Source organism: Sus scrofa, chromosome X (genome assembly GCF_000003025.6).
Source record: "Sus scrofa isolate TJ Tabasco breed Duroc chromosome X, Sscrofa11.1, whole genome shotgun sequence".
NCBI classification, from domain to species: Eukaryota; Metazoa; Chordata; class Mammalia; order Artiodactyla; family Suidae; genus Sus; species Sus scrofa.
The window spans coordinates 86782799-86854887 of NC_010461.5; the positions used below are offsets into that span (position 1 = coordinate 86782799).

The 72089-nt window shown below is 37.4% G+C and overlaps 1 protein-coding gene across 34 annotated transcripts; it reads left to right on the forward strand.

Annotated features, from left to right (window-relative positions):
- Positions 2519 to 31833, forward strand: MUM1L1 (MUM1 like 1). Of its 34 annotated transcripts, none has more exons than XM_021079717.1 (7): positions 2561 to 2718; positions 5563 to 8467; positions 9769 to 9874; positions 10663 to 10761; positions 12167 to 12344; positions 24305 to 24436; positions 27809 to 31833. In XM_021079717.1, exon 7 carries the CDS (start codon positions 28036 to 28038, stop codon positions 30112 to 30114), a length of 2079 nt encoding a protein of 692 aa, XP_020935376.1. In that variant the 5' UTR covers positions 2561 to 2718; positions 5563 to 8467; positions 9769 to 9874; positions 10663 to 10761; positions 12167 to 12344; positions 24305 to 24436; positions 27809 to 28035; the 3' UTR covers positions 30115 to 31833. The 34 variants fall into 34 exon arrangements, 32 of the variants coding, with proteins under 32 accessions (XP_020935385.1, XP_020935376.1, XP_020935373.1 ...); XM_021079714.1 differs by lacking the exon at positions 10663 to 10761 and having other exon boundaries at positions 5563 to 6670; positions 8404 to 8467; positions 9246 to 9874; XM_021079716.1 differs by lacking the exon at positions 10663 to 10761 and having other exon boundaries at positions 5563 to 6670; positions 8404 to 8467; positions 9698 to 9874.

Genomic DNA, 72089 nt, shown 5'->3' on the forward strand with positions numbered 1-72089 from the left:
GTCTTCCTGGCTCATTTCACTCAGTATGAGATTCTCTAGCTCCATCCATGTTGCTGCAAATGGCATTATGTCATTCTTTTTTATGGCTGAGTAGTATTCCATTGTGTATATATATCACATCTTCCGAATCCAATCATCTGTTGATGGACATTTGGGTTGTTTCCATGTCCTGGCTATTGTGAATAGTGCTGCAATGAACATGCGGGTGCATGTGTCTCTTTTAAGTAGAGTTTTGTCTGGATATATGCCCAAGAGTGGGATTGTGGGGTCATATGGAAGTTCTTTGTATAGATTTTTTTATAATCCAAATGTAATAACTGTAGGCCCACATACTTTGTAGCACTGTAAAAACTTGACTTACTACATTTCAATTTCTCATTATTATCTTACATATTTAATGGGAGTATGGTAGCTTCTCTGAGCTGTGAAATCAGTTTATAGACGAGCTAGGAAGTTCAGATTAGTCTTTTTATGAGATTATATACCAAACCATGCAAAACAAAAGAGAAGTAAATGGGAGGACTATGTGGGCTGTGAGTTCTATAGAGCAAATTCTCCAGGTATTTTTTATTATCACTACTATAAAATAATTTGTTGATACTGTCCATAGTTCTATATTTTATAAAGTATATAAAAATACAATAATACTATAATACTAATAATTTGTAATGAATATTTATAAATAAAGCTTTTTAAATAAATCAAAATGAAAAAAAAGAATTTTAATCATATACTTCATATACCCCACTGGATAGTTCTGTATGTGCTCTGGATTAGGCATAGCTTTCTGTGGGGATCATTTCTCTATGACCAATTTAGACATGCAACTCTGCTACTGAAAGCCCTAGCTATTCTCTGTTAATTTCTATGATATTCATATTTAAGGAATAATACCAAACATTTCCCAAACTATTAGGTTCAGTTTACAGTCCAGCAGTGTATGGACCTTCAAGTTGCTCCTCGTCCTCAACAACACCCAGGATATTTGTATTTTATCTTTTGGTATTTCTTCTTTCTATATTCCACTGGTTTCTTTTGAAAGTATTTTAAATACCAAAGAAAATTAAAATACTATCAACAAGAGAACAACCCTCAAACTAGAAACTTTTCCTTCTATCAGTTTCTCAAGGTCTTACAGTTGAAAGAAGCTTATCCATTCTCTGTTCTCGATGTTGTTACATTTCAATGAACAATGTTTCTTAGTATTATGTCCTTGATAATAATCAGCAGAACTGATTCCACAATTTTGCAGAAATTCTCACAAACAGAAAGCTGTTTTTATAGAGTTGCAGTACTGAGAAGCCTTGGTTTTTGAACTTATATCAGAGCCCTTGAGAGAATGTGCTATTAGAAATTATTAGACAAAAGACCAAACACATAGACTTTAATCTAGGGGACGTCAAAATGGTTTGTATGCTAAAAGAGCCTCAGGAAGAGGTGGCCACATTCACCTCCCACTAGTGTTAGAGCTAAACAACATTTTCTTGCTTGATCAGTCATGTATTTCTATACATTTTTGTGGTATTACACATTTTTAGGTTACTCGGTAGGTACATAAAAATTTACAATTGTCATATCTTGGAAATAATGAACAAACTGCAATAAGAAATGGAATAGCTGATGAAAATAGAACGTCAGCTTAAGTAAGAAAGGAAAATGAATTGCAGGATATTGCTCATTACAAGAATAAACCGAAAGACAGGGAAATCCAGATTTAAGCAAACAATCCCTCTGCCCAGAGGCCTGTCTAGTCTTAGAATAAGCAGAGAGTGCCTACAAGTTGCATTATTTGAACTTTCTTAGCAGGGAAGGAAATATCAGAAGTAGGAAAGCACTTTGTGAACTGTCTGCTAGTGTCCATTGCCTGATTCTCTACTGTGTCGTTAATTTCTCTCTTACTGAAATATAGGAGCCAGTTTAGGAATATTTTTGTTTATTCAATCATATGCATTGAAAAGCATTTCTAAGGTTGTGGTTAATTCTCCACTTTGGCTTGAGATTTTACTATCAGTCAGATTTGTTTGATTTGTTTCAGGACTTTTCTTTAGAAATTACCCAAGAAAGGCGGTATTAGGAGACCTGAATGAAAAAAAAAAAAAAAAAAAAGAGAGAGAGACATATTGTGTTCCAGGTTCAGATTCCAAATTGTAAAGAATTAATTCCACTTAAAATAAAGTTAGTACTTCACCGTGATCCCAGTCAAGACACTTAGCATTTTTTTCTGGTGAAGCTTGACTAACAGGTTTTAAATTTCCCAGAGATACAGTACGAGAGAAGGCCTGAAAAATATGTAAGGAATATTTTAACTGCATTTTCATTATAGGAAAAAGAGATTTGCTACCTCTTTCCCTTGCCTCTGGAAATCAGAGACCCCAGGGGTTTGAAACAAAATTGAACAGACATATGTTTCCATTACACGTTCAACTCCTTTAAAATGATTTTTTTTTTCCTTGAACGGCATTTTGGTTTAACTTGTAGATTCTCCTCCCTCCAAGGGAGGGAAGGACCTCCTGCTTTCCCCATCCCAGGGAGGGGGCGGAGCATCGTCTAGAAGCTTGGAAGGGAGCCGGCCCTGGCCAGTCTTGGGGGCGGAGCCGCATTACAGACAGACTTGGGAGGCCTCCGCCGCCGAAGAGAGAAGAAGAGAAGAAGCTTGGAGGTAATGGCTGTCGTAAAAGCTAGTTATTTTCCGAGATTTCTGGAGACTGGGCAGTAAAGGTGAGAAAAGAAGGGACTGGTGTTTTGGAGGAGTGGGAAAGGAGTGTCGTCTTGTGAGCGTCGTTGTTTCCGTGAGGGAATTAACATCTGGATTTTGTATTCCTTCCAGATATTTTAAAAGTCCACATTTGCAAAGTGGGGGAGGTGATCGGATTACACCTGCGGAAAAAATACTTCGTGAGGTTGCAAAAGCTAACTGTGGAACAGGGCATTTTATGTTTCAGTCAAAAAAGCAGTGGTAGCAGGGATAAATGATGAAACAAAACTTGGAAACCGAATCTTCCTTATTTTGAAAAAAAGAGAGAGAGAATTGTGATAATCCCAGATGAAAAGTGAAGTGAATAGTTGGGAGGGTTGCTTTTTATGTTTACTTTGGTTGTTAATTGTGTTTCTAACCAATCTTACTGTCTTGGTGACGTTTGTACAGTAATTGCTAATAATGTGAAGTAATGTATAACTGCAAATTTAAGTACTCCTGACAATAAGAAGTTTGATTATTTGTCAGGGAATATGTAGTGTCTTAAAAGAATCGCCTTTTATGGATGTGCAAAGGAAGATCATTGTCTATATCTTTACCTAGCCATCAAAAGAATGCTATATTCCTATTCATATTGTAATGTCAAAAATATCTGAAAGATCGTAAACTGAAAAATAGTTGATATGCACTGATATAGTAAAACACAATATATCTAGTAATAAATGATGTCTAAGGAAAAAAGAGGAAATTTTCCACTTCTTTTCTCACATTTCACGTAGCATGTAGTACCTATGTTAGCATAAAAATTACTGAGATGAGAATTTTAAAACGTGGGGGAAAAAAACTACCTGACCCCAAAATGTTTAAACATATAGAAACATCACTTATGATGGAGCATGATAATGTGAGAAAAAAGTATGTATACATGTATGTGTAACTGGGTCACCATGCTGTACAGTAGAAAAAAAATAAAAGTTGCAAGTCTTAAAAAAATAATAAAAAAATAAAAAATAAAGATGTTCAGATATGTTGATGAATAAATGTAATTTCAGATAGCGTATTCTAACATAAACATATTAGCATGAAGGATGGACTAATATATATTCATATATATTAATACACTTTGAAATTAGGTATATATGATGAAATTACATATATATGCATATATATGTGATGAAACTACATATATATGCATATGTATGTATGTATATATATAATGAGGGAAAAATCAAGGGGATTAGACTCAAATGTAAGCAGTGAACAACTCAGGGGTTGGAGTACAAATGGTATGTATTTTCTTCTCTAGATTTTAAGTACCTTTAAATTTTGTTTTGGAAACACATAATGGAGCTGAAAGAGAAAAATCCATTTTGTTATAGACATTTAAATAGATACCCACACACACTCCCTTGTCTTTAGCTGAAGGTAGATTTTTCTGTAGATCTGAAAAGGCTGGTTATCTAGTTGCTTGTCCTTTTCTTGCAGTTCAGATATTTAGACTATTGTCCAGACTTTGGTTCAAGCAGAGGTATTTATTTGTATTTTTATGTACTCTTGAGAAAGAATTCAAAAATGTTTGACATACTATGGAATAGTCATGTAGTATAATACATCCATAATTTTGAATACTATGCAGCTGTAAAAATAATAAGCTAATACAGTGAGCTAAATGCAAAAATAAGAAAGGATATAGAAGGTATACTCTAAAAGAAAGCAAATTGCAGAATGGTCTGTAATATTTCAACAGAGACAAGAAAATTTTAGAAATGTACATGCTACTTTATTAATTGGGGGTATAAGTGTAGTTGGAAACAGAACATTTCAACCTTTTAAATGTTACATTTCTCCATTTTTTAAATCTTATTGTGAAAATTTTAATCTTGAATAATTTTTATTATGAGAGATAAAATTTTAGAAATATGGAATAATCTTGTAATTCACAAAAAGATGATGTAGAAAATATTTACTGATGTGGAAAGGTGTTAAAATACATTCTTGGGAGATATAAAGGTCTGTTTTCAAAAGACGTGCACATTTATAAATATGTATAAGAAAACCCTGTAAATAATATAGAGCAAACCGTTATATTTTGACCATTATTGTAGGGATTTGCTTTCTTTCCTGAAAAATCAAAAGAGGAAGAAAGATATACAGTATGCATCGAAAGATATTATAATAACGAACATTAAAATGAGGAAATATGATCCCATTTTTCTATGACATGCACGCAACTCTTGAGAATGAAATAGTCTCGAAGCCTGAGAAAACTTCTGTGTGATGGCTTGTAGTTCCTACCCTTTCTTACCAAGGACCTAAGTGATTGCAGTTCTAGTTCTAGTCACAAGATGGCATTTGCCAGGTGTCCTAAGTTTTCTTCCAGGCAACCATTTTTATGAAGTGGACAAAACAATGAAATGTATTTTCTATTAACAGATTATGAGACAGCATGTAGAATGTGATTATAGTTCCATTGAAAAAATTGTAGTTCCATTGAAAAAGCCCTACATGAGGACTGATGTGGGACCTCAAACAGAGAGCATTTAAAAAAAAAAAAAAAAAAAGAGGAGCTAACACAGATGTGGGCCAAAGAGAAACACACGGCAATTGTTATTTCCCTTCTTTCCTGTCCCCTGAGCATACTTTTTCATGAGAGAGACGATTTTCATGTGAGCCTAGTAACAGAACTGTATCACAGACGACATTTCAAATAAGAACAAGGAGGAAAATAAACAAGGCGTCTACATCACAGATGCAATTTCATCTCATCCCTGTGTGTCAGAACGACATGCCTGCTAAAGTTCTGGCAGGGAAGCTCCTTTATGCCTTTTCCATGTATTTGGTTTGATTCCCTGTCTCCTTTTGGACAGCTTAGGTTAACATCAGAGATGCGCTTGAGCTGGGGAGTCTGCATGTGATGCCAGTTGAGGCCCAGAAAGGCAGCGCGACCACCAAAGTGCCGAGCAGGGGGAGGGCTCTGCTGGACAAGCAGTCGGAGTGAGACTATAAACAACCGGATCATAACCTCCACAATCCACGAGACATTGGGTAAGTGAAATCTTACATATTTCACATGAAATCTTCCCATTTCTTGCAGTATTTCACATTAAAAACATGGTGAGCATTTGGGGGTATAATTTATTTTGCTTCCTGCTCTGCAGCCAGAGCATTTTAAATTAAAAGTCACATTTCATATTAAAATCACATTAGGTTGAGACTCTGAAATACAATTCATTTTGCTCCCGTTCTGCAACCATAATATTTTGTAATTAAAAGAGCTTCCAATCTGGGGGAAAAATGTCTCATTTGGTAAAATACCATGAAGAAACAGTGCAAGAGACTATTCTGGTATCTGCCAGAGGTTCCAGCCATGCCTGACTCTCCAATCCTTGACAGCTGTGCTAGGTTGTCATCACCACATACTAGATAGCATAGTTACAAGTATTTCTTCAGACCTGTTTAAGGTTTCACAACCTTCCTTAAATAGAGTTCTGTATACTCTCTGGAAAAAGGTTGTTGGTGCATGAGATCGCTGGTTGCTTTGAACAGACAGGGCAGCACTCGTAGCTTTGGAAACATTAAACCCCAGGATTCCTTCATGATAACCTAGTGGGTTTAAAAGGCCCAAATTATCCTGGAACACAGATAACGTCCATGGCACTTTCAAAGCCCCATCCACATGCCTTCGCTTCTCATGGTACAACAGAAATAATAAAGATGTGATATTGGGTTTGTGTTCTCATAATTCTTCTCTGTTTTTGTTCCCCTTCCCCCAAAGATGTCCGTGTCTCTGACCTCTGTCTGCTCTGCACTCTTTGTTCTGATTTGTGTCTTATCTTCAACCTCATTGTCCATGTTCTTTCTGCTTAGCCGAGTAAACTGAGCCGATTCCTTTTCTTTTTTGCCATATTTTCATCTAATTCAGTTGTTGCCCATCGAAAACACTTTACGCAGAACGATAAGAAGAGGCCACAGCAGGTGAGAGCCCTTTACTAGCCCTAACACAATAGAGCTAAGGACTCTTCAAAAACACCGCTTTTCTAGAAAACCAGGCAGCTAGAACCAGACCAGTGTCCTGAGGAATTTGCCAGCACACTGTGTATCTATTGATCGATGTCTGTATCCAGATGCACTGACTGACCATGTGCAAATTCGCTTTCTCTCTGGTTAAATTAGGACTTTTTTGCCCCTTTTTCCCATCCTTCCTGCCTCATCTATCTCTCACTACACACCAGGGTACTAAACTCTATTTTTTATTATTATAGCATTAAATGTGCTTTAATATTTAGACAACCGAGGTTAATGTCAGAGAGGCATGTGAGTCATGCATGTATCTTCACTATGCTGTCTAGTATGGGGACATAACAGGTTAGCACAGTTGTCAAGGATTTGAACTTTTTCTCTCCCCTGAGGTAATAAAGCTTTCATACCCACAACTGTCTGCCTGCCTGCCTGCCTGTTCGAATGCTTTGGAGACATACCTCTGTGACAAACTCTTAAAGGCTAGACATTGGGTTCTGCCAACAGAAATCCATATCTCCTCCCCAAAGAACCTTTGATGTCCTTTACTCAGATTGGTTACAGGAGTAATTCTGATCCAGCCCGACCCTTCTGTTATGTGTCTCTGGAAGAATGATGGCTTCTTTCTTTAGAGCCTCTGATGCAGACAGTTTTCTTTCTCTTTGTTAATCACAGGAAGAGCTGTGTCATACTGCAGCACCATTTCTCTAACCTGAATTAGTCAGAGGAGGCAGGAGACAGGAGTCGTGTTTACTCATTTCCCATGTTGGGGTTGTGAGAACCTCACCGACTTGACCTACACTTTATAATTTTTTGTTTTTAAATTAGCCTAACATTATCTTAAGAGAACTCTCAGAATGATCCATTGGCAGTATGCAGGTTTTGTCACTTCCTGGGAAACAACACCCCTAGGTTAAAGGCAATAAAGATCTAAATTTAACTCTTCATCTCTTGCTATTTTGTGAACACAAAAAGCCCAATAAAAGAGGATATTGAATTAGAAATTGCACACCACAAAAGCCCAAGAACAAGGAGTTGCCAGTTGTAAGTGGGGGTGGGTTGAAATGGGCGTTTCTCTGCAGAACAAATGGTTTTCAGGGCCTGTCCAGGAAGAGCCATATCTGTCTGAAAGGGAAGGTACTGCCAGACCCCTGCAACCGAAAAGAGATATGTCATAACTACTCCATGGCCAACCGAAACTATAATGCAGACATGGCCAGTGCAAAAGCATAGTGCAGAAACATTTTTTTTTTTAATTTGTGTAAGAATGTTGGAGTTCTGGTCGTGGCTCAGTGGTTAACGAATCCGACTAGGAACCATGAGGTTGCGGGTTCAATCCCTGGCCTTGCTCAGTGGGTTGGGGATCTGGCATTGCCGTGAGCTGTGGTGTAGGTTGCAGACACGGCTCGGATCCTGCGTTGCTGCGGCTCTGGCATAGGCCAGTGGCTGCAGCTCTGATTCGACCCCTAGCCTGGGAACCTCCATATGCCACGGGAGTGGCCTAAGAAATGGCAAAAAAAAAAAAAAAAAAAGACAGAAAAAAAAGAATGTAGATATATATGAAAAGATGGAGAGTTCATAGATAAATAGGTAATTATTGAAGATTGTTGTAGTTCGCCAGTGTGTTCACCAGCAGGGACATAGAATAAGCAACACACACTGGGGGGTTACGTTCACTAATTCCCCCGCAGACTAAAGGTACATGACATCATCCTTGGTTGGACTCAAGAGACAGAGTTCCAGGCCCACGGGACGGTGAGTACTAGTGGAGAGAAAACATATCTTTCTGTTTGGGACTCAGATAAGACTTTTGCTTGGATTTTGATTTGCCCTCTTCCCAGCTTTATGACCTTGCCCAGGAGCAGGAGTGCCCATTTCCTAAGTCTCTTGCCAACTGTCCCCTGTATCATTTTTTTGGCTTCATTATAAGTCACATTAGGTAGAAAAAGGAAACCTCATTGCTGTTTGTTTGCATCTCTTTATTAGAAAAGGTGAGTGTCTTTTTCTGGATTGTTTAGTTTTAAATTTTATTTTGAATGTTTGAAGGAATAGCACCTCCCTTTCTCCCCTAAACAAATTGAACCAATTGATTAAAAAAAAAAAAAAAATGAAGCTGCAGATGGAAGCCTAAGTGTTGGCTTTCGTATAAGGTGAAGGTAGGTGGCAGGGCACTGATATTGTGAGAGTCAGGCAGGCCTTAAAACACCAAATTTAAACAATTTTACCAAACAGCTTGGAGGTTTGCAACAGTTCAAGGACAGCGATACCTGTGGGTGCACTGCATGTGCTTGCTCACAGGGAAGTAAATATTGGGAGTGGGTAAGGATTTTTCCCTCAGAATATCGTAAATTGTCTATGTCCCTTGCTCATGTATTGTACTTCCCTGTTCTTTTCTTATTAATCTGTAAAAAGCTACTTTAGAGTAGAGCTATTTTTTGAAACAAAACCAGTTTGTCGAGTTTCTTCTTCTGTTGTCCACTTGGCTTTCTAGTGTTTTTACCAGAAATTTTTTTTTCCATTTTACTATATTCAGATACATATCGCTCAATGAAGATTTTGCTTGATGTCTTCTGTTTAAAAAATGACTTCACTTGAAAAAAAATGGAAACTTTCTGAAGGATGAGTGAGACACACTGAGTAAAAGAGACATGTCATGCCCCAGGGTCAGGAGAATGCAAATTGTAAAGATTTAATTCTCCATAAAATAATGTATGAATTCACTGCCGTCACAAACAAGGACTTAGCGGGTCTTTTTAGTGGACCTTGACCAGCTGGGTCTTAAAATCTTTTGTAGAAATTTTACCAGAAAAGGCAAGAAAAATACGGTAAGAGATATTTTGAACTGGGTCTTTATTATATGATAAGGGTATTTGCCATTTATTTTCAAGAATCACCTCCCCCTGTGGTGTGAATGGAAATTAAAGAGCCGCATGTTGCCATTTCTCTTTTTAAGTCTTTTAAAAATGAACGTTTTTCCCCTTTAAGTGAATTTCAGTTAACTTGGCGATTCTCCTCCCTCTAATTGAGGGAAAGGCCCCCTGCTTTCCCCATCACAGGGAGGGGGCGGAGCATCCTCTGAGAAGCTTGGAACTGAGCTCTGCTTGGCCACTCTCGGGGGAGGGGCTGCATTTCACGAGGCTGCAGCTGACAAGAAGCTTCAAGGTAATGGCTGTCTTAAAGCTAGTTTTTTTTTTTTTTTGGTTTTTTTTTTTTTTTTTTTTTTTGGTTTTTTTTTCCCTGGGAATTTCTTCGGGCTTTGGTGTTACGGAGAAAAAAAAAAAAAAAAGATTTCTGCCTGGGAGAGGTGGGAATAGGATATAGTTGGGGAAAATTCCTGTTCCTGTGACAGAATCCATCCCCTGAAAATTCAGTTTCTCCCGATATTTTTTGAAGTCCACAGTGTGGGAATGGGTGATCAGATTACAGCATCTAAATTAAGACTCAGTGAGGCATGCTGTTCATGTTAATTTTTTACATGGCATTCCACGTTTCTATCCTCATTACAGATTGTATTATATTTAAACATTTATGATTCTATACACAATATAACTGATTGAAAAATGTCACCGTAAAAAGTGCTCGACACATTCAAACACAAATATAAATGTACAGCGAAGATGGAAGGGATTCAATCTGCTACTGAGTGATAACATTTAAATATATATATGTGTGTGTGTGTTTGTGTGTGCGCATTTTCCTTCCAGAGGGAACTAGACTCCCATGTTAAAAGTCAACATCACTGGTGTATTCAGAACACTGGGTATTTCAAAATATACTTTTAACCAATTTCAGCAGTTTTGGAACTGCTTTATTCCATGATCATTTTTATAATTAGCAGAGCAAAATGAAGCTGAAATAAATGTGTACCCATTTGGTTTTAGACACATAAGCATCCAGAGACACACACAGACATGCAGACATACCCACCTCTCCCCATCTTTTGCGGATAGTGGAAATTTTCCTGGACCTGATCAAGCGCATAGCCTGGTTGCTGTGTTGGCTGCAGCCTTGCATGTGTCCTCCTTGCAACTCACTCTTTCAGACCACAGGTATGGCCATGGTCAGCAATAACCATTTTTCTCTATCTGTTAAGTTTAAGAGTGAGACAGAGAGAGGATTTGGTTTATCACTATCAATAGTTTTAAAAATATTATGTGAGGTAGTACATCCATACCATACAATTGAATGTTATATAGCTGTCATACGGAAGTATATGAATGTGTAGTGATTTGAAAGGATGTCTGAGAAGTAGTATCAGGCCAAAAATGCAAATTACAGAATGGCAAGCACCATATTATGTATTTCAAGGTAGAAGACTGTTAATACAATATGTGTAACAACTTTAGAAAAAATAGAAGGCTACTTACTAATGGATTACTTGTGTAGTTTGAGAGACAGGACTGCCTTTAATATCTCTATTTAAAAGTAATTCTTAATACATATGTAGCCATTTTTTAACAATATCAGAAAAAAGTTTGAGGTAGAATGTTATAAATTAGCAGGAAAATTACATTTGAAGTGATTCAGACAAAACCACATTACTTACTGATATAAAAAACTTTCAAACTGTGCACTTGAGCATGGTAAAAAGCTAGTTTTAAATTATATGTATTTGTGTATATAGTAAAGAAAAAATATTGAAATATATTCACAAATATCAGTAATATTGATTTTTTTCCAGAATTACACTTTTTTAAAAAAATCCTTCTTTTCAGTTTTTAGTAAACGTGATTTTTTTATCAGACTGTTGGAGGGCATTAGCATTCCGTTTTTTGTGTTATGCATAACAAAACTCTAAATTTGAGTATGGTATATTCTAGAAGCCTGAGAAAACTGCTGGCTTGCCAGGTTGTTAAGTTCCCACCCTTTTCCCCTAAGAAGGGTCTAGTAGTAACACGATGCAGCTCTGGCCCTGGTCACAAGATGGCGCCTGTAGGATTTTTCCAAATTTTCTCCTGGCAACTATTTTTATGAAGTGAGCAAACAATGCCATGAAACGTATTTTATATTAGCAGACCCCAAGACAGCATGTAGAGTGTGATTGTAGTTCCACTGAAAAAATTGTACCTATCTAGAAGAAAAAGCCCTACATGAGGACTGATGTGGGACCTCAAACAGAGAGCATTTAAAAAAAAAAAAAAAAAAAAAGAGGAGCTAACACAGATGTGGGCCAAAGAGAAACACACGGCAATTGTTATTTCCCTTCTTTCCTGTCCCCTGAGCATACTTTTTCATGAGAGGGACGATTTTCATGTGAGCCTAATAACAGAACTGTATCACAGACGACATTTCAAATAAGAACAAGGAGGAAAATAAACAAGGCGTCTACATCACAGATGCAATTTCATCTCATCCCTGTGTGTCAGAACGACATGCCTGCTAAAGTTCTGGCAGGGAAGCTCCTTTATGCCTTTTCCATGTATTTGGTTTGATTCCCTGTCTCCTTTTGGACAGCTTAGGTTAACATCAGAGATGCGCTTGAGCTGGGGAGTCTGCATGTGATGCCAGTTGAGGCCCAGAAAGGCAGCGCGACCACCAAAGTGCCGAGCAGGGGGAGGGCTCTGCTGGACAAGCAGTCGGAGTGAGACTATAAACAACCGGATCATAACCTCCACAATCCACGAGACATTGGGTAAGGCTCTTCCCATTTCATGTTAAAACATAGTTAAATTAAGACTGCGGAGTGCAATTTATTTTCATTCTGGTTCAGGGACCATATCTTTTTAAATGAAGAACCACCGATTCTATTCAGGAAATAAATAAATGTGTAAAACTCCTATGAAGAAATAATGCAAATGACACAGCCCCAGTTCAGATCACACCACCCTCTGGTGCCTCAAGGCCCTTACTGGTAATGGGCCTTGTGTGCTCCTTTTGCCCCTGGGGGCCGGGCACCCGGGCCCCACACTGCTGGCCACCTGAGGAGAGCCACTGGCCATGATCACCACCAGGCAGGATATTTCTGTGTCTTGAAGATAAAGCAGAAATCGTCTTTTCAACATAAAAAAGAAATTATACAAATGAGTATGATGCTGTCTACCTAAGGAAGACTTGCAGGTCCCAGCCAACTGCCTGACTCAATAAATCCTTGAAAACTACCTTATCCAATAAGTAGCCATGACAGCCATTCCAAATATCTGACTCCTAAGCTTATCCTCTTAATGAGGTCATTGTATTGTTGCCTGAATCCAGGAGACACAAAACCTAGTATCTGTGTCTGGCTGCCTTGGGAAGATAGGGCAGCAGCGGCAGCTTTAAAAAATTAAAAGGCGATTACCCTAGAATAAACCTCAAAAGGACCCAAAATACTAAAATACCCAGTAACAGGAATTCCCATTGTAGCTTAGTGGTAACAAACCCAACTAGTATCCATGAGGATGTGGGTTCGATCCCTGGCCTCGCTCAGTGGGTTAAGGATCCAGCGTTGCCATGAGTTGCAGTGTAGGTCACAGAAGGCTCGGATCTGGCATTGCTGTGGCTGTGGTGTAGGCTGGCAGCTGCAGCTCCAATTCTACCCTAGCCTAGGAATTTCCATATGCTATACCTTCGGCCCTAAAGTAAATAAAATAAAATAAAATAAAATAATAAAATACCCAATAACAGAAAAGGTGTCCCTGATGTGTTCCTCAACACACCCCTTACCCAAGCTCCCACCATATACACACTCATTCATTCCTTATATTTAATAGGCCTACATACTGGGGCATTAAAGAACTATTTGTCTTTTCTTGGATTTTCAAATAAATTTTCCCCAACCACAGTATGTTTCTTTGGTGCCAGTATTTATTCATCTTTTTGTGTCTCTTCACCATTGTTATATTCCACCTTCCTTCCCCTTTGATAGAAGAAATCCCTTTGCTTATTGTCTTTTCTCTTTGCCTTTTCTTTAAACCACTATCGCCCATTCAGAATTATTTATTCCAGCTTCTTTGCAATTTTTCAGGAGGACATATATAAGCACAAAAGGAGGAAGCTACTTAGTAGCCCTAAGGCAATAGATGCCTCTAAAATCACAGTTTTTGTGGTCAACCAGGCAGTCATACACAGACCAACAACCTGAGGATTTTTCTAGACGATTCAGAGTTTACTGATTGATTTCCAGTCTGTATCCAGATGAACCAATCAATTACCTACACATTCAGATCTTCAGTAGATTATTTTCAACATCTTTTCTTCTTTTCCCCTTCCTTATGTTCACATCTACTCCTACTCCTAAGTTGCTACATACTTAGATTGTTATTGGACTTGGAGAATTGTTTAAACTTGTAATATATTTTGATATCTGGTGGTACCAGTGGTCCCTTTAGTGAGCTATTCAAGTTAGCACTCAGTCCCAAACCCATGTCTAGATATCTATCTGAGAAGTTCTAACACATAACAACCTTGCCATAATGCTTGTCTGAGAACCTCTGAAGTGTAGACAGTGTATCTTTAATCGTCTCCTGTATCTCCTCACCAAAGAACTGGTAAGTACCTTTATTCAGAGTGCTCACAGGAATCATTTTGGTCCAGCCTGAATACTTCCTTTCCTGCGAGTGTCTCAGTGGATGGCAGGGATGGAGGGTGCGGTGGGACAAAGGTTCCCTTTATCTTGAAATCCTCCAAGACAGATCCAGTGAACGTCTTTCTCTTTGCTTGTTAATCTTGTGAAGAACACTACAGCCTAGTCTGTCTCCTTCAATCCTCAGAGCGCAATAAAGCTTTATTTGCTATGCGCTGTGATGATGATGTGGGATCCTCATCAATCTTTCTTTCATTTTATGTCTTCTGATGCCTCCCATTCCATCATCCTGACTCTTGAACTCCTGTCAGCTTCATCCTGTGTAGGTTTTAGCATTACCTAGAAAATACAAAATCTCCAAACCTAGCAGGTTCTTGTGTCCTCCAGGCCACTGGTTGGGATTTTTTCCTCTTTTCTGTATCATGTTCACATACATTTGACCAGAAATTATCATGTCCCTTTGGCCCTGGCAGGGAATTACTACCTGGCTTCCCTTTTTCTTACCTGGAATTCTCATTCATTTGTAAAATTTTTTAAATTAAAGTATAGTTGGTTTACAGTGCCTCAATTTCTACTGTACAGCAAAGTGACCCAGTCATACATACACATTCTTTTTCTCATGTTATCCTCCATCATGTTCTATCACAAGAGATTGGAGAGAGTTCCCATTGTGGCTCAGCAGGTTAAGAACCCAACATAGTGTCCGTGAGGATGTGGGTTTGATCCCTGGCCTTGTTCAATAGGTTAAGGATCCAGTGTTGCTGCAAGCTGCAGCATAGGTCAGAGATGCAGCTGAGATCCAGTGTCTCTGTGGCTGTGGTGTAGTCCGGCAGCTGTAGTTCCAATTCGACCCCTAGCCTGGGACCTTCCCTGTGCCACAGGTGCGGCCTTAAAAAGCAAAAACAAACAGATTGGCAATAGTTCCCTGTGCTATACAGTAGGAGGAATTCTCATTCTTAATAAGTTTTCTTCTGAAGTTCTCCCCCTTCAAGTGGGCTTACATTTGGCCTGTGAACATTAATAGGATTTTAACTTTGTTTAAAAACAGTTTTAGTTGTTTGTGCCTATACCTTAGAGGTCCTTGACTATTTTGAATATTCGTGAAGGAGCTAAGATTTCTTGCTTTACCTATGCTCATGGCCCCCTGGTGGTCTTTGGGAGTATTCTAAATGGACCATTTTCTACTCTTTTATATGAACCTCATACACTAAAAATATTGGCATTTATTTATTCTGGAACCACTTTGTCTCTCTTATGTTATTTGGCTTCTGCTTTCTCACTCAGGACATACTCTTAACCAGATCTCTGTCGCTAGATCATAGCACTTTGGCTTCTGTCCTTCCTTTCCTTCTACTCATGTGGTTAAATGGCATGTGAGAACCTCAGTGGCGTTAAATACTCTGCCAATAAGAATAAATTACACATGCTGTAAGGTGCTGATGTCCTCTGGATTCTTGATACTTGTCTTCTGTTGCCTGACTTTCAATGAAAGAGATATTTAGTGGAGATACGAATTTATGCACAGAGTTACATAACTGCATCAAAAGTCATATGTCTCAAACACCTGTCTCACACATTTCTAAAGCAAATTCAAAAATAGGAGTTAATAAAAATTAGTTAAGCAGGTTTCAACAAGTTGAATATCTAAAATGTTCTTTGTACGTTACAGAAGATATTTTTACACATACCTTGTGGTCCTCATAACCTCCTTTGACAATCATTGACCAAAAGTACAAATAAAATTCCTGTGTGTATCCCCATTACTCTCACTGTAAAATACCAGCTTTCCATACAGGTCATATTCTGATTGGACACCTTTTTAAGACTCATTTATTAAGGTAGTTTACATAGGGTTAAATTCACTCTTATAGGTGTATAGTCTGATGAATCTTGACAAACATATACAGTCATGTAATAACCGGTAGAGCCAGGCTACAGAATATTTCCTTTCTTCCTCACTGTAGTCATTACTCCCTCTATCCCAGCAACCATTGGTCTGATTTCTGCCCCTATAGTTTTTCATTTTCCAAAATATCATATAAATGGAATCATACAATATCTAGCCGTGTGCATCTGGCTTCTTTCACTTAGCATAACATTTCCGATATTTACCCATGTACTTGCGCATATCATTGGTTTATTCCTTATTGTAGCCTATAGGCATTCTTTTATCTTACATTTTGTGAATCAGCTTACCCGTAGATTTATAGTTTTTGCTGATTATGATTAAAATTGTTACAAGCATTCCAGAACAGATCTTTTTACCTAAATTTCACTTCTCTTGGGTAAGTATGCAAGGAGTGGGATTTCTTGCTTTTTGGTAAGTGTACGTCTAACTGTATTAGAAACTGCGAAACTGCTTTTTGAAGTAGCTGTGATATTTTGTATTTCCACCAGCAGTGTGTAAGCTCTACACCATTGCCAGGATTTGATACTGTTAGAATTTTTCTCTTTTTAATTTTAGCCATTTTTATAAAGTTGTTAGCGGTGTCTCATTGTAGTTTTACGCATGTATCTTTAATCACTAATCACATTGAGAATCTTTTAATGTGTTCATATGACATTCGTATCTTCTTTGATAAGCATATGTTTAAATTGGTTGTCCATTTTTAAAATTGAATTGTTAATCTTATTTTTGAATTGTAAGAGTTCTTTATATATATTCTAGATACAAGTGTTTTAGGTTTTTTTTATCAGATATTTGTTTTGCAAATATATTCTCCCACTCTGGATTTTTGTCTTATTTTTGAAGAGCAGAGGTTTGGGGAGTAGTTACATGCTAAAAATAGTTCATCTTTCAGTCAATGAACCTGATACATTTCTCCATTATTCGGGTCTTCTTTAAGTTCTCTCATCAGTATTTTGAAATCTTCAGCATACAAATTATGCACATATTTGTTACATTAATTTTAACTTAGTATTTTCTGGGTTTTGATGACATTATAAATGGTACTTTGTTGACCTACAACTTCCAAAATTTTTTTTATGGCCACACTCGCAGCATTCAATTCCTGAGTCAGGAATTGAATCCAAGCCACATTTGTAACCTACTCTGCAGCTGTGGCAACACCAGATCCTTCAACCCACTTCAGTGTGTCAAGGATCAAACTCGCACCTCCGCAGTGACCTGAGCTGCTGCAGTCAAATTTTTGGTCCACTGGAATGCCCCAAATTTTATTGTATAGAAATAAATTATGTTGCCCTTATATGGTGATATTGATAAACTTACATATTATATCTGGTAGCTTTTTTTTTTTCTTCTGGTAAATTCATTGGGATTTTCTGCATAGATCATTATGTTGTCTGCAATTAAAACAGTTTTATTTCTACCTTTCCAATCTGCATGCCTTTAATTTATTTTTCAGGTGTTATTTACTGGCTAGCATCTCCAATATAATGATGACTAGAAGTGGTGAAAGCAGACATCCTCTGTCCCTGATTTTAGGGGAAAATCATTCTGTGTTTCACCATTAAGTATGATTTAACTTTAGGGTTTTTGTAGATGCCTTTAATCAGCTTGAGTGAGATCCCTTTAATCCCAAGTTTGCTAAACGTTTTTATCATGCATGTCTATGGAATTATGTCCAATGTTTTTTCTGCATCAACTGAGGTGATCTCATTTTTCTTCTTTATTTAGTCTATTGATATGGTGAATTACAGTGATTGATTGGCAAATGTATAACCATCCTTTCACTTCCAGAATAAACACCATTTAGTCGCAATGTTTCATCCTTTTTCTAAACCATTGGGGTTTTTCTGTATCATTTTCTATATAATACTATATCATTTCTGTATCTATATCATTGGATTTGTCTCTGTTTATGAGACACATTGACCTATAATTTTCTTTTTATTTTTTTTCTAGTATGAGGTTAATGCTGGTATCATAAAATGCATGGAAGACTGTCTCCTCCTTTTCTCACTTCATTATCATCTGGCTTGGATAACATTGTTTTGCTTGGAGTGCAGCTTGAGTGCCAGAGGACTTTGCTCAATGATCTTTCTTCCTCCTAAATTTTCAGCAGCTCCTTTACACCTGTGCCACTGGTTGGGGAGAACGATGTCTCTCTTTATGCTCTTGCCTATTTTGCAGCAGTGGGCTCCTGTTATTATTGGGTGCTAGGCTCATGGTGAGGCAGGGAGTTGTTCTGTCCAGCCTTAGCCTTATACAGGCCCCATGTATCTAGACTGATGGTTGCATGTTTTCAGCATTCTTTCCTCTCCAAATGACAGCTAACCTCTAATTTGTATCTGGGGCTGATCTTCAGCGGGAGATACATTCTTGCCGCTTCCTCAGCAGCAGCTCACCACTGCTTTTTATTCATATAGGATCCTGGACTCCAGGGTTTCCTGCTCTTCCTCAAGGGCAGAGGGTTTTTTGCTTCTACTGCTCCCCAGAAGCAATGAATCCTGCCTTTTTCTTGGGAATGGGAGGGTTTCCTATCTCCCCCTCCCCAGAAAAATGGCATTAGCTTCCCCCCTAGTGACTTAAGGCTTTTGCTTCCTATGACAGAAGGCTTTGGATAAGTGTGTGGGGCTACATGAATGTCTGCCAGCAACAGCTGGTTGCCTCCTGCACACCTGAACCACTGACATGAGCTCTTTTTGCTCTTGAGTTGTCCCCAGTCATGTTTGTGTGCTTCTGGTTAAGGACTGTGAAAAATAACTAGGTAGGGAGTGCATAGGTGTCTTGGGTGCCACATATTCCAAACTACTGACGCACTGGCCCATTAAGAGTTTGAGAATTTAATAATTCATTAAAAGTTCAACTGATTTATCTTTACCTGCTTTCATGACAGCTTCTTCAGTCTCCATGCTTTGCCAAAGGGTTAAGGGGTTACCCCTTGGAATCTATTTTTTTTTAATATTGACATGTTACATTTATTTATGTTTTTATCAAATTTTATTGTAGTGTAGTCGACTTACGGTGTTGTATTAGTTTCAGGTATACAGCAAAGTGAATCAGTGATACATATAAATATATGCATTTTTCCCATATAGGTTATTGAAAACTATTGAGTAGATTTTCCTGTGCTATTTTACCTCAGTTCTGTGATGAGCTCAAGGGATGTTATGGTTTTGTAGATTATTTAGATTTTTATCATTGTTAAGTTACGGGTGACATGTGCTCGTAGCTTTTTGTATGCTAAGTCAAAATGGAACTAATGCTTTATATTAATATGTGTATGGGTGTTGTTTTTGTTTCTTTGTTATTAACCATGCTTTAGGAAGAAGCAGACGGTTCCTATAGCATACCTATGAAGAGTTGATTTTTTATATAATAGTTAATAATTTTTTCTATTTAAATTTTTATTTTGAAATTATTACACATTAAAAGCATATTTTAAAGTGTCATACATAATACATGCCTTTTTTGTATACACTTCTTTGGGTTTTACACATGTATAGATTCATACAGTCACACAGTCAGGATACAGAAGATTCCATCACCCCCACAACTCCCTTTGCTCTCCTCGTATAGTCACACCTTCTCCCTACCTGTAACCCCTGGCAGCCACTGATCCTGTCACTATACTTTTACCTTTTTGAAAATGTCACATAAATGGAGTCATATGGTATTGTGGTAGACATACCCTAGGTGACACACCCCCTTGTGTAATTCCCTCCCCTTAAGTGAGGGCGGAACCTGTGACTTGCTTCCAACCAACAGAATTTGGCAGAAGTGACGAGATGTCACTCCCTCCCATAATTACATTATAAAAGACTAATTTATGTTAAATTAGATACAGGATTCTCATTTAAGTTCCAGTAACTCCTGGTGCATAACTATTTCGGATTCATTAATTCACCCATTCATCCAGCCCACACTTTGAGAGCATTTTTCATTTGCGACGAGGTAGGTTCAGTGATTAATAACATGGACTCTGGAGTCAGAGTACCTGGATTCAAATCCCCTATGCCCGGGTACTCTCTAGATACCCTTGTAAAAGTTAATTAATCTCTCTAACGCCTCATCTACAATTTGGGAATACTAAGAATTATCCACCTGACATGATTTTGTGAGAAGCAAGGGAGATGGTGTATATAAAGCACTTGGCAGAGTGCCTGGCACATGGCAAGAAAACAGTTTTGGTTTCTATCATCTTTGTCATTATTATTAATAGTGTTACTCCTGTTATGCAGAATGAGTTGGTTATGGGACTCTCCTACATGAAATAACCACCTGATTATTAAATGAGATAATATGTCAAGTGCTGGGAGCAGTACCTGGCATGCGAAAAGCTTTACAAGTATTAGGTATTATTATATTTATAATTATTGTATAGCTTCATTATGATAGTAGTAGTAGCATTAGCATTAATTATTATTGGTTCTCATTCTTCTCCCCCTCTTCCTACAAAATAATGAAAGATAAAATGTTGTCCAAGGAATTAATTTTTTCCTTTGCATTTCGTTTGCAAAATGGTGAGGTGGTGTAGCATTTCCTGATTTATGTGCATGCAATATAGAAAATAGACAAAATAAACACAGGAAAGTATAGTTTTAATGTAATGACCACATTTTATGTGCATTTGGTGTTTCCCAAACATGTGGAATAAGACAGAATGAGACATACTACATTATAAAATATATAATTGAATATATCTCTTCATTTAAATAAATCCATATTTATGTTGGCCTGATTAATCCTCTTTTAATTATATAATACGATTTTGAAAGCTTTGTAAAGATGAATTCTATAATAAGAATATTATTTTTGTTTGTGATCAACTTTTTTTCTGCTACAAGGAAGAGACTGGAAAATACAGTGACTTAGGTAAGCTAGAAGTTTATTGCTTCACTAAGTTAAAGTGACTGGAACGAGGTGGTCCCATTATTCAGGGGTTCAGGATCTTTCATCCCTAGTGAGTTGCATCCTTTTACTAAGTAACATCTTGGTTCAGAATAGTTGTCTGAGTTCTACCATGGTCAAATTCTAGAGAAGAAGTAAGAAAAAAGAGGGAAAGAGAAAGAAAAAAAAGCCCAACAGGACTGTTTACCCTCTTTGGAGGTACTTTCTTTAAGAGTCTTCGCAACTATTTCTGCTTATATTCTTTGGCAAGAAATTCTATCACATGGCCATGACTTATAGTGAGGGAGTCTGGAAAAAGAAAAATTTTAGAGTTTACACTGCCACCCTGAATGCAACTGGGGTTCTGTTAATGAGGAGGAATGCAAAGAGTGAATTTAGGGTGCGCAAATAGAAGTTTCTGTCCCAATCATTATAAATATGATACATGATTGTTTTTTAAAAAAATTTTTAGCACTTAACAGAAGTCTGTAAAAGATCTAAAGGGTTAACTTCCTGTGGCAGAGGGAATGCTATGTGTTCACTAGATTTTGTGTCAATTTCCTCCTGGGTCATGAAGAAACTACCTTCCCCTTCCTCTAACATTTTAGCTCATTGACTGTGACCAGCAGTGATGTTTGCCAGACATAGCCCCTAAAACCTTCCACAGGATTCTCCAGTGACCCTCTTCATAAGATTGCTACCCCAGTGCAAAAACTGTGGAGGGCTTCAAGGCCAAAGAAGATGGTAGGATGGAGGAAGTTTGAGTCTCTTAATGGCTCCTTAGAACAGAAAATCTTCCTTTCCAGCCACTTGATGACCTCCACTGAACTTGGACATCAGCATTATAAACTCTTTGGGGCTGAGTCTCTGAGGTTTAGGGGTTGTTTATAGCACAAAACATTACTGTATTATAGCCCTAAATAACATATTAGCCTAGAGATTACATTCAGTAATTTATTATTATGTCTCAAATATTAATGCTTACATAAATGAAGATTTTAAAATTATATATTTATTTTATATATAAATACATATAAAATAAAATATATGAAAATATGATTTATACATATTTATATATTGATATGCATTACATATTATATAATACAGAGGCCAAATAAAACCCTTCATTCCCAAATATCTTCATTCCCAAAATTATCACAATGAGTTACCACCTCACAGAGGTCAGAATGGTTGTCATCAAAAAGACGACAAGTAACAAATATTGGTGAAGATATAGAGAAAAAGGAAACCCCCCCCATGCTGTTGGTAGGAGTGTAGATTGGTGCAGCTATTGTGGAGAACAGTATGGAGGTTTCTCAAAAAACTAAAAATAGAACTACCATATAACCCAGCAATTCCACTCTTGGGTATATAGCCAAAGAAAACAAAAACACTAATTTGAAAAAATACATACACCCCAGTGTCCACAGCAGCATTATTTACAATAGCCAAGACATGGGAGCAACCTAAATGTCCATCAATAGGTGAATGGAAAGAGAAGATGTGATCTATATGTGCAATGAAATACTACTCAGCCATAAAAAGGAATGAAATTGTGCCATTTGCAGCAACATGGATGAACTTAGAGGGTATTATGCTAAGTGAAGTAAGAGAAAGACAAACACTATATGATAGCATCTAAGAAATACCACAAGCTAGTGAATATAACCAAAAAATCAGATCACAGACATAGAAAAACTAGGGGGAGAGAGAAGGGTGAGGGGCCAAATACGGGTAGGGGATTATGAAGTATCAACTAATATGTATAAAATAAGCTACAAGGATATATTGTACAACACAGGGAATATGCCAGTGTTTTATAATAACTATAAATGGAGTATAACCTTTAAAAATTGTGAATCACTGTATTGTACACCGGTAACAAAAAGGAATGGCTATTATTTTGAGGGCTAATATGGAGTTGTTTCCAGAGATACCTAATCAAAACTGATAAAGGTGTTTTCTAAGCCCCCCCAAAAAGAATAAAGTAGAGATTACTAGAGATACTTAGCAGCCACTGAAAACTAAAGCTTTTACTGCTTTGCCAGAGGAATGCCCAACATCATCCTCAGTTTGGGAGGACCCTAGAACTGAGATCTTCACAAACCACAATGTCTTATGTCTCTTTATAGCTCACATTCTGGGTTTCAAACCGGATTATACTCTGAACACCTTCAATTCAACAAACATTTATGTTAATTATGTATATTTCCAGATGTTGAATCAGGTTCTGAGTTAATCAGGAGCAGATAGTCATTCTCTTTGGCCAATGTATTAATTTCCTTTTTCTGCTATAATAAAAAAGTTTATTTATATATAATAAATGTATATATAAAATATAAAGATGAATGTGCATATAAATATTTACATACAGATATATTTTATATAGTACATATTATAAAATACAGAGGCCAATGAAAACACTTCATTCCCAAATATCTTAATTCCCCAAATTATCACTAATTATATTTAAAATTAGCTTTCTAAGTTAAATCAGAAATCTAAATTTTAACAGAATTTTAATGAACAAAATCTGCAAAATATATTTCAGACATACAAATAAATATGTGTATTTTTAAAAATTAATTCCCTCCACTTTGAATTGTGTGAATGAAAAATACCAAAAATACCAATAAGATATAAGAAGGAATTTCCAGTTATTGATGAGAGTATACGAAATAGGTACTTCCCCACCAAACTGATGATTTTCAGCCTCTGGCCAGAAATATCCATGTTCAAGAAGACGTCTCCGGGAGTTTTGTGGTGCAGCAGGTTAAGGATCCGGCATTTTCACTGCAGTGGGTTGGATCACTGCTGTGGCAGGGGTTTGATTCCTGGCTCAGGAAATGACGTGACAGAAAAAAGAAAAACACAAGAAGACGTCTCTGTAACTTTCTGAAGCATTAAAAAAAAAAAAAAAAACTGAATAAAGGAGAGACATACCAGAGACATACCATGTCCTGAAAACAACAAAAAAATATTGTAAAGCCATTCTCCCTAAAATAATGTACAGTTTTAGTGCAATCCCAATCAAGACCCTTACTGAACTGCTTTAATGAAGCAAGACCAGCTGGGTTTTAAATTTACCTGCGGTGGTAAGGTACCGAGAAGACAAGGGAAAAAAATCTGATTAAGTAGTTTAAAGTGGATTTTTTAAATTAAAAAAAAAAATTGCTGTCCTAAGGGAAATTAAACAGACACTTGTTGCCAATTCACTTTCAAGTTCTTTTAAAAGGGATATTTCTACCCTTTAACACTTGTGCAGTTTAACTTGGCAATTCTCCCTCCCCTAATTCAGGGGAGGGCGGTCTGTCTTCATCACAGGGAGGGGGCGGAGCATCCTCTGAGAAGCTTGGGAGTGAGCTGTGCCAGACCAGTCTTGGGGGAGGAGCTGCATTTCACCAGGCTGCAGCTGACAGGAAGCTTCAAGGTAATGGCTGTCTTAAATCTAGTTATTTTATAGGGATTTCTCAGAACCCCAGAGTAAAGATGAGAAAAACAGGGACAGTGGTCTTAGAGTGGTGGGAAGGGTGTGTGTTTTGAGAGAACTGCTGGCATTTTGGAAGAATTAATCCTTTGGAATTTTTGTATCTCCCAATGCTTTAAAAGTCCACAGTGGGAGAAGGGGTGATCAAATTACAGCCTCTATATTAAGACTTTAGTGCAGCATGGCTGTTCATGCTAATTTATTGACTTGGCATTCCATGTTTATATTACTAGATATTCTGTTACTGTTTGCATTTTTAAGTATTTATTAATTTACACAGAAAATGATAGATAAAAATGTATGACAGCATAGGGAGAAATACTTCTGTAATTTGATAGACACATAGACTATGTATGTGTCACTTGTAATGAGCATGGAAAGGGGAACAAATATGTATTTGAATGAAGACACTTGGACATACAAATGCATGTATATATATGTGATTCAGAAAATACCTGGGAAGGGGGAATAAGCTCCCATATTAGTCAGCATTTCTGGATGGTCAAGTTACTATTTTAATGTTATTTCTTAGCCTATATCAGCATCCTTAGAGTAGATTTCCACATGATTAACTTTATAATCATGAAAGGAAAATGAAGCTGAAACAACGTACCCAATTTGCTTCAAACACATAAGCATTCATAGACACACACAGATGTGCAGACAAAGCCCCCCTTCTCCCCATCTTTTGCCGATAGTGGAAATTTTCCCAGACCTGATCAAGCACGTAGCCTGGTTGCTGTGTTGGCTACAGCCCTGCATGTGTCCTCCTTGCAATTCATTATTTTCAGGCCACAGGTATGGCTATGGTCAGCAATAACCATTTTTCTTTATCCTTTAAGTTTTAGTGCGAGACAGAGGGGGAATTTGGTTTATTTCTATTAGCGATTTTTTAAATATTATGTGAGGTGGTGCATCCATACAGTGGAATACTATGTATCTGGAAAATAGAAGCATGAACCTCTATATGTAGTGATTTGAAATGGCCAAGAAATAAAGTGAAAAAATCAAATTGTAGGATGGCATTTGCCATATAAACTCACTTAAAAATAAATATGTGTGTTAGTAAAACATATATATGATATAATTCATGCAACCAAATCTGGGAAAACATATCGGCCACATTTTTAACAAGATTATTTGTGTAGTTGGAGAGATAGGACTAGCTTTACTGCTCTGTCTTTTTAAAATATTGATATATACTTACTCATTTACTTGTTTTACATCATCAAGGAAAATACTGAGATAAAATGGTGCAAATGTGGGGAAAACCTCATTTCATGTAATTCAAAAATCATGTGGAAAACACTTATATAGGATGATGTTCAAACTATGCTCTTAATTGATACCTGTTGTTTTGAAATGACATGCATTTATCTATACATGTAAAAACTTCTGGAAAGATAGAAAATATTCAGAGTGATTATTTGTACATAGAATTTTCCTTAGCTTTGTACATACCTTTCTGCATTTTCTCAATTTTTAATAATCTTCTGGATGTTTTACAGCTAGAAACAGTGAGTTCAATACATTATGATCCTCTTATCATTCTACGCAACCAAACCCTGCTAGAAAGTTCTAGCAGCCTGGGAAGGCTCCTGAGTGGCTAAATGTGCTTCCTATCTTTCTCTCATAAGAAAAATCTGATAGTGATTGAGAGGCTCTGCGTAAAGCTTTGCGGAGGCTGCATTTCCGATTCTGGTCACAAGATGGCGTGTGCCAGGTTTCCTAAATTTTATCCAGGCAACCATTTTTATGAAGTAGGTTAATAAAGCAATGAAAGGTATTTTGTATTAGTGGACTGTGAGACACGATGTAAAGTGTAATTAAATTCTGTTTAAAAATATGTATGTAAAGGAGGAAAAATTACATGATGATTGATTCGAGGATTCAAACAAAATCTATAATCTGGCTTATTGTAGACACAAGGCAGTTGTTACTTCCCTTTTCACTTGACCTTACCTCACACATTTCCTGAAAAAGATGATTTAAGTGTGAAGCAAATTTCATAACTATCACACAGAGAGAATTTAAAATAATAGGAACAAGGACGACAATAAATATCTACATCACAGATGAGATTTCATTTCATTCCTGTGTTTCAGAATGACATGCCTGCTCAGGTTTTGGTAGAGAAATTTCTTTATGCCTTATCCATTTAATTTGTTTGATTCCCTGTCTCCTTTTGGAATGAGAATCAAGACAACCGGATCACAGGGCCAGACCCCTCCTGATCCATGTGACATGGGTAGGGCTCTTTTCATTTCACAAAATATTTCACATTGAAAACATGTTGGCAACGTGGGGTGTAATTTATTTTGCTTCTTTCTCCATAGCCTTGGCATTTTTAATTAAAAACTACATTTCATATTACAATCATATTAGGTTGAAAATTTGAGGTATAATTCATTTTGCTCCCTGTTCCATAGCCGTGACACTTTGTAATTAAAAGCAGTAGCTTCTACTTTGGGGAAAGAATCTTATGTGTTAAACCACCATGAAGAATTCATACAAGAGACTATTCAGCTGTCTACCTAAGGCCCTAGCCAGCCACCTAACTCTCAAGAAATCCTTGATAATTATCCTACCCAATATGTGAACCTAGCAGCCATTCTGAATCTCTACCTTCTAAGTGTATGCTATTAATAAGGTCATTGTGTTGTGGTCTGGGTTCAGGACATACAGCCCCTGTTATCCTTCTCTGCCTTCTTTGGGTGGACAGGGAAGCATTTAGAGCTTAAAAATTATAAAGCTGTGTGTTCAGCTAGAACAGTGCTTTCAGAGAGTTCTTGGACAAGTAGCCTCAACATCAGTTGATAATGTATTAGAAGTATAAAACATTGGATGCTGTCTAGGCCTTCTGAAAAAAATTCTCAAGATAGGGTCTAGAAATCTAGTTTTAACAATTTCTCCAGATGTTTCTGAGACGTGCTGAGTTTAGAGTCCCACTGCCATAGGTATAACATTAGAGGCACAAAATACCTACTTTTGTAGAGATACAAAAGTATCTAATAACATAGAGTTCCCGACCCACCACCACAACTTCTCCTATCTTTGCCATCATGCACACATACTGTCACTCATTAATAATCATGTGCAATAATGAGGGAAAGTCTTCAATTTGACGTATTATGAAAAAACATTTTTCCAGTTCTTATCCTCCACTTTACATTATGCTGCATTTTTCTCCTCCATCTGATGCCCCACTGGATATTGTCCTTTTTTCTATCTCTTCTCTATTTGCAATTGCCCACCTTCTTTGGCAAAATAATTTTATTTCGCTGACACTTCTTCTTTTCCTTTTCACTATTTCAGTATCTTTCACAGTGTCCCATTCAAACAACGTGTTCTGGCACCCTTGGGAAATTCAGCTGAAGGAGAACAGGCCACACGGGTCGTGAAGCCTCTGTAGTTCTTTGTAGTTCTACAAGAGACATTGGTAAAAAGTATTGTCTGGGGTAGGAACTGCCTCAGTAGTGACAGGAATAGCTGGACACCTCAATCTCTGATAATATCCTCTTGGCACACAAATCTAAAGCGCAATGGAAGCCGAGTACGTCCTATGCAACTGGCAAGATCAGTTGTGGCCAGCAAAAGTTTTGTCCAGATCTGAGGCCTCATCAAACAGTAAGAGAAAAAAGACATTTTCCCTCGAAGTTCAAATACTCTTACTAGATGAAAAAATTAAAGTGGAAAGCACAGAAACAAAGATCCTAAATAAATCTCAAGTTGAAGCTATTGTCTCCTCACTAGCAGCAGAGTCAGAGGCCAGTGACCCACCTAGAGAGGAAACAGCCTATGGAAGGGCACTAAAAGCAGCACTGGATATTCTGAATGAGAGAACAAATCTGATTCAAGCTAGCAGTTCAGATGAAGAAGAGAACCCTACACTGTCTCAAAATGCACTACAAAAGCTTTCAGATTCGCCCCCTCATAAAAAGTATCGGAAGCACGAAGGAGACTTACCAAAGTGTCTTGAAGAAAATGAAAATCCACCATCCCTGTTAGTATCGTCAGAGAGTGATGATTCCCTGAGTGATGATAAATCACAGGTGCGTGCAATCATTGATGCTATTCCAAGTGAAATGGAAACCAAGTCATCACAAGACTTCAGCTGGTGCCAGACTTTCCCATCACTTTCAGAAGATGAAGAGGAAAAGGAAAGCAAGAAAAAGATTGACATCTCTGCAGTCATGCCATTGCATTCTACCATCAAAGAGGAGGATGTATGTGTTAAAGAAGAAAAGTTCAGTCCACCTTTGCCATTGGATTACTTCACTGTGCCCAAAGCTTTGAAAGAAGAGGCAGAGGACATCTGCCCAGAAGCCCCGGCTATTTCCTCTGAATGCTCTACCTTCACAGAGAATATTGAAGATCCTGGAGAGGGTCCCTCGAATCCATGCTCAGGTACCAGCCAGAATCAACCTACCGTGGAATCAGAGACGGGTGCTTGCGCTCGACCTTCTTCATGGGAATGTCAGGTTTCACTGAGTGCCTCCAGCCGTGCCATGGATTATTCACTCCTTCTTGGGAATAATGAAAGAAATCTTCAGAGACTGGATTTTGAGGATCTTGGGGAAGAACGTCAAGCTTCTGACAAGTCAGTGCATGTAAGTTCCATTGATGCTTCCATATTAGATGACAACGAGGAAGATGAAGAACTTCCACGTTTCCTTTTTCATTATGAGCCACGTTCGTTTGAAACAGGAATGATCGTCTGGTTTAAATATCAAAAATATCCATTTTGGCCAGCAGTGGTAAAAAGCATCAGGCGCAAAGAGAGAAAGGCAAGTGTGCTTTTTGTTGAGGCAAATATGAATCCTGAAAAGAGAGGCATTAGGGTGCCTTTTAGAAGATTAAAGAAATTTGATTGCAAAGAGAAACAAGCACTAGTGGATCAGGCCAGGGAGGAATACAGTGAAAGTATTGACTGGTGCATCTCGCTGATTTGTGACTACAGAGTTAGAATAGGTTGTGGTTCTTTTGCAGGCTCTTTCCTTGAGTATTATGCTGCTGACATCAGTTATCCACTTAGAAAAGTAATCAAGCAGGATACCTTCAGGAACTTATTTCCAAAGTTGCAAAATGAAAATCCTACGGAATCAATGGTTGTGACTTCCCAAACCAAGAAAATGTCCTTCCAGAAAATTCTTCCAGATCGAATGAAGTCTGCTCGGGACCGAGCCAACAAGAACCTGGTGGACTTCATTGTGAATGCAAAGGGAACAGAGAGCCATCTTTTAGCCATTTTAAAAGGCACAAAAGGGTCCAGGTGGCTTAAATCATTTTTGAATGCAAATAGGTTCACGCCCTGTATTGAAACATACTTTGAGGATGAAGATCAGTTGGATGAGGTGGTGAAATATTTGCAAGAAATCTATAAACAAATAGATGAAAAAATGCTGACTCTGATCAGAGATGATAAAATTAAATTTATCCTCGAAGTTCTTCTGCCAGAAGCAATCATTTGTTCAATTTCTGCTGTTGATGGGTTAGATTACAAGGCAGCGGAAGCAAAGTATCTAAAAGGGCCATCTCTAGGATACAGAGAAAGAGAATTATTTGATGCAAAAATCATATTCGAAAAGAGACGGAAACCATTAACAAATGAGGCTCGTTAAATCTTCTAAGAGTCCAAACCATAACAGGGAGCTTCCATAGATACTGATTTAAGAAAAAAAAATCTCTTGAGTGATTCTCTCTAATAAATATTTTCCAGAAATGGGAGACATTTGGTGATGTGTTCACTGGTTTTTTGTTTTGTTTTGTTTTGTTTTGTTTTTTGCGATCTCAAGGATCTGTGAGAATTGCTACATCTTCACTTCCCTTTTCTTACGCTTCTTTGAAGTCAATTTATTAACATATTTCAGCAATTCTACTTTCCCATACATTTTTAGAATGCGTAATTCCTAAATGTTTTATAAGGGAAAGCACTATTTTGTTTTTTGACATTTTTGTGTCTATGCTGTATAGTTAAATACAGTGTGCACAATCATTTTAATATTAAAGTTGCACTGGATTAGATACTAAGCAAGATAATTAGAAAAGAGTTCAGAGGCATCAATTATATATTTTTGCTTAATTTTTATAAGATATTGGGTTTTCTCGTAAGATAGCTGAATTATTTTTTCTGCCATGCTAATTTATTTTTGGAAAAAATATCGCTGAGATATAGAACCAAAGATAGAGATGCTTTGCTATATATTATAACTAACTGCAATTACTTTTGCAAGAAAATAATCTGGAATTCAAAAATAAAGTAAATATATTATCTGCATGCGGCCTATGTGTGTATGAAGAACATCTTAACATGCAGAAAATAATTTTGGCAGCCTACACTTCCCTGAAATTCCATTTATGGCAGTGTCTTTTACTCAATAGCTGAATGGTTTCTTAAAACAGGCATTTGGCTGTCTTCATAACTAACAGTGGCTGTATCTTAATATAGCCTTCTGACCACATGTAGAAGGCAGCTAGAATCATTGTATTCATGGTCTGGCTACTCTAGATGTATGAATCCAAACTGACTGCTTAAGAGCCCATCTAGCTTAATATAAACTGTAGAAAATGCAAGCACTTTGTTCTGAGTATTGTATCTCCAAATATATAGTCACTTGTTTAAAACTAAGCAAATTTAACATTTGGCTTATTCATACAGTAGTTCCAGTTGCTTCTAATAATATAAATTCTAACTGGTAAATCATTCCAGACTACTGCAAAGAGTAGATGGACCAGAATCTGTGAATTTGGAAATGGGTCACAGAAAAAGTCTTTATTTGGCTAGATATGACAATTATCCCAATATGTTTAAAACTACACAATTGCAAGTTAAAGTCTGAAGCCATTGAACTGTTTATTCTACTTTGAAACAAGACTTGTTTACACTATTGCAAGTTGAAGTGTGAAGCCAATGGACTGTTTATTCTAACTTGAAACAAAACTGTAATGAGAATAGATATGAGAGCTATTTTATTTTAAAATCTCGATGTTAAAATAAATGCTAAAGGCTTAACATGAACCTGTCGAATGAGACAACTGCCACTCTTGGGCTTTTGTTACGTGTTCATATGGCCACGTGTTTATGTAAAATTTGCAGAAGTCCTATGTTTTGATTTTCAGTAAAACTATTATATATTACACCTTGGATATTCACTTCATCATACTTCAGATTGTGCATCTACATAAGTGGTGTATGTATATATATACACATATATATGTGTGTATATATATACACATATATGTGATTTGTTTGGAATTTTTACTTATTGTAGTTGTCATCATTTTAATGCTTGTTATACATTATCTTATCATTCTAAATAAATATTCACTTTCATGATTGATTTTGTGTTATTTTAAAAGAAATCTTCACAATTTTATAAGCTTCAGAGTCCACAGAAACTTCCTGCCTGAAAAAGACCAAGACTCCTCAGGCGTACAACCTGTATCAGTCCACATACTTTCCTCATGGTCATCATGATCCTGAGGATCATTTGACAACAAACCATCACCACACGATATGCAGTCCTTATACCCTGGGGAAACACTGTATTTCCTCTACAGGATTGTGTTCCTTTGATTCTAATATATTACCCACCTTCAGTTTTCTCAGTAGAGCTATGTCTATCTCTTGGTTCTGGTATTTTCTATACTACTTTATTTATTCATTCATTTATTCATACAATTGCAAGTCAAGAGAGCAAACCAAGTTTGGTTTAAAGCTCTGCTCTGGGGATTTAAGGTGCCAGATTTAAGGTCAGCCAGCTGACAAGCTTTAATTTCTAAAATGACTAGGATGCACTTCATCATAACAGTTTTTCTTAACCTCATGGACCAACTACCTGTATTTGAAAACCACACCTACAATGGTGTGGGCTCAGTGCAGAAGGGGTGGCGGAGAAAGCACATTTGTGAGTTCCTAGGATTCTGGTTTAGGGTAAAGGAAGGACACCTAATTCCTCCTGGAATGTCATTTATATTGTGGCACATACTGAAGTAAGGGAGGTGTGCCTCAAACATGCATTTATTCTCCTCTTTGAGTGAGTTGCCATTTGGCGTGTGGAAATAGATGAGTTTGGCTTCCAGTGTGGATTCTAAGATCCCTTTCAGGCTGAATGGTTGTAAGGGGAGGCTCTAAGATCACCCTTATCTGAATCTGTAACCAGGAGTTCCCGTCGTGGCGCAGTGGTTAACGAATCCGACTAGGAACCATGAGGTTGTGGGTTCGATCCCTGGCCTCGCTCAGTGGGTTAACGATCCAGCGTTGCCATGAGCTTCGGTGTAGTTTGCAGACGCGGCTCGGATCCCGCGTTGCTGTGGCCCTGGCATAGGCCGGGGGCTGCAGCTCCAATTCGACCCCTAGCCTGGGAACCTCCATATGCCGCAGGAGCAGCCCAAAGAAATAGCAAAAAAGACCAAAAAAAAAAAAATGAATCTGTAACCAGGCTTGTGTGTCTGATGAGAATGCACAGCCTGTGATTCACCCTAACCCATTGGATAAAAAAGACCCTCATCTCATCCAGTCCAAAGGCTGATTGCTGAAAATCAGGCCCAGATTCTAATGTGAGGGTGCAGAGCTGCATAGAAACTGCATTCACAACATTTATAGATCTCTATATCAATATGTATCCTAATAAGGAAAGAATAGAACTCTAAGTATGGGTATGAGAATCTTGAATACCTATGATCCCCTGAACCCTCAGCCAGCAAAAACAGCCCCCTAACCCTTACTATTGGAAACCAGCCTCCCTGTCCCTAGAAATAAGGCAGTAGCCTCATCTAAGACAGCTACCTCAAAAGACATTGTCTTAACATCCACCACATATTTTTTATTGCTTCCAACTCTTGGCAAGGATAAGGTATTATCACAGCACAAGGAACAAAATACAGTCTCTGCAAGGACCCACTGATGTGCAATGGGATTGGCAGCATCTCTGGAGCACTGGGCCTCAGGTTCAATCTCCCACCCCACAAGGTGGGTTAAGGATCCAGCGTTGCCACAGCTGCAACACAGGTCATGAGTGCAGCTTGGGTCTGATCCCAGGCCCAGGAACTCCATATGCCAAGGGGGCAGCCAAAAAAAAAATCCTTCCAAAATACAGTTTTTGTTTAGGTGGAAGATCCATAAAGAATTATAGGAACTGGCTAATATGTACATGTATGAACTGGGATAATATATGTTAGAATGGATTTTGAGGACTTACTTGAGAGCACACATCTATGACTCAGGGTTCATTGCCCTGGATCTGCCTTCATCTGCTGCTTGGGTGGCATCTTTAAGCTTAGACAACAGGCTACATTAAATGAGATGGAGATATAAGAACTTCCTTACCAGAGTACTGAGGAATTGGTGAGAAAGTCAAAGGGAGTGAATGTATTAGAAATGATTTATTGCATGATACAAGAGGACTTATCTCTTGGACTTCCCATCGTGGCTCAGTGGTAATGAACCTGACTAGTATCCCTGAGGAGGCAGGTTCGAACCCTGAGTGTTGCCATGAGCTGTGGTGTAGGTCACAGACATGGCTCGGAGCCCAAGTTGCTGTAGCTGTGGCGTAGACTGCAGCTGCAGCTCTTGACCCCTAGCCTGGGAACTTCCATATTTCCATATGCCTCGGGGGCAGCCGTAAAAAGCAAAAAAAAAAAAAAAAAAAAAAAAAGGTCTAAGGACTTATATCTAACCTGTTTTCCCTGAGATGGCAGAGAATACACTACTGTAATAAGAACTGTGTTGGTAAGGCAGAACACTTCACATTTTTTAAAAACTCAACGTTGGTTCTCCTCTGCAAGGCATGATTGGAAGTACACTATGTTGCAATAGAGATGATAGGATTCTAGAATGTCAGGGCCCAGGTGACAGCACAAAACCTCAGGAGTAAGTTGGGTGTCATTACCATAATGAGAAGCACACATCAGAGGTCAGATGGTGTCATACTAGTTTGACATAAATCTGAGCCACTGCTTTATAGATAATATTCTAGGGCTAAATGTATGGACAGTTGACTGGCATATTATTTCTCTTGTACAAAAATAAAAGCATGAGGAGTTCCTGCTGTGGCACAGCAGTTTAAGATCCAGTGCTGTCTCTGTGGAGCCCTGGGTTTGATTTCCAGCCCAGCGCAGTAGGTAAAAGACTCAGCATTACCACAACTGTGGCGTAGGTTGCAGCTGCAGCTTTGGTTTGATCCCTGTCCTGGGAACTTCTATATGCTTCAAGTGCAGCATAAAAGGAAAAACAAGAGACTTAGCAAGTCATGGTCTTGCTAACATATGTTGTCAGCTGCAGTGGAAAACGGTGGTCCCACACCAAGTTTTCAGATCTGCAGTGCAAGATATTCTGCTAGTCAAGCATATGACCCAGCATATCTGATAATGTTTACAGTATCTATGGTGAATAAGGATGCGCTATGTAAGTCATTCTAAGCCATTATATGGGAGTTGCAACACAGAATCCTGGGGTTCTGAGCAAAATCCATAACTCCTATGCCAATAAACTACTGGCCATTAAAAAAAAATAGCTCCTTATATGCTATTTCTTGTTATGGTGGCAGTGGGTTAAGAATCCAGTGTTGCTGCAGCTGTGGGGCAAGTTGGAGTTGCAGCCCAGATTTGATCATTGTCCTGGGAACTTCCATATGCCACAGCTAAGGCCAAGAAAGAAAAAACTATTTATGTGCTATTGAGGTCAGTATATATGGCATGCCTAACTGAGAGGTAGCATGTGACTATATGACAGGAGCTGTCCACCATAAACTGTACATTATAAGATTCACCAAATGATAAGCTCTGGAAGGCTCAATAGCAACCCACCCTATTATAGAAATTCTCCAGGATCCAGCCTGAGAAAGCACAAATAAATCAGCATTTTGCACAAATCCCCGTGTTTTGTCCATTGTTACAGTGATGCCCATCATGGGATGGGGGTGATCTATGACCAACTACTGGAAGAGGAAATCATTAAACCTGGTACACAGAGGTATTAGCATAAACACTGATGATAGCTGTAAGTGGACTGCCACCACATTTCATCTTCAGTTGGAGTAGTTCTAAAGAATAATGTTAAAGGGAAAAACCTCTGCTTGGCAGAACTATGAGCATTACACCTGGTCCTTCACTTTGTATGGAGGAAATAGTAGCTTTAGGTGGTCTTCTGGACTGTGGAGAATGATTTGTCCAGTATGTCATGGTCTCAGAAGAATGATGATTGGAAATTGAAGATATAAAAGTTTGGATAAGACCCATGTGGATAGGACCATAAAAATGGAAATAAAGCATATGTGTCTCTGTGCCTCATATTCATGGCCAGCCAAGGAACTGACTGTAGAGAAGGCATTTAACAACCAAGTGGATCTGATGACTCATGCTGTGGCTGTCAAACAGTTTCTCGCCTCACTTATCTTACTTCTGGCACAATGAATCCATGAATTATCATGGTGGCAGGGATGAAGCCTAAGCTTGAGTTCAACAGCACTTGTTCTCTCTTGCCAGGGGTAATTATGCTATTTCCACTTCTGAAGGTATAACTCCCCAAGAGCAACTTCTGATGCTTGGACCCTCAATTCTGCACTTTCCTTCAAGGGTCTCATCCAGCTACATCATTCCTCATTAAATGCACTGTACCTATTCTATCTTAGAGGTGGCAGTTACTCATCCTCACAAAAATGGATATCAACTCTTGACCCATAGGATCAAGCACCAGTTGCCTGTAGTGATGTACAATTTCATGACATCCTTGTTTGACTTCTCCTCCTTCCTTGTTTTACCACATGTTTTCCTCATTCTGACTCACTAGACCCACTTGCCAAATGAACAACTCAGAAACTCTTGTATCACGCTCTCTTTTGTGGACACTAAGGCTAAGATAACTAGCAATAATTATGCATATTATGTATGTCAAAGTGTATTAGGGAGTTTCTGTTGTAGCGCAGTAGAAACGAATCTGACTAGTATCCATGAGGATGTGGGTTCAATCCCTGGCCTTGCTCAGTGGGTCAGGGGACCCAGCATGGCTGTGAGTTGGGGTGTAGGTCACAGACATGGCTCAGATCCTGCATTGCTGTGGCTGTGGTGTAGGCCGGCAGCTGTGGCTCTGATTTGACCTGGGAAATTCCATGTGCCATGGGTGCAGCTCTAAAAGCAAAAAAAAAAAAAAAAAGTATTAAATATTTTAAACTTATACTAATAAAAATTAGTAAGTTTTACAGTCCTGGGTAAGACAGGAGTCCAAAATTTCTTCCTATCCCTTTTGCCAGAATCAACAACCTAAGCTTTCACCTTACAAAACTAGAGAAAGAGGAGCACATTAGATCCAAATCAAGTAGAAAAAGAAAATAAATATTAGAGCAGATATCAACAAAACTGAAAACAATAGAGTAAATCAATGAAACCTAAATCTACTTCTTTGAAAAGATGAATATATTTGATAAGACTTTAGCCAGGATAACCATGAAAAAGAGAGAGAAGACACAAATGACCAATATCAGGAATGAAAGGAGACATCACTACTGATTCCATGGACATTAAAAGGATAATAAAATATTATCAATAACACTATAAACACAAATAATTTAGGTGAAATGGAACAATTCCTCAAATAATTTTAAAGGAAAATGTTTCATTTAATTTATTTTAACTGTACTGAATATTTTAAAATAAAAGTCACATTCTTTTTTTTTTTTTACATAAAAAGGCACTGGTGTCAGATATTAAGCAATACCCATTTTTTTTTTACCACACCCACTCCATATGAAAGTTCCCAAGCCAGGGGTTGAACCCAAGCTGCAGTTGTGACTTGCACTATAGCTGTGGCAATTCCGGATCCTTAACCCACTGTGCCATAAGGGAACTTCCAAGCAGTATCATTTTTTGGGGTCTTTTTAGAGTCACACCTGTAGTATATGGAGGTTCCCAGGCTAGGGGTCAAATTGGAGCTGTAGCCGCTGGCCTATGCCACAGTCACAGCAACAAGGGATCCAAGCCACATCTGTGAGCTACACCACAGCTCACAGCAAAGCCAGAGCCTAAACCCACTGAGTGAGGCCAGAGATCGAACCTGTGTCCTCATGGATGCTAGTCAGATTCGTTTCTGCTAACGGGAACTCCTCAATTTTTTTAATTAATATTTTTTCCAGAAATGTAAACCATTTTTTCCTTTTTTGTAGCTTCATTCATATAAATTGTTGGATTTCTCTTTAGGATAATTTCTAAATTTCCCTTTTTATGCCTATTTATTTTTGGAAAAAATAGCTTTGAGACATCAAACCAATGACAGAGATGTTTTCTTATATATTATCACTCAATTCAACTGGTTTTGCAAGAAAAAAATCTGCATTTTTAAACATAAATTTAATATAGTCTATATATGTGTGAATGAAGTCTCAGCATACATTAATCATTCTGGCTGCCTAGAGAAAGATTGTTCACTATACACTTCTTTGATATTTCATTTATAGGCATAACAATTCTTCATTGGCTGAAAGACTTCTTAAAACAGACAGGTTTCCGGTTGCCTTCCTAACTGACAGTGACTGGATCCTCTTATTAAGCCATCTAACATGAGAAGGCAACTAGAGTCATTGGATTCATTATCTGGCTACTCTGTGAGTCCAGGCTGACTGCTTAAGAGTCCATCTAGTTTGGTATAAACTGTAGGAAGTGTAAGCACTTTGTCCTGACACTTTTATCTTCAAAAACATAGTCATCTGTCATAAGCCAAGCAAGCTTTACCATCTGGCTTATTCACAGAGTAGCTCCGGTAAGTTCCAGTGATATGCATGCTGACTGGTAAGTCATTCCAGGCTGCTAGAAGGAATAGATGAACCAGGATCTAGGAATTTGGATATGTATTACATTAAAAAACCTCCATTTAGGTAAATATGACAATTAGCTGAATAGGGTTAAATATAGGTGTACCTCAGAGATATTGTGGAGTCAGTGCCAGACCACCTCAATAAAGCAAGAATTGCAATAATGCAAGTCACATGAAATTTTTTGTTTCCTAGTACATATAAAAGTTATACTTACACTATACTGTAGTCTGTTAAGTTTATAATATTTACTACTAAAGGAGTTCCCGTTGTGGCTCAACAGGTTAAGAACCCAACATAGTCTTGGCGAGGATGCAGGTTCCATCCCTGACCTCGCTCAGTGGGTTAAGGATCCAATGCCACCACAAGCTGTGGTGTAGCTCACAGATGCAACTCGAATCTGGTGTTGCTGTGCCTGTGGTGTGCTGTAGGCCTGCAGATGCAACTCTGATTCGACCCCTGGCCTAGGAACTTCCATATGCCACAGTTGCAGCTGTAAAAAGAAAAAAAATATAAAATAAAGTAAAATATTTTACTGCTAAAAAACACAATCCATCATCTGAGCCTTCAATGAGTCATAATATTTTTGCTGGTGGAGGGTTTTGCCTTGATGTTGATGGCTGCTGATTAATCAGAGTAGTGGTTGCTGAGGGCCGGGGTGATTATGGCAATTTCCTGAAATAAGACAACAGTGAAATTTGCCACACTGATTGACTCTTCCTTTCAAGAACACTTTCTCATTGTCCAACTCCATCAGAGCTTTTGGATAACCAGGTGCATTGTCAATGAACAGTAATATTTTAAAAAGAATCTTTTTTTTTTTTTTCCTGAGCAGTAGGTCTAACAGTGGGCTTAAAATATTCAGGAAACCATATAAACAGATATGTTCTCATGGCCAGGCTTTGTTATTTGATTACCAGAGTACAGGCAGAGTAGATTTTGCATAATTCTTAAGGGCCCTAGGATTTGGGAACAGTGAATTAACATTGGCTTCAACTTGAAGTCACCAACTGGATTAGCTTCTAAAAAGAGAGTCAGCCAGTTCTTTGAAGCTTTGAAGCCAGATATTGACTTCTCTCTAGCTGTGAAAGTCCTAGATGGCATCTTCTTCCAATATAAAGCTACATTGAAAATCTGTTGTTTAGTGTAGCCATTAATGATCTTAGCTAGATGGTTTGGATAACTTCCTGCAGCTTCTATATCAGCACTTACTGCTTCACCTTGTACTTTGATGTTATAAGATGGTTTCTTTCCTTAAACCTCACGAACCAACCTCTGCTACTTCAAACTTTTCTTCTGCAGCTTCCTCGCTTCTCAGCCTTCAGAGCACTGAGGAAAGTTAGCACTGGATTAGGCTTTGGCTTAAGGGAATGTTGTAGCTGATTAGATCTTCTGTCCAAACCACTAAAACTTTCTGCATATCAGCAATAGGCCTGTTTCATTTTCTTATTATTCATATGTTCACTGTACTAGTACTTTTTATTCCCTTCAAGAGTGTTTCCTGGAGTTCCCATTGTGGCGCAGCAGAAACGAATCCGACTAATATCCATGAGGTTTCAGGCTCAATCCCTGGCTTCGCTCAGTGGGTTAAGGATCTGGCATTGCCATGAGCTGTGGTGTAGGTCGCAGACGCAGCTCAGATCCTGCATTGCTGTAGCTGTGGCGTAAGACCCTTAGCCTGGGAACCTCCATATGTTTGGTACAAGAGGCCTAGTTTTCCGCCTATCTCAGTTTACAATACACACCTTCCTTACTAAGCTTAATCATTGCTAGCTTTTGATTTTTCCCCCCTTTTTAGGGCCATACCTGCAGCATTTGGAAGTTTCTGGGCCAGGGGTCAAATTGGAGCTGCAGCTGCCAGCCTACACCACAGCCACAGCAATGTGGAATCCAAGTGGCATCTGCAACCTTTGCCACAGCTTGTGGCAATGCTGGATCCTTAACCCACTGAGCAAGGCCAGGGATCGAACCCACATCCTCATGGATACTAACCAGGTTCCCGTTGCTGAGCCACAACGGGAACTCCTAGCTTTTGATTTAAAATGAGAGACAAGTGACTCTTCCTTTTACTTGAATACTTAAAGGCCCTTGTAGAATTATTGATTAGCCTAATTTCAATATTGTGTCTCAGGGAACAGGGAGGGGAGGGATAGAGATGGGGAAATGACCAGTTGGTGGAACAGTCAGAACACACGCATTTATTAAGATCGCCATCCTATATGGGTGCAGTTCTTGGAGTACCAAAACAATTACAATAGTAATATCAAAGATAACTGATTACAGATCACCATAACAAACATAATGATACTGAAAATGTTTGAAATGCTGCAAGAATACCAGAATATGACACAAAGACACAAAGTGAACAAATACCACTGGAAAAATAGCACTGATAGACTTGCTTGACACAGGGTTGCCACAAACCTTGAACTTGTACAAAACACGGTATCATATAGTATTAGTTTTTCTCTGACTTATTTCACTAAGCATAATATTCTCTAGGTCCATCCAAGTTGCTGCAAACGGAATATTATACTCAGTGAAATAAGCCAGACAAAGACAAATCCTATGATATCACTTATATGTGGAATCTAAAAAATAATACAAATGAATGTGTATGTAAAACAGAAAGAGACTAACAAATATAGAAAACAAGCTAGTGGTTACCAAAGGGGAGAGAGAGGGACAAATGAGAAGTATAGATTAACAGATAAAAATGTCTATACAGAAAACTGATAAGCAACAGGGATTTACTGGATACCCAATATCTTGTAATAATCTATAATGGAATATAATCTGAAAAAAAACTCAAATCACTATGCTGTACAGCTGAAACTAACAATATTTAAATCAACTGTACTTCAATTAAAAATGCAATATCTGGAGTTCCCATCATAGCTCAGTTGTTAACTAACCCAACTAGCATCCATGAGGACATGGGTTCAATCCCTGGCCTCACTCAGTGGGTTAAGGATCCGGCATTGCCCTGAGCTGTGGTGTAGGTCCCGTGTTGCTGTGGCTGAGGTGCAGGCTGGTGGCTACAGCTCCAATTCAACCCCTAGCCTGGGAACCTCCATATGCCACGGATGCGGCCGTAAAAAGACAGACCAAAAAAATGCAATATCTGCCAAGCACAATAAAATGAAGTACAATAAAGTGGAGTATGCCTGCATACATAATTAAAAGTTAAAATCTGAAGCCAATTAACTGTTTATCTTAACTTGAAATAAGACTTTAAAAAAAATGTTAGAAAAAGTATTTTTAAAACTTCATGTGGGAGTTTCCACTGTGGCAAATGGGATCTGAGGGGTCTCTGGAGCACTGGGTCGCCGTTTCAATTCCCAGCCCAGCACAGCCCAGTGGGTTAAGTATCCAGTATTGCCACAGCTGCAACTGCAGCTTGAATCTGATCCCTGCTCCAGGAACTCCATATGCCACAGGGTGGCCAAAAAAAAAAAAAAAAAAACAAACAAAAACTTGATGTGAAAATAAATACTACAGTTTTAACTTAGACGTAATTGCATTTTTAACTCTCATGATAAGTCAACTGCACATCACGTGGTGTCATTTACATATTTTTTCACAGTAGTGACTATTGTGGCTGAATTTATGAGAAGAATGAGATTGCTTTCTTGATTTCTCCCTCAATTTAGAGAAGCTCTTTTAATAAAAATTATACTGCAGTTCCTATTCTAATGGGTGATTGTCCATTTTCCTTTTTCTTGATAAGTTAACATTTTAAGAAGAATAGAGATGTACAGGCAAAATAATTGCAAGTAAAAATTGTAATATGTTTACACATTTTCAATGTTTGTTTTTTGGCTGTGCCCATGGCACACAGAAGTTTCCTGGCCAGGGATTAAGCTCGAGCCACAGCAACGACCCTAGCTGCTGCAGTGACAATGCCAGATGTTTAGCCCATGGAACAACAAGAAGACTCCCACATTCTCAATGTTGATTTCAAAGTATGATGCAGAATTTTTTTAGAAGATTTATCCATTGGTGTTGCTAAAATTGTGGAGCAGAGAAGTCCAAGGATCTTTCAGTCTACTGAAGCAACAAATAAGCTTCTAAAAGTTGTCAGAATCAACTTTTTTCAAACTCTAGGATCTAATCAAAAATATTCCACAGAAATCCAAATACCCACTCTCAGATGAATAGAGAAACAAAGTATGGTGTATACATACATTGGACTATTATTCAGCCTTAAAATGGAATGAAATCCTGATATGTGCTTCAACATGGATAAACCTTGAGGATCCTATGCTAAGTCGAATAAGCCAGTCACAAAAAGACAAATACTGTATTATTCCATTTAGTTAAAATAGTCAAATTCATAGAAACATAAGTAGAATGGGATTTACCAACAGCTAGGGGAGGAGGAAAAGGTGACTTATTTTAATAGAGTTTCAGTTTGGCAAGATAAAAAGTTCTGGAGATCTGTTTCAGAACAATTTAAATATCCTTATCACTGCTGAACTTTACAATTAAATATAGTTATGACAATAAATTTTGTTAAATTTTGTTTTTGGTGTCTTTTTTTTGCCATTTCTTGCGCCGCTCCCGCGGCATATGGAGGTTCCCAGGCTAGGGGTCCAATCGGAGCTGTAGCTGCCAGCCTACGCCAGAGCCACAGCAACACGGGATCCGAGCCGCGTTTGCAACCTCCACCACGGCTCACGGCAATGCCGGATCGTTAACCCACTGAGCAAGGGCAGGGATCGAACCCGCAACCTCATGGTTCCTAGTCGGATTCATTAACCACTGTGCCACGACGGGAACTCCTGTTATGTGTTTTTTTAACCACAGTTTAAAACATACCACAACCTGGGGAGTTCTTAAAAAAGAAAGATGCTGCTAATATTTTGTCAAGAGAGTGTTGAGGAATTTTCATTTACCTGCCTATCATCTGCCATTCCCCAGCTCAGAGATACCCATGGGGATGACAGCCCACAAGCCTGGTATGGCGTGCTAGTGCCAGAGGAGCAATATGAACCTTGTTTTCAAAGAAATTTTGTTGTGTATTGTGACTTGTCCAGCAGCTCCCTGAGGGATTGCTCAGGGGCTTGCCTTTGTTTTGCATCCGTCAGAATTTTCTTAAAGTTGAAGTGGAGATATTTGTCAAAAGCATGTAAAGATACATACAAGCCACCCTTTGGAGCAAGGAGTAACAGACACAGTAGGAAGCAGGCAAACCGAAAAAGCCGTGCAAGGAAGAAACTGAGGAAGGAGATACATGGAGGGGGAAGGGTTTTGAAATGATTTATTTATACTGGGGACTTTCAAGGGGCACCTGCAGATGCAAGACTAGATGCATACTCACAAAAGACCTGAGAAGTGCTGGACACATTCACCTCTGCTCAATCTTAAGGCTCAATGCAAGCAGGAAGTGAAACCTAAGGCTGAATTCTCAAAGGCCTGGCTAAGCCCTGAAAGCATACCCCAACTTTGAGCCAAGGTACAAAGATTAGGAGAGGTTTTGTTTGTTTTTGTTTGTTTGTCTGTGTTTTGTTCCTTCCTCCTCTACCTCCGCCTTTCCTTTTCCTCCTCTTCCTCCTCCTCTTCCTCCTTCTCTTCCTCTTCCTCCTCCTCCTCCTTCTTCTTCTTTTTCTTCTTCTACTTTCTCTTGTTCTATGACTCCAGACTTTTAAGGAAACCTCTGTCAAATCACTAGCTGGCCACTAGGCTAATGGAACAGAGACTTCAGTGACCATACATGAAAAAGAATCTGCTATTTACAAAAATAGAACAATTAGAAAAGTCACTAACCCAACAAGTAAAAAATACAAAAGCAAAGAAAATAAAATTAAGCTGAGAATATAACCAAAAGAGAGTTGGTTGGCTATACTAATATTAGATTTTTTAAATTACAAGATACAAAGAAGGACATTATATACTGATTGAAAGGATCAGATAATCAAGAATATATAATAATTAAAACACACAGGTAAAACGAAGCTTCAAAATATGTGAATAGAATTTAAGTGAGAAATAGATTCTACAATAATAGATGTAGTCTTCTATATCCCACTTACAAGAATGGAAAGAATTACAGCAATGATCTATAAAGAAATAGAGGACATGAACAACACTATAAACCAACCAAGCATAATAGATATATACAAAACACTTCACCATAAATCTACAGAATACACATTCATCTCAAGTGCACATGAATCCAGGAAAAACCATGTGTTATACAACAAAACAAGTCTCAATAAATTTAGAAAGATTGAAATCATACAAAGTATATTTTTGACCACAAAAGAACATAACTAGAAATCAGTAACAGAAGGAAAACTGGAAAATTCACAAGTATGTGGAAATTATACACCACACACTTAACCCCAGATCAAAGAAGAAAGCACAAAGGGAATTTAAAAATAACTTAAGAGGAATGAAAATAAAACTTAATATACTAAAATTATGAGATGCAACACCTGCAGGACTCAGAGAGAATATTATGGTCATAATTGCCTATAATAAAAAAGGCATCAAATCAATAATCTAACTCATATCTTAAAGAACTATAAATAGAAGAACAAACTAAGTGCAAGGCTAACAAAAGAAAGAAAAGAATAAAGCTTACAGCAGAGACATAAAATTGAGAATAGAAAAACAATAGAAAAAAATCAACAAAACCAAAATTGGTTCTTTGGAAAGATCAGAATTGAGAGACTTTTATGAAGACTGAGCAAAAAAAAAAAAAAAAAAAAAAAGAGAGAGAAGACAAAAATTACTAAAACCAGAAATGAAAGTGAGTAATCACTCCTGAACTTACAGAAATCAAAAGGGTGATAAGAATACTATGAGTGATGGATGTCAACAAATTATGTTATATGCAATGGACAAATTGCATACAGAAATACACATACTATCGAAACTGGTCCAGGAAAAAAATAGAAAATATGAATAATTCTATATAAGGAGACTGAATGATTAATCAAAAACCTCCCGAGTAAGAAAAGCGCATGACTAGTCTTCACTGGTGAATTCTACCAAACTTTTAAAGAAAAATAGATATTTATCTTTCTCAGGATCTTGAAAAAATAGAGAAGGGAATTCTTCCTCACTCCTCTTTCTTTGAGAGTAAGGTCCCTGTTAACCTTCCAGTACAGCTGTATCAGAAATGCACCAAACTGGGGAGTGGGGAATGGAACCAGGATAATTTAAAATGTCACCAAACTCTCTTGCCAAACTTCAGCTGTTTTTTTTTAATTTTTTTTGATTGATTCTACACTGCAAGCTTTTGGTAAGTGTCCAGAGTTCTTAAAAACTTGATTTGAACACATCCCCCCACCCAGTTTAGTCATTGTTTTAGTGGAGGACAGACTTTGCTTGTTACCTACTCTACCATTTTTTGGCTCAATTCTGTTTATTAAAACTATTTTGAAAATGAAACTTTTGTTAAATAATTGTCTGTCCACAAGTAGTTATAATAAAGCACAAGAGGGCCTTTGTACATTTTGTTGTTCAATTTGCCTCAGTGGTAACACTTTGCAAAAATGCAGCATAATATCCCAACAAAGATATTTATGTTGACACAATCCACCATTCTTACTCAGATTTCCCATTTTGCTTGAGCTTGTGTATGAGTATTTAATTATATACATCTTTTACCCTGAGGAGGTTTGTGTATTCACCACCCCAATCAAGATACTGAACAGTTCCAACTCTGCAAGGATCTCTTTTGTTGCTCTTTCATAAACATATTCACCTCCTTCTCCTCCTTCATTCATTCCTAACCAGTGGCAACTACTAATCTGTCCTCCGTTTCTCAAATATTATTTCAAAAATGTAATGTAAATGAAATAAAATTTATAACCTTTTGTGTTTGTCTTTTTTTAACTCACTCTAATTTCCTGGAGAGTCATTCAAATTGTTGTGTGTATAACTTGTTCATTTTTATTGCTGAGTAGCATTCCACAGTATGACTGTAATGAATGGCTGTACTATAGTTTCTTTAACCATTTATCCTTTGAAGGATAACCGAGTTGTTTTCATTTTAGACTATTACAAATAAAGCTGCTGTGAACATTTGTGTGAATATTGTTTGTAAAGATAAATCTTCATTTCTCTGGAGTTCCCACTGTGGCACAGTGGGGTAAGAATCCAACTGCAGTGGCTCAGGTTGCTGTGGAGACCTGGGTTTGATCCCCGACCCAGCACAGTGGGTTAAAGGATCAGGCATTGCCACACATAGGTCTCCGCTGTGGCTCAGATTCAGTCCCTGGCCTGGGAACTTACATATGCCATGAGAGCAGCCACAGTAAATAAATAAATAAATAAATAAATCTGAATTTCTCTGAGAAAAATGCCCAAGAATAGAAATACTGGGTCCTACAGTAATTGCATGCTCAGCCTTATAAGAACATAATAAACAATTCTCTAGAAATTGTTTTAACTTTCCATCAGCAGTATATGAGTGGTCCCATTTCTCTGCATCCTTACCAATATTTGGCATTAGCCCTATCTTTTATTTTAGCCCTTCTAATAAGTATGTAATAATGTCTCATTGAAGTTTTAATTTGCATTACTCCAATGGTTAAATATATTGAATACCTTTTCATGTGCTTGTTTTCCATCCGTATATTCTTTTTGGTAAAATGTCTGTTCATGTCTTTTGCCTACTCTCTAGTTTCTATTTACTGTTGAGAATTTGAGAATTTGAGAATTCTCTAATATAATCTAAATGCTTGTCTTTGTTGGCTGTGTACTGTGCAAATATTTGTCCATCTAACTACTATAGCTTTTATTTTTGCCTTCTTCACACGGACTTTCAATAACAAAAGCTTTCAGTTTCAGTGAGGCCTAATTGATCAATTTTTCCCTTTTTCTAAATTGTGCTTTTAGTGTAAGAATTAAGAACTCTGTTTAACCTTATTTCCCAGAGATTTTCCCTTATGCTTTACTTTTTCCAGAAATTTTATATTTTATATTTACATTTAAGGCTATGCTCCATTTTAAGTTTTTTTTTTTTAAATTAGACATGATGTTTAGGGTCAAAGCTTATTATTATTATTTTTTTACATATGGATGTCCAATCATTCCACACTATTTATTGAAAAGCCTATCCCTCCTCTACTGGATTGTTTTTGCAACATTGTCAAAAATCAGCTGGGCTAATCCTATGAGTCTATTTTTGAGTTGTCTATTCTGTTTACTTGAACTATGTATCGATCTCTCCACCAGTACAACAATATCTTCATTATGATATAGATACACACAACACTAGTACAGTGGTGTTATTCTTCTTTTACAAAATTGTTTTGGCTATACTAAATCCTGTGCCTTTATATGCACCCTTTTGAATAAGATTATCTACATCTACAAAAGACTTAACTGAGATTTTTATAGGAATTGAAGTAAGTCTATAGATAAATTTACATCTCCACTATGTTGAGTCATCCAATCTGCGAACACAATGTGCCTCACCATTTATGTAGGTCTTCTTTTATTTCTTTCATCAGCATTTTGTGATTAACAACATATAGATCCTATACATGTCTTGATAAGTGCATACCTAAGTATTTCAATATATTTGGGGTTATAGTAAATTATATGCTTTTTTTCAAATTTTGGTTTCTTCATATCCATTGTCAGCATATAGAAATACAATTGATTTTTGTGTGTTGCTCCTTTATCCTGTGACCTTACCAAACTAACATTTGTTCTAAGCAGATTTCACAAGCCTATACAGTTCCTTTGTATGAATATGTGACAGGAGCAGTTATGGCATAGGATAAAAAATATACACTCAGAAAGGAGTCTGGAAACTATGTCACTAAACAAAACTTACATGTACTAAGTATCACTGTATGAGAATAATGGAGTATAAATGGAAATTAAGAAGACTTAAATGTACTTAATTGTAAAGATAGGCACTTCAAGTTAAAACTAGGGACTGGGTTTCTCTAATAATGAGTGATGTTGAACATCTTTTCATGTGTTTTTTGGCTATCTGATGTCTTCTCTGGAGAACTGTCTGTTTAGATCTTCTGCCCATTTTTTGATGAGGTTGTTTGTTTTTTTTTTGGCTCGTGTGATTGCAAATTGGTGCAACCACTGTGGAAAACAGTATGGAGATGCCACAGAAAACTAAACATAGAATTACCATTTGATCCAGCAATCCCACTTCTGGGCATCTATCCAGAGAAAACCATGACTCGCAAAGACACATGTACTCTGATGTTCATTGCAGCACTGTTTTCAATAGCCAAGACATGGAAACAACCTAAATGTCCATCGACAGAAGAGTGGATCCAGAAGATGTGGTACATATACACAGTGGAATATGACTCAGCCATTAAAAGGAATGAAATACCGGCATTTTTAGCAACATGGATGGACCTAGAAATTATCATGCTAAGTGAAGTCAGCCATACAATGAGACACCAACATCAAATGCTTTCACTGACATGTGGAATCTGAAAAAAGGAGAGACTGAACTTCTTTGCAGAACAGATGCTAACTCACAGACAGTGAAAAACTTATGATCTCTAGAGGAGACATTTTGGGGAGTGGTGGGATGTGCTTGGGTTGTGGGATGGAAATCCTGTGACATTGGATTGTGATGATCATTATACAACTACAGATGTGATAAATTCATTTGAATAATAAAAAAATAAAAATAAAAATAAAACTAGTGATTTGGGCTGCCAATCAATGCAAATGTCCAAACTTAGAAGATAGCAATGTCTCAGATGATACCCTCTGATAAGGAGACAGTATTCATGAGTGGATCTTTCCCACTCATCTGTAGATGTTTAAATAATATGTTTCCATATTGACCTCTTAAAAAAAGGTTTCTCTTGGGAGTTCCCACTGTGGCTCAGCAGGTTAAGAACCCAACTATTATCCATGAGGATGCAGGTTCGATCCCTGGCCTCACTCAATGGGCTAAAGGATCCAGTGTTGCTGCAAGCTGTGGTTTAGGTCAAAGATGCAGCTCGGACCTGGTGTTGCTGTAACTGTAGCATAGGCTGGCGGCTGCAGCTCCAATTCGACCCTTAGCCTGGGAACTTCCATATGCAGCAGGCGCAGCCCAAAAAAGGGGGGGAAAGGAGATTTCTTTCATTGAATTTACAATTGGGCTTTTTATCTAAACAAGTTTAATAAATGATCGGCAATACTGAAGCTAAGACTGTGTCCATGTACCCTCTTTTCATCAAATACCATTCAAATGTTGCTATGGTCTTTGGCAACACCATGTACTATGTTCTGGGAACATAATTTTCCATGGCATAATTGCCTTAAAAAAATTGGCTGTTGCTTCTGTTTTCTATTCGTACTTATGATCAGCTTCCTAGAATGCCAGCTTAAGGACCACGGCAATTTTTGCCTCTCTTACATTTGCTTCATATCTCGTGCCTTGAGCAGTGCCAGGCATGTAAGAAGTACCGCCAATATATTTGTTAAATGAATTAAATTAAGGAATAGTATGGAAATCAAATCTTTTGAGACCTGCCCTTTCTTTGTAATTTTTTTTTAGTGAAGCTCATGAGAAACCTGTCATTCAACTCTTGTGATTTCTGAGGCTTAAAAATACTTTACCAACAGAGAGGTATTAGTCAAAAGATACAACCAGCTATGCAAGATGAATAAGCCCTATAGATCTACTGTATACCATAGTGCCTGTAGTTAATGATAAACTGAATACTTAAAAATTTATTAAGGTGGTAAATCATGTGAAGTGCTTTATCACAAAAATAATAGTGATAAATAAAGAGGACAGGAGAAAACTTTTGAAGGTGATAAATATGTTTATGACATAGAATGTGGTGACAATTTCATAGTTGTATACTTATTTCCAAACTCAAAGCTGTATACATCTAAAATCTACAGCTTTTTATTTCAATCATACCTCAATAAAGTGATTTTTTAAAAAACACTGTACTCATTCCAATGAAATACATCAGAGGATGGAGCTATTGACATAAGCTCAGCATTATCCAGGCATCAGGAACACTTTTGGCAAAAAAACAAACAAACAAACAAAAAATAATTGGAGGAGTTTTAAATCTTTGTTTTATTGAATTTGACACAAGAGCAAAATAATTTTATTAAATTCTTTGGGGTTTATTTATTTATGGGAAGCTCATAAAGGGAAAGGAGAGTTTTTGATTTGTATTCAAATTTGGAGCATCTCTACATTCTGGTCATTTTATTATTATATATGTAAATGTGATCTTAGAACTTCTGATGAACTGTATTGAACTACATAGATGGATGTAAGGAAGGATGGGAAATAGGAGAGGGAGTGAACATAGAGTAGAAGACTAGGACTACAGAGAGAGCAAGGCTATATTTGTAAATGAATAATTTGCTGCTACAGCCATGAGGGACCTTGCTAATGAGAGCATGGTGGCTAGGTGGCTTGACAAAGTCCACAAAGAATTGTGACTGTAATGCCAGTAGCACAGGACTCAATAGGCAAGTAAGAAAGTTTCAATACATGGAGTGAAAAGAAAAGACACCTCTAATAAAATCTGATGACAGGATATGCAGCTACACACTCGGCCTACTGAGAGTTTAATTAATGGTTAAGACATGTGAGTTGGAAGAACAAAGACCTTATGAAACATTGGAATGAAGGCAGATCGAATGTCCTCCATTTCCCTGGGTACTTGTTTCCCTGTTGAAGGACTTCATAGTAACACTCCTGCTCTCTCTCTAAACTTCCCTCCCTTGGGGAGGATGATTGGTGAGCTTGGGAGAAGAACTTGAATATGCCTGAATCAGTCCCTTCTTTTGTCTTTTGGGTCTGACTGTCTACCCTGAGGATTCATTCTGTCTTTCTTTATGCTTTAAGTTAAAATGGACCTGTTCTATGGTGCTAGGAGATATGAAGGCATCGGTTTTCTAACAGCATCAGACTGGATAAGTAAATTTGTCTAGCTCAAGAGGGAATTATTTGCAAGCATTTTGATTAAATAGCAGAAATAAAGCTAGCATTTTGATGTCCTCCTCTCAGTCATCTAAGTCTCATTTTTCAATTGATTCTAATCTAAGGAACATAAAGAAGTGGTTAATACATATGCTGTATTAATCTCAAAAAGAAAAATAAAGCAGTTTAGGAGTTCCCTGGTGGCTCAGTAGGTTAAATATCTGGTGTTTTCACTGTTGTGGCTCTGGTTGCTGCTGTGGCGTGGATTCAATCTCTGACTCAGGAACTTCCACATGCCAGGGAGGAGGGTAGCCAAAAGAAAAAGAAAGAAAGAAAAATAAAGTGGTTCAAATCTCATGAGTTTTCCAGGTGACTTAATATAAATATAAATAATTAGCAGGAAGAGAAATGTGGGAAATATTTCTTGTGCATTGTTCAATTTCAGGAACTTTGGAAGATATTTCCAAGTTTCAAATTTAAAAATCACTATACTAGGAGTTCCCGTAGTGGCACAGTGGAAATGAATCCATCTAGTATCCATGAGGATGCAGGTTCGATCCCTGGCCTCCCTCACTCAGTGGGTCTGGGATCCAGCGTTGTGTGAGTTGTGGTGTAGGTCGCAGACACAGCTCAAATCCCACATTTCTGTGGCTGTCATGTAGGCTGGCAGCTGTAGCTCCAATTCAACCCCTAGCCTGGGAACTTCCATATGCCACAAGTGTGGCCCTAAAAAGAAAATAAATAAATAAATATCACTATACTAGACACTGAGAATAGATTCTTTTATCTGTGAAATTTCTCTTGATAGGCCTTTCTCAATTCTGTTCTTTGGTGAGCAATACAGAACGTGGGCTACTGGTCTGAGAGAGTTCTAATCCCAGAGTATACTTCACAAGCAATTATCTTCACATGTATTTAATATCATATTTATATAAACCTGCCTTTGTATTAAAAGAAAGCATTCAATTATATTTGGAATTTTAGATAAGAGAAAATATTATACTAAATAAGAAGTTGAAAAAAATCTTCTCATAAAATTGGGAAGTTTGGGGAAATCCCTAGTGGCTCAGCAGGTTAAGGATCCAGTGTTGTAACTGCTGGGGCTCAGGTCTCTGCTGTGGCAGGGGTTTGATCCCTGGCCTAGGAACTTCTGAATGCCATGGGTGCAGCCAAAAAAAAAAAAAATTGGGAACTTTGGGATAAGTTATTTACATAGATTGTGTACAATGAGAAAACATTTTGTTTATCCATATTGAGAGTCCAGCTAATAGGTATGTGATTGAACTACTTAGCGTAGTAAAAAGTAAGGGTTTTTTTTTTTTTAGGCAAGGGAGAGTTTTGTGTGCATATCTGGAAGAAACAACTCTTCCCTTGCAGTATTGGGATATTTATATACACAAAGTTTATTATTCAGTGAACAATGGAGTATATTTTATACATCTTTACTTTCTGGTGCTTCTGGCATTTAATGCAAGGCTTGACTATTGGCCTATGGGTATGATCAGCATTTATATTTAATCCTCTGAAGAAAAGGGAGTTGGCTTGTAGGCTATGTGTATGTTCGTGGGGTGAAAGTAGTAGTACAAACACATGGAAATGGGAATACTGGTTCTGGTTCCAGGTAATACAAAATAAGCACATACTTCCCATCTCTGCCACTGAATACAACTAAAACTTGACTAAAATGCATAGAGAAGCTAAATGAGAACTCTGAAATGTATATAGCAGTGGGCAAATTGGGAAAGGACAACCAAGTTCAAAATATCATGGAACTGACAATGATTTTAACATATTTGCTCTTCTTATATTCCCTGCATTGGATGTAATACACTCTGAAACCTAGAAGTGGGTACTGCAGTGTAGAAAGTGAGAGTTCCAGAGAGCTTAAAGAATCAGAAAAGAAATGCCTAACATTCATAGAGATCACGGATATATCCCTTTTTACTTTCATCTTTGAGATACACCTTACATTACATACTTTCTTTTTTCAAACTGCATCATCAGGTTCCTGCTGTGGAGCAGCAGGTTAAGGATACAGCATTGTCTTTGCAGCGGTGTGGGTTCAATCCCCCAGCCCAGTGCAGTGGGTTAAGGATTCAGCATTACCACAGCTATGGCTTAGGTCACAGCTGCAGCTTGGATTCAGTCCCTGGCCCAGGAACTTCCACATGCCATGGGCACAGCCAAAAAGAACAAACAAACAAAAAATCCTAAAACTATAAAACATCTGAAAGGAAACGTAGGAAAAAAATCTTTGTGACCTTAGGTTAGGCAAAGATTTCTTAGATATGACACCAAAAACATGATTCAAAACAAAACTAATTGAAGCATTGAACATTATCAAAATTAAAACTATCCTCCTTGCAAAACAATGTTAATTAAAATATATAGAGAAAATATTTTCAAATCACATTTGATAAAGGATGTATCCAAGATATACAAAAAAATCTCAGAACTCACTAAGAAAATAAATAACAAAACAACATAAAATAAACTCAATAATAAGCTAACAAAAAATAGAACATAGGATGGAAAAAGGATTTCAACAGACATTTTGTTAAAGAAGATATAGAAATTGCAAATTAGTAATCAAAAGATGTTTAACTATTTAATTAGGGAAATTCAATTAAAACTACGAGTTAGCACCACACACCTATTAGAATGAATAAAATTAAAGATACTAACCATACTAAAGTACTGGCAAGGATGTGGAGGAACTGGAACTGTCATACACTGCTGGTGGGAATAGAAAATGGTACAGACACATTGAAAAACAGTTTGGTAGACCACAAATAACAAATGTTGTCAAGGATATGGAGAAAAGAGAACCCTTATACACTGCTGCTGGGAATGTAAATTGGTGCAGTCACTGTGGAAAACAAATTGAAGGTTTCTCCAAAAACTAAAAATAGAACTACCATATGACCCAGGAATTCTACTCCTGGGTATATATCTAAAAAAAACTAAAACACTAATTTGAAAAGATACATGAACTCTAATGTTCATGACAGCATTATTTACAAAGGCCAAGATTTGGAAGCAGCCTAAGTGGTGACCATCAATACATTAATGGATAAAGATGTGGAATGTATATATAATGGAATACTACTCAGCCATAAAAAAGAATGAAATTTTGCCATTTGCAGTACCATTGATGGACTTGGAGGATATTATGCTAAGTGAAATAAGTCAAACATAGAAAGACAAATACTCTATGATATCACTTATGTGTGGAATCTAAAACAAACTAGTGAATATAACAAAAAGGAAACAGACTCATGGATATAGAGAACAACCCAGTGGTTACCAGTGGGGGAAGAAAAAGTGTGAGGGACAAGATAGGGGTAGGGGACTAAGAGGTACAAACTATTATTTATAAAATAAATAAGCTACAAGTATATATTGTACAACACATAGAATATAACTAATATTTATAATTATTTATAAAATTTATTTATTTAGCTAATATTTTATAACTATAAGTGGAGTATAATCCATGAAAACATTGAATCACTCTCTGCACACCTGTAACTTACATAATATTCTACATCAACTATATCTCCCAAAAAAATAAAGAGGAAGAAACAACTTTAAAGGATTGATGCTATAGAAAAGGTCAGCTGAGTTTATTGTCCTCTGAGCCATCTGAGTAGTAGGTGGGGCATTTGTTTTCTATATCCCGTTTTTTGTTATTCCTGTTACAGCATGTTTATATAGCAATCTATATGAAATATAAATGGTTGTGTATAAATGAAAATGTTTACTTTTGCCATAGGTATTTTTTATATTTTTTCATAATTTCTTTTCCTTTGATTTTAGCCTCTCCCAAAGATTCCTTTTTTTTTTTTTTTTTTTTTTTGTCTTTTTGCCATTTCTTGGGCCGCTCCTGCGGCATATGGAGGTTCCCGGGCTAGGGATCGAATCGGAGCTGTAGCTGCCAGCCTACGCCAGAGCCACAGCAACGCAGGATCCGAGCCGCGTCTGTGACCTACACCACAACTCACAGCAACGCCAGAACCTTGACCCACTGAGCAAGGGCAGGGATCGAACCCGCAACCTCATGGTTCCTAGTCGGATTTGTTAACCACTGAGCCACGACGGGAATTCCTCCCAAAGATTTCTAATTGGCCTCCTTTCTGATCACAGGGGTATCAATAAACATGATTATTTGGGAAAAAAACATTCGGCAGTTCTTGAAAAGTTAAACACACACCTACCATGTGATCTAGAAATTCCACTCTTAGATATTCACCCAGGAGAAACGAAATTATATATCAATAGAAATATTTATGCACAAATGTTCATAGTCATTTTATTTGAATTAGCCAAAAACTGCAAACAACATAAATCCAAATGTCCATTAACAAGTAAATGAACAAACTGCAAACTGTAATATATCTATACCTATACCTGCATCTACACCTGCTTCCACATCTCTGTACTGATCTATCTATATATCTATAGAAATATATTAGTAATGAAAATGAATTATTGATTCATTAACATTATTAACATAGATCTATCTCAGGGAGTTCCCTTATGGCTCAGTAGGTTAAGTACCTAGTATTGTCACTGCTATGATGTGGGTTAGATCCCTGGCTGGAGAACTTCCACATGCCATAGCTGTGGCCAAAAAAAAAAAAGAATTAAAAAAAAAACCACAGATGAATTTCAAAATAATTATCATAAGGAAAGAAGACAAGCAAAAATATAGACTATATGGGAAAAGAATCTGAAAAAGAATGGATATATATATGTATATATATGACTGATTCAATTTGCTGTACACATGAAACAAACACAACATTGTTAAGTCACCTATACTCCAATAAAGCTTATTAAAAATAAAAACATCTGAGGAGCTCCCATCCTGGCGCAGTGGAAACGAATCCAACTAGGAACCATGAGGTTGCGGATTTGATCCCTGGCCTCAATCAGTGGGTTAAGGATCTGGCATTACCGTGAGCTGTGGTGTAGGTCTCAGAGGCGGCTCGGATCTGGCATTGCTGTGGCTGTGGTGTAGGCCGGCAGCAACAGCTCCAATTTGACCCTCTAGCCTGGGAACTTCCATATGCCCCGGGTGTGGCCCTAAAAGGACAAAGGACAAAAAAATATATACAAATTAAATAAAAATTAAAAAAATAAAAACATCTGAGAAAAAAAAGCACATATTTCGTTATTGCATTCGTATGAAATCATAGAAAATACAAAGCCTATGAGTACCTGTGGAAAAGGAGGAAGGTTGCAGATATTGGAAACAAGGAAGGATTATCAGGAGAATGAGGAAGCTTCTAGAAATGAATGAAATGTTGCTATGTTGAGACTGGTGATAGTTTCATGAGCTTATACAAATGTCAAAAACTGTATTACATGATTTTAATACCTAACAGTGTACATTATGTCAAATATACCCATGTACAGTCATTTAATAAAGTAAAATAATAGAAAAAGACATGCCATGCAAATATTAATCAAAAAAATTCTGGAGTAGATATATTACTACCATAAAAATTAAATTCAGGGAATTCCCATCATGGCGCAGTGGAGACGAATCTGACTATGGACCATGAGGTTGTGGGTTCGATCCCTGGCCTCGCTCAGTGGGTTAAGGATCTGGCATTGCTGTGAGCTGTGGTGTAGGCCGCAGACATGGCTCAGATCTGCTGTTGCTGTGGCTGTGGTGCAGGCCAGCAGCTGTAGCTCTGATTTGACCCCTAGACTGGGAACCTCCATATGCCTCAAGTGTGGCCCTGAAAAAAAAAAAAATTAGATTCAGAAGCTCCTGCTGTGGTGCAGTGGATTAAGAATCTGACTACAGCAGCTCAGGTCACAGTGGAGGCACAGGGTCAGTCTCCGACCCAGTGCAGAGGGTTAAAGGATCTTGCATTGACACAGCTGCAGTGTAGGTTGCAGCTGGCTTGGATTCAATCCCTGACCCAGAAACTTCTATATGCCTCAGGATCAGCCATTTAAAAAAATAAGATTTCAAAACAAGAAATATTAAAGGGATAAAGAGGGACAAAACAATGACAAAGGATTCAATTAATTGAAATCCTGCTGTATAGCACAGGGAACTATATTTAGTTACTAATGATGGAACATGATGGAAGATAATGTGAGAAAAAGAATGTATATATATGTTGTGTGTATGTGTGTGTGTGTGAGACTGGGTCACTTTGCTGTGCAGCAGAAATTGACAGAACACTGTAAACCAACTATAATGAGAAAAATAAAAATCATTATAAAAAAATTTTAAATCCCAAATAGGTATGCGCCTAATAAATGAGCTTCAAAATAAATGAAGCAAAAAAAGACAGAAATTAAAGGAGAAAAAAGAAAATATTAAAAGAAAAAAGAAAACACTATTCTCCCAATAATTTATAGAATGAATAGCTAAGTAAGTTTGAATAACATTTAGACAAAACTATCAACTAAGTGACCTAATTGATATTTATGGAGCACTCTATACAACAACTGGCATAATAAACATTCTTTTCAAATGCATATGCATCATTTACAAAGACCATATTTTGGACAACGAAAAATATTCAATAAGATTAAAATATTAAAATTATACAAACTGTCTTCTCTGATCATAATGGAATTAAACTAGGAGTAAATTATAGAAAAAATTTTAAATCCTCACTGTTTTAAAATTAAATATCATTCATAAATAACTCAATGTGTCAAAGGGAAAGCCATAAGAGAAATTAGAAACTAGTTTGAATAGAATAGAAATGAAGCACAGCGTATCCCAATTTTTTGATGTTTCTAAAGCAATAATTAAAGAGAAATATATAGCATGAAAAGTTTGGATTAGCAAAGAATAAAGATCCCTCATTAATGATCTGAGCTGCAACATTAAGAAATTAGCAAAGAATAGCAAATTATACCCTCAGCAGTCAGGAAAATGAAATGATAAAAATAAGAGTAGAAATCAATGAAATTGAAAGCAGCAAGTCAATAAAGAAAACGAATGAAAACACAAGCTGATTATTTTATAAGGTCAAGAAAATTGATAGTACTCTAGCCTGACTGATCAAGAAAAAGGAGAGAGAAGAAATAAATTACCTATTATCAGAAATTAAAGATAGAACATGACTACAGATACTGTAAACATTAAAATATAATAAGGGAATATTATGAACAAGTTTTTGTGCATAAATCCAATAACATGAACAATATTAACTAGCTGCCTGAAACTACCAGCAGTCATTTAAAAGGAAATCTACTTCATTAATAGTTCTATATCTAGTTAAGAAATTATATTCATAGAGAAAAATATTCCAACAAATAAAACCTCCGAACCAGGAATTCCCAGAAATGAATCCTACTAGTATCCATGAGGATATGGGTTTGATCCCTGGACTTGTTCAGTGGGTTAGGGATCCGGTGTTGCCGTGAGCTGTAGTGTAGTTTGCAGACGTAGCTCAGATCCCACGTTGCCGTGGCTGTGGTGTAGGCCAGCAGCTGTAGCTCCAATTTGACCCCTAGCCTGGGAACATCCACATGCTGCAGGTGTGGCCCTAAAAAAAGCAAAAAAAAAAACCCAAAAAAACAAAAACAAAACCAAACCACTTCGGAACCATGAGAGAATTCTATAATATGTTTAAGGTAGAAATATTACCAATTCTACACAAATTCTTCTCTAAAATAGAAAGTAAAGAATCACTTCACACTCATTTCATGAGAACAAAATTTTACGGAAGACATAAATAGATAAAAATATTACAAGAAATGGGAGTTCCCTTACGGCATAGTTGGTTGAGGATCCAGTGTTGTCACTGCAGCGGCTCAGGTTGCTTCTGTGGCACAAGTTTGATCCCCGGCCCAGGAACTTCATCATGCCTTGGGTGCAGCCAAAAAGAATTGTAATAATTACAAGAAATTAAAACCACAAACCAATAACTCTTATTAATATAGATGCAAGCTTCCTTAAAATATCAGCAACTATACATATAAAAAGGATAATATATCATCAACAAATAGGAACTACTCAGGAATTTAAAGTTGCTTAACATTCAAAAATCAATTAATGCAATTCACCATATGAACACACAAAGGAAAAAAGTGTACTTACAATCCATACAGAAGAAATATTTAACAACATTCAATATCCATTTGTGATAAAAATCATCCAACAACATGTAATAAAAGAAACTTCCTCAAACTCGTAAAGGGAACTGATAAAAAATTTACACTCAACGCTATATTTAATGAATGACTGAATGCTTTTCCACTAAGTTTGGGAACTAGACAAAGAAGTATTCTCTCAACACTCATATTTAACATCATACTGATATCTCTTGGTATTATTATAAGGAAAGCAAAAGAGGTAAAAGGCATACAGATTTGAAAGGAAGAAATAAAACTGGCTCTTTTTTTCAGATGTCATTGAAAATTCCCAGAGAATTTACTTAAAAGCTACTCTACCTTGACTTTAGCAAGTATGCAGTTTTTTAACATTTAAAAAATCAATTATATTTCTATGTATGAGCAATGAAAAATTGGAAATTGAAATAAACAAAGAGTATTTTACAAGTGCACCAAAAATGGAAATACATAAATATAAATCTAATAAAATATTTGCAAGATTTCTATGCTGAAAACTACAAAACATTACAGATACAAGTCAAAGACTTAAATAAAAGCAGACAGATTATGTTCACAGCTTGGACGTCTAAAAGCTAGGTGTCATGCAACATTGATCAAAATCTCAGCAGGCTTTTATTCCCCTAGAAATGGAAACGCCGCTTCTAAAAGGTATATGGAAAAGCAAAGAACTAAGAATAGCCAAAACAATTTCAAAAGTGAACGAACTTGGAGGACTCACCATACCTGACTGTAAGACTGTAGAAAGCCACGGTAATCAAGACAATGTGTTATTGGCAAGAATATAGACAAATAAAACAATGAAATATAAAAGCGAGTCCAGAAAAAGAACCATACACAAATAATCAATTGATTTTCAACAAAGTTACCAAAGCAATTCAAAGGATAAAAGACAGTCTTTTCGACAAATGATGCTGGGACAATTGGACACCTCATATGTGAAAGCCTTACCTAAGCAATTAACTCAAGGAGTGCTATCATCAGCAAGATGGTGGACTACAAAGCACCGGATCTTCCTTTTCCTACAGACACACAAATTCAACAATACACTGCTCGATTATCTTTGAGATAAATCCAGAAATTAGCAGAGAGATTCTGGCATCTGGAGTGAGGGTGAAACCAGCCACACCTAAGCCAGTAGAAAAATTGAAGACAACCTCTCTCCATAATCACTACATCTGACAAAATGATCATGAGGAACCCTCAGCTCCAAGCTTCTCCATAATGAAGAAAAGCAAAATTGAACCATATATCCAATATTCTTTTTCTTTTTTTGTACTTCTCTGGGAGCTTCCTAAGACACTGGTTTCTGCCTTGCCTTTCTTAGAGTGTTGATGGGACCCAGCATACTGTGAAAAAAGGTCTGCAGTTTGAACTAGCAAATGAAAGTTCACTCTAGCCCTATCCATCAATTCAGCATAGAGCAAACAGGTGAAAAAAAACCCAGCTCCCAGCTTCTCATTGGGAAGGGATCAGATGCCTATGGATGACTAAGAGCAAAGACAGTGGTTTGGAGTAGCACAAAGTTTTGAGAGGCCTCTAGAACCTCTGGAACCTCTGACCAAGATAATTGGTGCTGTTTTGTCTAAAACACAGATACCAAAACAAGGAGTCAAAAAAATGAAGAAGCAGAGAAATACGTTCCAAACAAAGGAATAAGATAAATCTCCAGAAACTTACCCTAGTAAAATGTAGATATATAATTTAAATAAAAGAAAATTCAAAATAACAATAGTAAAGATGCTCAACAAGTGTTGCAAGGATGTGGGGAAATTGGAGCCCTTATACAGTGTTGGTGGGAATGTAAAATGGTGCAGCCACTATGGAAAACAGTACGGAGGTTCATTTAAACATAGAATTACCAGGAGATACTGTTGTGGCTCAGCCATAACCAATCTGTTATCCATGAGGACGCAGGTTTGATCTCTGGCCTTGCTCAGTGGGTTAAGGATCTGGTGTTGCTGTGAGCCATGCTATAGGTCACAGACGAGGCTTCAATCTGACATTGCTGTGGCTGTGATGTAGGCAGGCAGCTGTAGCTCGGATTTGACCCCTGTCCTGGAAACTTTCACATGCCACGAGTGCAACCATAAAAAGTCAAAAAAAAAAAAAAAGAAAGAAAGAAAGAAAGAAAAAATTACCATATGGTCCAGCAATTTGACTTCTGGCTATATATCCAAAATACTGCTTCCTCTTCAATCTCTCCTACTTTCCTTGGCACTGTGTCCTATAATTTTATGTTGTTTTCTGTATCAGTAACATTTCATTTTACTTTTCATCCAGTCACTTTTTTCTGTTTTCAATATGTCTAATCGGTTTAAAAATTCTTGATTTCTACATCTCAGTAAATTTCATTTATTGTTGAATTTGTCTCTCTCTCTAATTCTATCAGTTTTTTTTGTTTTTGTTTAGCCTTTATTCTTAGCTGTACAATTTCTTAATGAATAGTTTCCTTGATAAATGTAAAATATCTTCTATGTGTTTTTCAAAGCTAACCCCCTTGAATTATTTTATATTGTATTAGTATTAGCCCATTTTTCAATTCTTTAAATATATTCTTGGCCAAATTGTTTAATGTCTTCATTGTTTTTCAGTAATATTTAGGTGCATAAATAAAATAGAAATATTCTCCTAGTTAAATCTTACAATATGACTCTAATCGTAAAGTCAACTTTGATCACCATGAGTATCCACCACTTCCTCCACTTCTTTCAGATCAAATCTATTTTATCAGATTTGAATATACCATTCAAGATCTTTTTCTAGAGATGTGGTTGTGTCTTCACGTCCAAAGAAAATAATGTAGAGTATTGCTTTCCATCAATATGGGTTTTTTACATTAATGATATCATTTTGTCTCTTTGGTGTGTAGTATGATTTTCCTTCTATATTAATGTATTTAGATACATCTCATTCTTTTGTTGGATGCATAACAGTTCATTTTGGTGTAGACTTTAATTACTTATTATAGTCCCTCTAATGACGTTTTGTTTCCAGTTGGTTTTGTTTTATTGTGGAAACAATGCAATGAATAATCATGAAAATAGTTCTCTCCTGAAGCAGAACAGAGAAATTATCAAGATGCTGAAAGAATCACAACCCCAATTCACATATCTCTCACTTCCAGAAAAAAGAAGTAACATTGGTTTTTAAACCCCAAAATTGATGCCTAAGTCACTTTCCATCATAGGGGCTTTAGGAAATCTCTAGTCTTTGAGGTTATAGGGAAAGGGAGGAATGAAATACAATATTTAAAGAAAGTTGGTCTATTTAAATGTGGACTAATTGTGACTTTTATGTGGACATCTATTAAGGGACTGTTGAATTGAGAGGATTCTTTTTGGTGTTAAAAAACACTCCCTGCGGAGTGCCCGTCATGGCGCAGTGGTTAACAAATCCGACTAGGAACCATGAGGTTGCGGGTTCAATCCCTGGCCTCACTCAGTGGGTTAAGGATCTGGCATTGCCATGAGCTGTGGTGTAGGTTGTAGACGTGGCTCGGATCCCATGTTGCTGTGGCTCTGGCATAGGTCAGAGGCTACAGCTCCGATTAGACCCCTAGCCTGGGAACCTCCATATGCCGCAAGTGCAGCCCTTAAAAAAAAAAAAAATACTCCCTGCAAATAAAACTAGGAAGAAGAGACTAGGAAACATAAAGGCTTGCCTGCCTGCCTTCCTCCCTTCCTGCCTTCCTTTCCTTCTTTCTTCCTTTCTTTCTTTCTGCCACACACTCTGCATATGGAAGTTCTGGGGCCTGGAATTGAATCTGAACCACAGCTGCAGCAATACTGGATCCTTTAACCCACTGCACCAGGCTAGAGATTGAACCTATGCCTCTGCAGCAATCCAAGCTGCTGCAGTCAGATTTTTAACCCACTGCACCTCAGCAGACACTCTAGAAAGGTTATAGTGAAAGAAACAGAGCTAGTGATTGTCAGAGCTGAAATTCAAGCCCACAAGTGCCTTTCTGGATATCTCTATGATTAGGAAGCACAGCTGTGAATGATTCCAATATGAGAGTTGCCAGATAAAATATAGAACACTCAATTTCAATTTCATTTAAAGAACTTTTTTTTAATGTAAACATGACCGATGAAATATTTGTTCTGTATCTGAAATTCAGTCTTCTATGTTTAACTATAAAAGCTGTGTATCTTGGTTTCATTTTCTCTTCACACACACACACACACACACACACACACACAATTTGAAAAACCTTCATTCAGTTTATACACAGGTGTATTTCTGGACTTTCCTGGGACATACCTCATGTGTCCTAGGAGTGTGAGATGGGTTCTTCCTGCTCTGGAGTCCCTTCAGTGACCACAGAGGGATCCCTTCTCTGCTTATTAATAAGAAGTAGAGCTGCAGTAAGCTCAGTCTCTCTAACCTGAATAACTGTATATTATAGAAACTGTGTTATGTGTTTATTCTCTTGATAAGCTCATGTGGTCATCATCAAATGTACCTAAATTTTATTTTTCAATAAATCTTAACATAGCATATATGTATGTAAAACACGTACCTATAAACATATTATCCATGGTAGTCTGTAGGTTTCATCACTGCCTAGGGACCAAGATAATCACTAAAGTAACAGCCTCATATTAATCTTCCATTCTGTGTTCCTGAGCACTATGGAGCAGTGTATCTACTACCATTCAAGTTGTTTTTCATGGTCCTTGGTGCAATGAGTGATTTTTTTTTAATAAGTCCTGGACATTTTGACTATTGTGTTGGGACATTCTTGATTTTGTGTAAATATTCTATTTCAATAGGCAGTCAGTCACCCTTTTTAGGTCTAGCTTTTAGATATTGGACAACTTTTGTGACCTTTATTCAAATGGCAATTTAATGTTCAGAGCCCAATTCAGTGCTACTCTAGTTGGCTTCATTCTGGTTCTGCTAGTCTCCCTCTCAATCACTGCAGGTGCCAGCAGTATGTCAAAACTCATTGGATGGGAGTTAATGAAACACTGAGTCTTGGTTGCTGGTACTGTGGTAGATGGACCCACCACTGCTCCAAGCATGGAGAGTGAACAGGTCCCTTGTTGGGCCATGATGACTATGGTGCCACTGCTGATTGTGCCACCACTGCTTTCTACTGTTGGGCAGGGTGGATCTTTCCTTGGACAGAGATTTTTGTTTGTTTGTTTTTCTTTCATGTTTTTCAGAACTTCCAGGTTGTGGTTACTTTGGAACCCAACCAGGAATATATGAGAGATACAAAAAACCCTCAAGAGACTCACAGTGGTGTCTTTCCACAAGTCTTGAGTTCCATGGCCTGTCAACGTCTTTCCTCCATCTTCAGAGCCCTTTTATGATTATTGAATTATTACCATGGTATTCAGAGAAAAGAAAAAAGGAAAGTTAGTCTACATCATTTTGTTTTGGGACTAGAAGTCAGTTTACCTTTTCTGGAATCATTTTCTTCATATTACCATTTTCATAAACATTTCTCCAAAAATTTACCAGTGTCCTTAGCCCAGGCAGCTCCTAAGTGGCTGGTTTCCCTAATATTATATATGGAAGGTTAATATTCACTAAATTTTCTCCTCCCCATATTGTTCCACAAGTGCCAAAAATTCTTGGACATGGCCTTTATACATTTGGTAAAATCTCACCCTCACATATAACTCGGGTTCTGCTTCCTTATTAGGGTCATTTTGAAGTCCAGATTCTAACATTTTCTGTTTTACCTCATTCATTCATTCATTTTTAGCATCATGAGTAATAAGTGAACCACTGAGCTGTGGTACAAGGCTATGATTGTGGTGATAAATTTAAGGAAAGAATGTGGAGGTCATCTGGAGCTATTGAATATTTGCACTCAATTTAGGGCCCTGCAGATTTTGAAATCCCTTTCAGCACAGGCATCTGTTATTTCAGTTTCTAAGGTGGTCCTAAACAGGCATTGAATCCAGTTTTTTGTGTCTGACAGAAAACCCGGAATGATCAACTATCCTTTTCTTCTACCTTAACTCATTGTTGCAAAATCCTTTTATTTTGCTCCAATGGTAAATTTGGGGAGAATCGCTGAAATAAGCTCTCCTAATATTTTATTCATTTATTCATTTACTGCATTGATTCTGAGAATGAATTTTTTACTTCCATTTCCTTGAAAAGCTAATGTAAAACTGATTGTTATGCTGATATTCTGGTTTCCATGACAACTGGAACATGCTATCTAATGGTCAGAGGTAGAAGCAGTTAGCAAGGATATTCACAGGGGAAAAAAATGGCATACATGCATTTATAACAGGACCACCAGGGAATCTCCCATCACTGACTGTGATTATGTGTCTGTTTATGTGTGTATGTTTGATGGAGTGAGTTATTTTATTGGAGAACCTGGATCTGATCCCCCCTGTAATTTGGGTGAGACTGTCAGGTCCTCTTGAGGAGAGTGGTAAATAACTGAGTCACCAGTTATTTATTCAATTTCCTTGTCTCTGTGCTCTAAAATAGCCTGACACCTGTGCAGAGAGAGCCTATTGAGCCTTTGATGCTTTTAAATGGATTCTGTTGGTGGTCATAGAAGAAAATGTGGGTGATTCAAAGGAAGACTAAATTAATTTTTTGACTTATATTTTTCAATTTTAACATTATGTATTAAAAATTCCCCTGACAACATGAGTATCACTTCTCAGGGAAAAATGAATTTTAATAATGATTTAAATTATCCTTAAATTGTCCTATAATTCAATACCAAAATAATTATCAAGCGTTCCTTTTCAAGGCAATTATAAAATTAATCTAGTGTCAGTAAGTTGCCAGAATAGCTAAAGTATTTTTATTACATAGGACCATTGTGAATTGCTCTTTTAGGATAATGAAGAATTTTCTTATTCATTATTTTTAGGAAATACTCCATTCAGGTGCCTTTAAATTTCCACAGGCTGCATAGTCCAAGAAGCACTAAAAGTAATAGCTTGGAATTTCAGTAAGGTAGATTTGAAACACAATTGAAAAAAATGAATTTCAAGCTATGGATATTGGTATTTCATGTGAGTCATTTTAAGAAATGTGCGCTAATGAGGAATTCCCACTGTGGAAGCAAAGGTTTGATCCCCAACCTAGCACAATGGGTTAAGGATTTGTCATTGCCACAGCTGTGGTATAGGTCACAGCTATGGCTCAGATTCGATCCCTGTCCCAGGAACGTCTGTGTTCCACAGGGTCAGCCAAAAAAGAAAATATAAATAAAAAGAAAGAAAAGCACACTTATTGAAAGAGAACTCCAGCTGAGAACTATAAAACATTAATAAAGGAAATTAAAGAGGATTCAAAGAAATGGAAAGATATCCACGCTCTGGGATTGGAACAATTAATATTGCTTAAATGGCCATACTACTGAAAACAATCTACATACCTAATGCAATCCCTATCAAAATACCTGTGATATTTTTTACAGAAATATAACAAATAATTCTAAAATTTATATGGGCCCTAATCAAACTTATAAGCTTTTACACAGCAAAGGAAACCATTAAAAAATGAAAACGACAATCTACAGAATAGGAGAAAATATTTGCAAAGGATGCAACCAACAAGGCTTAATCTCCAAAATATACAAACAGCTCATACAATTAAACAACAAAAAAAGAACAACCCAATCAAAAAAATAGGTAAAAGATCTAAAAGGACATTTCTATAAAGAAGACATACAGATGGCAAAAAAAAAAAACATGAATAGAAGCTCAACATCACTAATTATTAGGGAAATGCAAATCAAAACTACTATGAGGTACCACCACACACTGGTCAGAATGGCCATCATTAATAAATCTATAAATAACAAATGCTAGAGAGGGTATGGAGAAAAGGAAACCCTCCTACACTCTTGGTAAAAGTGTAAATTAGTATAAGCACTATGGAAAACAGTATGGAGATTCCTCAGAACTGAAATAGAATTACCGTATGATCCAGGAATCCCACTCCTGGGAGTATATCCAGACAAAACTTTCATTGAAAAAGATACAAGCACCCCTATATTCATCACAGCTCTATTCACCATAGCCAAGACATGGAAACAACCTAAATGTCCAATGACAGATGAATGGGAAGACGTGGTACATATATACAATGGAATACTACTCAGCCATAAAGAAGAACAAAATAATGCCATTTGCAGCAACATGGATGGAACTAGAAACTCTCATACTAAGTGAAGTAAGTCAGAAAGAGAAGAACAAATACCATATGATATCACTTATATGTAGAATCTAAAATATGGCAGAAATGAACCTATCTATGAAACAGAAACAGACTCATAAAGAACAGACTTGTGGTTGCCAAGGGGAAAGGGGGAGAGAGTGGGATGGACTGAGAGTTTGGGATTAGTAGATGCAAACTGTTACATTTAGAATGGATGGGCAATGAGGTCCTACTGTACAGTACAGGGAACTATGTGTATACACACACACACACACACACACACACACACACACACACACACACATATGACTGGGTCACTATGCTGTACAGCAGAAATTGGCACAGTATTGTAAATCAACTATACTTTTATTAGAAAGAAAGAGAACTCCATACTAAGATTTCTTTTACTTGAGATATATATTAATCAATCAGCTGGGTAAATGGTAATCAGAAAATAGCTTCCAAAATATTATTTCTACAGAGCATGATTATCAAACGGATAACAGAACACCACTTTTTTTTAATGGCCACCCCCATGGTTTATGGAAGTTCCTGGGCCAGGGATTGAATCCTAGTCACTGTGGCAGCTGCGGCAACACTAGATCTTTAATCCACTGTGCCAGGGATCAAACCCTCACCTTCACAAAAACCTGAGCTGCTGGGTAGGAGTCTTAACCCACTGTGCCATAGCAGGAACTCCTAAAAACTCCTTTTTGATTACTGATTCTATTTCAACCTAAGAGTAATTTCAGAAGATGAATCATTTTTGTTAAAAGCTTAAGAATCTAAAACTCCTTAGGTGTTCCCTGGTGGCCTAGCAGTTAAGGATCTGGTTTTGTCACTGCTGTTGCACAGGTTTGATCCTGGCCTGTGAACTTCTGCATGCCACAGGTGCAGCCAAAAATAGATAGATAAATAAATAAATAAATAAATAAATACTGCTAATTTTTACACTTTATCCCTCTAATTTTTTTTATTTTACTGTGGTAAGAACATTTCACATGAGATCTACCCTTTTAAGGAAATTTAAAGTGTACACTACCTTATTGTTGACTATAGGTACAATGTTACATAGCAGATGTACAGAGCTTATTCATCTCACTTAATTGAAACTTTGTGTCTATTGATAGTAATTTACCATTTACCCCTCCTCCCAGATCCCAGAAAACTATCATTTCACTCCTTGATTCTTTGAATTTGACTATTTTAGATATCTCGTGTAATGGAAGTATACAGTATTTATCTTTCTGTGACTGGCCTTTTCCACTTAGCCTAATGTCATCAAAGGTCATTATGTTGTCACATATATGTGAATTTCCTTCTTTCTGAAAGCAGAATAATATTTCATTGTATGTCTATACCACAGTTTCTCTACTCACCCATTGATGGACACTTAGGTTGTTTCCACATCTTGTCTATTGTGAAAAATGCTGCACTGAATATGGGAACGCTAATATCTCAAGATCCTGATTCAATTATTTTGGATAGATACCCAGATGGGGTCACCAGATCATATGGTATTTTTATACTTCATTTTTTGAGGAACATTGTACTGTTTTGCATGGTGGTTGCACCACTTTGTATACCCACCAACAACATGCAAGAGTTTCGGTTTCTGCACATTATCACCAATATTTGTTATCTTTTTTTAAAATAATAGCCAAACTGTCAAGGTATGAAGTGATATCACATTGTGGTTTCAATTTATATTATATAGATGATTAGTAACTTTGATCATCTTTTCATATTTCTGATGTCATGCATATTTTCTTTGGAGAAATTATTCAATTCCTTAGCCCATTTTTAAAGTGAGTTTTGAGTTCCCACTGTGGCTCAGTGAGTTACGATCCCAACTGGTATCCATGAGGATGCAGGTTGGAACTCTGGCCTGGTTCAGTGTATTAAAGATCTGGCATTGCCATGAACTGTGATTTAGATAGAAGAATTGGCTTGTATCTGGTGTTGCTGGGGCTGTGGCGTAGGCCAGCAGCTGCAGCTCCATTTTGGCCCCTAGCCTGGGAACTTCCATATGCCTCGGCTGAGGCCCTAAAAAAGAAAAAAAAAAAAAACCCTGTAATTTAAAAATATACTAGGAGTTCCCTTGCTGTGCAGCAGGTTAAGAATCTGGCATTGTCACTGTAGGGGCTTTGGGTTGCTGTTGTGGTGCAGGTTCAATCCCTGGCCTGGGAGCTTCCACACGCCATGAGATAAGCCAAAAAAAAAAAAAATACGTTAAAAGATACACAATATAAATTTACATATGAATTGTGACAACAACAAAAACATGAAGTGCATGGGAGGGGCAGCTGAAGTGTAGTCTATGGGGCGGCAGCTGAAGTGTAGTGTATTTTTTTTCTGTTTTATGTAATCTGACAACTTCAATCATATACAGAAAAAATGATTGTAAAAATGATGATTGTATATGATTGAAGTTGTTGTCAGTTTACATAAAACAGGAAAAAAATAATCTGACAAGGTCACCAAGAATACGCAATGGGGAAAGGATACTCACTTCAGCCAATGGTGATGGGAAAACTATATATTCACATGCAAAAGAATAAAAGTGTATTCTTAAACCATGCACAAAAAATTATACTCCAAATTGATTAAAGACTTAAACATTGACCTGAAACAGTAAAAAATCCTAGAAGAAAACATAAAGGAAGAGCTTCATGTCATTGACCTTTGAAATGATTTCATAAATTTGACGCCAATATCACAATCAACAAAACCAAAATTAAAAAGCGAAACTATATCAGATTAAAAAACTTCTACATGGAGTTCCCGTCGTGGCACAGTGGTTAACAAATCCGACTAGGAACCATGAGGTTGCGGGTTCGGTCCCTGCCCTCGCTCAGTGGGTTAACGATCCGGCGTTGCCGTGAGCTGTGCTGTAGGTTGGAGACGTGGCTCAGATCCCGCGTTGCTGTGGCTCTGGCGTAGGCCGGAGGCTACAGCTCCGTTTCGACCCCTAGCCTGGGAACATCCATATGCCGCGGGAGCGGCCCAAAGAAATAGCAAAAAGACAAAAAACAAACAAACAAAAAAAAAACTTCTACACCACAAAGTAGACATTCAACAGAGGGGAAAGGCAACTTGTGGAATGGGACAAAATATTTGCGAACCATATATTTGATAAGAGGTTAATCTCCAAATTATATATGGAACTCCCATAACTTAATAGCAAAAAAGAAGAGTAATAATTCACTTCATTTTATATATGTATATATACCTACACCACAGCCATAGCAACACGGGATCTGAGCCACATCTGCGACCTACATCATAGCTGACAGCAACACCAGATCCTTAACCCACTGAGTAAGGCCAGATATTGAACCCACATCCTCATGGATACTGGTCAGGTTCATTACCACTGCAGCCGCAACAGGAACTCCCAAATTATAGTTATTTTTAACACTTTTTCTCTACCTCTAATACTAGAATTAAAAGTGTTTCTTTCCCAACACCATTACAGTAATAAAGTGTTCTCTATTTGTCTATATATTTACCTTTCCCAAAGAGTTTCATACATTCTTATGCTACAGTGCTCCTGTTTAGGATCTTTTTGCTTCAACTGGAGCAACTCTCTTTAGCATTTCCTGTGAAGCAGGCAAGTAGTATTGGATGCTCTCAGCTTTTATTTTTGTTTATGTTGGGGGCAAGGGGATTCTCTTTCTCCCATTAATTTTTGAAGAACAGTGTTGCCAGGTATAATATTCTTGGTTGGCATCTTTTTTCATTCTCTAAGCAGTCTGAATATATCATCCCACTCCCTTATGGTCTGCAAGTTTTCTCCTCAAAAATCCACTCACAGTCTTCTGGGGCTTCCCTTGTATGTGAAAAGTTACTTCTCTTGCTACTTTCAAAACTATCTTTTTTGGGGAGTTCCCATTGTGGCTCAGTGGTTAATGAACCCAACTAGAATCCATGAGGACACGGGTTCGATCCCTGGCCTCACTCAGTGGGTTAAAGATCTGGTGTTGCTGTGAGCTATAGTGTAGGTCGCAGACATGGCTCAGATCCCTCATTGCTATGGCTGTGGCATAGGCTGGCAGCTACAGCTCTGATTCAACCCCCAGCCTGGGAACCTCCATATGCTGCTGGTGTGGCCCTAGAAGACAAAAAGACAAAAAAAAATTATCTTTTTGATTTTTGACAATTTGATTATAATGTCTCACTGTGGATTTCTCTGGTTACATCTTACTTGGGATCCATTAGGCTTCTTAGATATATATGTCCATTTCTTTCTCTAAATGTGGGAAGGGTGTTTTTGTTTTTGTTTTTAGGGCTGCACCTGCAGCATATGGAAGTTCCTGGACTAGGAGTTGAATTGGAGCTGCAGCTGCCAGCCTATGCCACAGCCGCCACAGTAACATGGGATCCAAGCCATGTCTGCAACCTTCACCACAGCCCAAGGCAACACCAGATCCTTAACCCAATGAGAAAGGCCAGGGATTGAACATGCATCCTCATGAATATTAGTTGGGTTTGTAAGCCACTGAGCCACAACAAGAACTACCCAGTCATTAATTCTTTTTTTTTCTTTTTTTCATGTAATGATTTTTAATTTTTTTCCATTACAGCTAGTTTACAGTGTTCTGTCAATTTTCCACTGTACAGCATGGTGACCCAGTTA

What these genes read in the sequence shown, in the direction of transcription:
- MUM1L1 (XM_021079726.1), top strand. Translation starts at nt 28,036, where the DNA reads ATGGAAGCCGAGTACGTCCTATGCAACTGGCAAGATCAGTTGTGGCCA.